The following is a 57,814-nucleotide window of genomic DNA, read 5'->3' as shown; positions in this document are numbered from 1 at the left end:
ATTTTAGGATATATATAATTAAATATAATTATATGTTCTTATACTCATTTCATTTAAATAATTTAAAAATCTTGTCCACAAGAGATAACTTCCTATACATTTTGATCTACTAAGTAATTAGCTAAATCACATAGTATTTTTTATTAATTATTTATACTTGGTTAATGACCAATCGACTATAAATGATAATAATAGTATATATTTAATGTTAGTGAGAGAATTATTCAACAAATATAGAATGCTAAAGTAATTAGATAAAGTTGCTTAGGACGTTTAATTTTCTTATTAATTCTATTAGTAATCATATTGCCAAATACTTTTTGGACCATCATGTTATATATACGATGATTTGATTTTAGGTTTTGTTACTTGTTTAGAGAATTTATTTTCCAAGTGTTATTGATAACTTTTATAATAATTGTTACCCTTTTAGAGTTTAAAAATATGTAGTTGTGTAATTACTATTTATACTATAGGAAATTACGATGTAATTACACCTTAATAGTCAAACACGTCTAAAGAATTAGAATTCTTTATATTTTCATCCATTTACTCTATGATATCTAAATTGTTTAGATAGTGGAAATTGGGGGTTGTTATATCAATATTGTTAACATATTTGTAATAATATCTATGCTATCTTAAAAATAATATTTTGTTTATCTAATATAACTAATATCTTCATATTATTCAAATCGAAGTAATGATACTCACTTCAGAGTTTTTAGCTGTGTATACATATATTCATACCACCAATTATAGAAATTTTATGCCAGTTTTATCATATTTGAGTTGTATCTAAATTTATTTTAATTTTAATTTGAACATATTTTGATTATTAATTTGATTGTGTTCTGTAATACTAATTTTAGTCGTGGTTAATTAAATTTATTAATTGGAATTGTAATCTTTCAAATATATTAATTATGAATATAAATAAAATCAAATCAATTTTCGCATCTTTAATTTAAGCTACTCCCAAAATTTTATTTAGTCGGTGAACCAAATGCTCCAAACATGGTCCCTATAATAATGAGAACTAAAAGATTCATATATATGCTTTAATAGCCTAACCAACTCAAAAAGGGATGTTTCTGCATTTCACTTTCTCGTCCTTAATCATTATTATTATTTTCGAAAGGAACATCATTTATTAATTAACTATAAAAAATATTTTTGTCTGTTTGTTATATGTAGTCAATCTCATTTTTTCACGACGGAATTATAATTAGTCACTAATTATTGTTTTATATTTGTTGATACATGTTAGGGATTAATCCATATATGCAATGAAAAAATAAAAGTAAAAGTAGAGAATATCAAATACAAATATTTATGTGAAAAAATCTTCCAAAGTTGAGGACAAAAAATTACGGGCAAAAGAGACTTCACTAAATGAGTAAAAACCAAAAGAGTACAAGATGAAGATAATCTCAACAAATAACCCTATACCTTGAAAGAAAGAAAGGACTCTAGCCAAAACTTGAAATTTCCCAAAATTCCCAAAATTCTCCGATCTCAAGAATGATAAAAGATCATTATTCTAGGTTACAACAGCCCCTTTTATAGGCTAAATTCGTAGAGTAAATATGACTAAAATAACCTAGGCTAATCAAAGCTTAACTAGGAGAAGAAAACCCGGTTGAATTGGGGAACACGACGTCACGTCGCAACGTTGCATGCACCTCGTCGGGACGTCATTCTTCGCATTATCGGGATGTGGCCAATCTTTTTGTCGGGACGTTGTGGTCGTCTTGTCACAATGTCGACTCTTCCTCGTCAAGACGACGGCTCGTAAATACGAGGCACATTCCAAAAATCTCCACCTTGACTCATATTTTCTCATATCTCCTTTTTCGAGCCCATCACGAGTCTATCTAAACCTTTGTAGGATACTCACCAATTCCAAACCGATGTTTGAACTTGAAAATTGAAAAACTCTTAATTACAGATCCACTGCCTAACCTGAAAGAGTCGAATTTCTTAGACTGACATCAAGTCAACTCTGACTCTATAATTGTCAAGGAAATTGCTGCTACACCAATCTTAGTTGAACTTTGAAGAATATATAGACTACCAGTCTTTCAACCTCCCATCAAAATAAGACCTCCATGATATACCTTAATGCCGCTTGACTCAATAACGATTCTACACTTTTTTTAGTCCAACATACTCAAGGAGATGAGGTTTTTCTCTAAGTTAGGCACATGCCTGACATCTTACAGTGTCATTATAATTTCATCGTATATCCTGATCTGAACGGTACCAATATTGGTTATCTTACAGAGTGATCCATTCCCTATACATACAACTCCACCTTCAACTGAGTTGTATGTAGAGAACTAGCCCCTATTAGGACACATGTGGAAAGAAAACCCCGAATCCAGAACCCACTCGGACGTAAACTTAAACCATTCAGCCGTAGACACCAATAAAAAATCATCATCCTTTTCTTCAGCCGTATTAGCATCAACTACTTCATCCTCATTAATTTCAGCAACCCTCCTATTCTTATTTTGCAGTTTGTAACAACTTACCTTAATGTAACATTTCTTCTTGCAGTAGCCACATACCTTGTTTCGATTCCTCAACCTTGAACCAGTCTTGCTTCTCGCAACAAATGCCAAAGGTTTCCAACCTAAACTGTTATCCTAACCAAACTTATTGTCGAGTTTGTCTTTGCTCAACAAGTTTCCCTTCATTTTCTCGAACGAGAGCTTATCTTTCCCAAAAATCAGGGTTTCCCTGAAAGACTTATATAAAGGGCAAAGAGCACAATAGTAGCATGGCCTGATCTTCATCATCAATCTGAACTTTGACGTTCTTTAGATCATTCAAGAGAGAAACAAACTCACTGATGTAAGCCCCAATGGAGTCATATTCTTTTATACGGAATGTGTACAATCGTTACTTCAGTACCAAACGGTTAGTCAAAGACTTTGTCATATATAAGGATTCTAAATTTCTCCATAACCCTGTTGTTGTTTCCTCTAAAAGTACCTCTTGTAACATATTGTTCGTAAGACACAACTGAATTGTAGACAAAGCTTTCTCATCAAGCTCATCCTATTCTGACTAATTTAGGTTTTTTGGCTTTTTCTTGGTGATGACCTTTTTTAGGCCGTTCTAAACTAGAATTGTCGTCATTAAAACTTGTCATAAACCAAAATTTGTGTAACCTTAAAACTTTTTGATAAATGGCATTAAGGTATCCACAATCTACAATATGTTAATAGGGAATGGGGGCGACGATTTACACAAAGTGTTGAGAGATGCTAACAATAATTTTGATGAGTTTTGAAAACTCTAAAGAACTTGATTTGGATACTGATGAGTGAAGGGAGGCTTAACCTTCTCCGTTGGTAAAGAAGGCCTTATAGAGGTGACGAACTTAGTGTGGCCCCATCAGACAACTACCCTATTGTATAGGGTACGTGGTAGTTCTAAAGTGCTTTACTATAATGTGATGTGATATAATCAAATCATGTTGCCAAGTGGAAGGATTTGAAGAACTTTGTTATACATCTTGGGATGTGATTAGTGTCACGAGTGGGCCTTAATGTGACCTAGTGGTGATTCTTATCCTGACAAGTTATTTATTAGTTAAAGGGGATTGACTTAGGCAGATGCCTTAGGTGAGGTGGTTATATATAACAATCGTCCTCTCCATTATTCAAGGAAGTTATGAGGTTGTTTTACTTGAGGTAATGGTTTTGAACAAGATGCCGATTTGGAGGAGATGTAATGTGTTGTTGGTAAGCCTAAAAAGGTGAGCTTCTGTGTTGAGCCTAAGAGGTGAACTAGGACTGACGAGGCTTGAAAAAGTGAAACTAAGCCTAAAGATACGAGCGTGTATAGATGAGACATAAAGAGTTTGTGCTTGGAAGACAAGCCATGGTTATGGAGAGGATAACGTTTGATAAAAATGGTTTAGAAAATAAGTTTGTTGCATGGTGAAAATTAAAAAAATTATAAAATTGAGCTTTTGTGTCATTTATAGCAATAAAGTTTACCAAACTTAGTACTTGTGTTTTCCACTAAGCAATCAGGTCGTTTCCTTGCTTTCAACCAACACGATATTTTCTGTTATGCTTGAAACCTCGATTTGCTTAGAGAGTGAGCTATAATCAAATGAACCGAACACACAATAAAAACTTTCAATTTTCAAATGGATAAAATTAATTATTTCTATGCACTAGAAATTTGACTCAAGTACTCATGAAAAATAAATTTTACTTAAGAAATAAATCTCACTTTAATTCGACATAGTAATTATGCTCAAAGTGGTATATATTGTACTTAGCCCACAATCCTTATTTACAAAAAAGAAACTACAAGGGTTCTACTTGAGCAAGATGTGACAAAATAATAATATTTTAATAAAAAACACTATGTACTACTAGGCTAGGACTACATAAGGTGGGTGGTGTCACCCCTCTTTGCGAACCTAAGGTACCGCCCACCACATGTTTAACGGGTCTATTAGGCTTATTTGTGTATTGAGTGAAATTATAAGTGTATCACCCTCATAGGATACCTTTAATATCTTTGGGCTGAACCCGCTCACTCAATATGATTGTATTTTATATCATGGTAACTATTGCATATTCCTTCATGAAAAAGTCAGTTACTAATAAATAGTAATTAAATCATTAGTCTTAGACAAATGACTCGTGGCCATGTTACTTTTCCATCAACCATACAATGCCGATGAAAGGGTATATGATGCGAAATCTCAGGATTGAATTTTAAGAGCCTGAACAATCAATTCAAAGTTTATGACTCTTTCTTGCAACCTAAGTAACTTCTTGCAAGAGTAGCTTCTAAGCCAAAGTTATTGGATTCAAATTTGAAAATTTAAATTAAAAAATAGATAATAAATAAATGGAAAATAAATAATTAAAGAACTAAAAAAATAAACAAAATATCATAGATGGAATGATGCAAAGAAGAAAGAAGATGAACGGTGTTTATGACAAAGAGTTGGACAGATAGCCTAGCTTCCTTTGGTGAACTTGCACCAAAAAAGAACTATATGAGCCTTTAATCAAAACTCCCAATTGAATTGAATTAGGCAAGTTGAAGTTATGATAAACTACCTCTACACATTCTTGAAGAATTGAAGCAAAAGTTCTATCAAGAAATGAACAAGAAACTAGTCCTGTAAGAAAAATCTCCCTTGGAGTATTTTATTAATAAAAATCAAGAAAAAAAATTATTGGTGGCTATATAAAAAATAATATCATATATATAGACTTAAGCTACTTAGAAAACAAGGAAACAACCCTTAATTTATCTCCAAGCAATTTACTTAGTCATAATCTTACTTTTTAAGCTAAATTAGTCTAAAATACTTAAAAGTCGTAATAAATAAATACTTAAGATATAAAACTTCATAAATACATTATTGGGTTTATATATAATAAAATTTAAGCTTCAAAATCAAATCCAATATGGTTTAAACACAAATCAATGCTCAAAACTCGTAATTTCTGTAATAACCCTATCTAGAAATTTTACTCGTATAGTTTTCACTAAAATGGCCATAACTTGAGATCTCGAACTTGAAATTAGATTATTCAAAGTGTGTTTCAGAGCTAAGATATAGTTCTTTCATTGGTAAAAAGACATCTTGAGCAAGAAATGCCTAGATCCTATCCAAAAATGCATTGCAGATTAATTGATTTTCCAGACTTGAAAATTATTATCTTTGGTGGAATTAAATAATTTTCAACATATTTGTGCATGCATCAATATCATTTACCCTTTATTGTTCTATGAATTCCACTACTGTAAGTAAAGTTACACCACACATAAGTCGTATACCCAACATACCAACTTTGGGCTCTATTACCATTTGAATTTAAGCTTTCAATTACTATAAACGTCACAAGTGAATAAATCCATAAACAGATCTAGATAAATTCAACTTGGGTCCTTTTCGGTTGTCAGTCTAGACAACTACACCTATGTCTCTATCTTCTAGGAGTCATCCACTTCGATACCCAAGACGAGGTATCTCCCCAATTGGACTTGTTAGACGACATAATAGTCCATTAAATAAATTTGCTCAAATTTGATTATTCAGACTGCGAATCATTTACATTACCTACTAATATATGTTTTCTTTTCACATCATGATCTAACTATATGATGCAACTTAATATTATTTAAAAATTAGGTAATTAGTAAGCTAATATTTGCTTATACATTTTGCTTTGTGTGCAAAAACCATTAAGGACAAATAAGAAAGATAACAATGTAAATGGTGGAATTTTACTATACTAATTTGTTTGAAAAATTATAAGTAAATATTATGAAATAACTACACTAAGGGACACTTGCTCTAGTGAAGTAGATATGATACCCCACACCCGACCCAATCATTGGGTCTAAATGCGAAACATCATATTCGTTGCCGAAGGAACTTAGACTAACTTCATAACTTTGTATACATTATGTAATCTAATGCTTAACCATTTGGATCAAATTATTTCAAGTAATCTGATTTGTTTATAAGACTTTAGAATCAAGTTGAAAACATTTTTAAACAATTTCTGGATATTAAAAGGTGTCTGGTACCAAGTACGGGTCTCGGAGGGTTCAAATGCACCAAAACAGCGTAGGAACCTAGTCAAAGACCTAGGTATCAATGGCTAACCTAGTTATTGAAAAGGTTTGTATCCTGCCAGCCTAGAGTAGAGGTATCGCACCTTGGGTCCTTACAATAAAAAATCGCCCTGTAACTAACTTGTTTTGGCACCTAAATGTCCCCCAAGTCAATAAAAATTTATGGGACATAAGTAACAAGTTTAAAACACCTAAAAATACACCCAAAGCACCTCAAAACATGCTAAACATAAAAAAGCAACAATAACATACAAGTTCAACCATCTAGTTAGCTTACTTAGCAACCAAGCCACCTTGCAACCTAATACATAAACATCATATACATAGTTTGTTCATCAACCAAACCAAACATATAAGTATATACAAATACAACATATACTAACATGTTCAAACATAACCTTGGTTCAAATACATAACCATCCCAAAATGCCAAAGTGATCGACAAGCATAATAGACTCCAACAACTACCTATTAACTTAGGTACATGCCAAGACACTTATAATTCAAAATGAACAATACAAACATTAAGTGAGTTGAGTTGAGGAACTTGAATGCTACTGAAGATCACAAACTATCAGTATTTATTTGACACCTACGCACAAAATAAACAAATCCGCTTGCTAAGTTATAGTGTGTAACGACCTGATTTCAATTGTAAGGACCTGATTTCTAGTGGTGTCAAGAAATGTGGTTTTGAGGCCTTGATTCCGTAAATCGAGTTTGTAAATATTAAATAGGGATATTTAGAAGTTAGTATATAAATGAATTGAAATTTGATTAAGTAATTTAGCTGAAATTATAGTTAATTAAGGCCAAAGGACTAAATTGTAAAAGTCCAATCCCTATAGATTTTTAATTTAGAAATGACTTGAGGACTTGAATTACAATTATACAAAAGGCCAAAATGGTTAATAAACCAATTTTAAACATGTTCGAGTGGACGATAATGATGTGTGTTTATTAATATAAGAAATTAAATAAGTATTAAACTAAAACATAATTAATTAAGTAAATTATGATTAATTAACAAAATAATACTAATATAAAAGCTATAAGATAGTGGAAAAGTGGTCATCTTCTTCATTACAACATTGATTCTCCATATAAAAGAAGAGAGAAAAACCATTTTAAGGGTTTGACATTTGGCCAAGTAATTAGGCAAGAAATTCAAGTTCTTTTCTTGTAATTTTTATAAATTTGAGGTCATGAAAGCTTGATTTAGCTAGCCCATATATCAATTTGTAAAACTATTAAAGTTTTAGAAAGTTGTAATTGTTGATTTCTTGAAGATTAGGTGTGAAATTGATAGAATTTAAGCTTAGTTTTAGAAAAGGACTAAAATACAAATTTGACATTAAATTTTGGTAGGAATAGAAAGTAAAAGGTCCCCAATGAGTAAATGTGAAATTGAATTTCAATTCGAAGCTCTAGATCGAAAGTTTTGTTTGTTCTAAATTTAGGGACTAAACTGAATAAATTATAAATTATGTTTGCTATTGTATTTAATTGTGATTTGAATGAAAAATGATGGTGTTATATGTTTTGTGATTATATTTTGACATTGAACCTTTGAGAGGGAAAGAAAAAATGAAAGTTCTCGACAAGTGACTTGGAAATTCAGTTTGTATTTCTATGATTTGGTTTATACATTTTTGGTTTATACCATCAACATTTAAATATAAGTAAGTATAGTTTTATACATTTTTTTTCTTACTTACTTATGTGCATCATCTCGACATCTATCAAGATAACATTCTAACTATCTCATGGCATCATACAATTTCACATAATCAAATATAGCAATTTAACAATCAATTTCCAACTCAACATGGCATAGAATTCATTCATTCACCTTGATCACTAGGTGTACCTTGAGAATTGACACTTACCCTTTTATGCTATAGACTTGACAAACTATAAATTCATGTAATGAAAACACATTAAGTTAGCACAAACCGAATTTAACTATTTGTTGGTCGCCTTTTCTTTCCATTTCGTCTTCAAGGTTCCAACGTCGTCTTTAACTATGTATAATAATTTTGATATAAGAACAATGTCAATTTCTCATCATCACGCATATATAACTTGAAAGTAAGACATGTTATGCACTTTTCCACTTAGGTCCTTAACAACCCTAATGTTTGGAATTCTTGTATCTTTCAACTACTCCGACTGACTCAAAATCCGACTTTGTAACTATTCTCTAGGGACTTCAAACTATCATTTCACAACATTAATTTCCAACAGCTCTCAATTCTTACATAAAGGTCCTTATTAACTCCACAATGACTATAAAACTTTAACTTAATCTAACCTTACTCCAAGTTAACCCACTTCAATTCTAACTAGTTACTCACTTAAACTAAGCTTAACAACCAACCATTTCATGATTCCATGCTTCAATTCACTATGTACTCAGCAATGGAAGATCAATCTAACTTCCAAAATTACAAAAACTAGCTAATGAGTTGGTTATACCAAGCTTGCTAGATCAAGAATCTATGAAAATTTCAAACAACAAGCTTGCTTACCTCTTGAATATGGGCTGGAGGAAGAAATTATTGATTTAATAAACAATTATTTTTTCTAATTTCATGATTGTCTCATAAACTCTTTGTTTCAATATTTGGACACTCTCGATTAGGAAATTACAACCTCGAAATTGAATTTTTTGATATCGATAAAAATTAGATTGTTATATTTCTCCTCCCTTTAAGAAATTTCATTTGCGAAAGTTACCTGAAAACAAATGAGGGTATTGAATGTGCATTGTCTCTTCCAATTCCCAAGTGACTTCCTCGGTGTTATGACTTCTCCACAATACATTTACCACTAGTATGCATTTATTTATTAATTCTTTTACTTCTCAGGCCAAATTTTCCGCAAGTTCCTCTGTGTATGATAAATAAGGTTGTACTTCAATTTATTCAACTGGAGCATGTGAAGGGTTTGATCTGTATCTTCGAAGAATCGAAACATGGAAAACATCGTGAATTTTCTCTAAATCATGTGGTAGTGCCAACTTATATGTCACTGGTCTAACTTGTTCTAAGATCTTGTACGGTCCAATATATCTTGGACTCAATCTACCTTTGCAACCAAAACACAATATTTTCTTCCATGGTGATACTTTTAGGAATGCCTTACCTCCTATTGCATACTCTATCTCTCTCCGTTTCAAGTCAACGTATGATTTTTATCTTTTGGATGCCTTTCTCAGTCTATCTCTAATTAATCTAACCCCATCTATTGTTTCCTGAATTAGTTCTGATCCAACCATTTTCCTTTCACTTAGTTCAGTCCAACAAAATAGAATTTTACACTTCCTACCATACATAACTTCGTATGAAACCATTTAAATACTTGATTAAAAACTATTATTGTAAACAAATTCAGCCAATAATAGGTAATGTTCCCAACCACCCTTGAAATAAAAAATAAAAGTAGGTAATCTTTCACCTTAGTTTCAATAGAAATATAATTTAAAGCCGGTTTACCTTAAATAACAGTTAAAGCATGGTAATAATATATATTATTTGTTCACTAGTGCTAATAAGATAAAATATATGGAGCAGCTCAAAGGTAAGCATGCTATACATAAAAAGCATTGGTCTTTCAATATTGTGGCAGAGAAAATTATAAAATAATATTGTTAATTAGTGCATTATATTATTAAATACGACATTTATTTTTTAAAGTAATGCTTTATCCAAATATATATATATATACACACGTGTATATATTCTTTGCTTGCCTTTTAGGAAACGAACTTGGAACCTCGAAGCTCCTTGTGCTTAACACCTTGGGAAAATTTCTCAATATAAAATTGTTGATGAATCACGTGACAGTGTTGCATTCGCTTCATGTTTCCATTTCTTTCTTCTTCTTTTTTTACTTTTTCTTTTAAGATCAATGCCATGCTCTATTTTCGATTTAAATTTTTTATTTTATTTTTATTCTTGTTAAATTTTTTAATAAATTCTTTGGTGTGATATTTTGAAATTAAAAAAATTACTTGATAATCATGCAATAATTAAAATAACATGACAAATAGGATTTTTTTATAAAAATATTTATTCAAAATCGTCATAATAAAATATATTTTTTCCTATTGGAATAATTTTCTTAAGAAAATTTGACGTCATCATCTTGATTGAAATAATTAACAATATTAACTATTTAGACTAATTAATAACATTATAAAAGCAGAGGAACCAAATTGTGTAAAAAAATTAAAGCATGTAGATTAAATCTCAAGTTTCAGCATAATTTAAGGGCCAAAATTAAAATTTGATCATTATCTTATAATGTAAATAAAAAGCGATAAAAACCTAAAAGAAATGAGAAACCACATGTCAGTTTTAAAACTCTTATGGTATTCAAATTATATATAAACCACGTAATGTTATAATTAAAAAAGTTTGCGATATTAATAATTTGGACTAGTTATTAACATTATAAAAATATAAAGACCAAATTAAATATTTAATTAATATTATAGAGACCAAAACTAAAACATAGTGTGTATGCCACTTGTGAACAAAAAGAAGGTCCAAAAGATTTTCCTTTTATAGGTATATAGATTTTTAAATATTTGTATATTTGATGATAATATATACATCATATTAATAAATCAAATGATATCATCTCCTTAAAGTTTATAAAGATAAAAGGTAAATTATATTAGTAGTTTTTCAACTATTAGTATTTTTTTTTGGTTACTTAACTATAAAAAATTATAAAAATTGTCACCGAATTATTCATTTTTATCTTCTTCTTTTTTTGTCATCAGCCAGCTTATGACGACAACTTTTAAAATTAGTATAATACCAACTTTAACTTTTAACATTTGTACATTGTGTCAATTTAGTTTTGATTCTAAAAAATCTAATTCTCAATATTTACACGACGTTTAATTTGGTCTTCTTTTACAATTTTGGTTTTCTTTGCGACACTTTCACCTAAAAAGCTAAAAGAACAAATTTATCAACTAAATTTGATTGAAAATATACAAAAAAATGGAAACACTCAAAAATCCAAATAGAGAGAGAGAGAGAGAGAGAGAGAGAGAGAGAGAGAGACCGAATTACATAATGTGTAAATCTTGATGATTAATATTTTTAAATCAAGACTAAATTGACAGAATTTATAAATGTGGAGGGTTGAAGTTGCTATTATGCCAATTTTAAAAGTTGTCACTATTAGCCCTCTGGTGACCAAAAAAGACAATTGAATAATTAGGTGACCAAAAAAAATTTACTGATAATTGGATGACTAGTAGTGTAGTTTATCCTAAAGATAAATACAAATTGCTTCTTTTTTAATAAAATAATATTATTTAATTCACTAAAAATATTAGGGTTAGCAAAAACAAGTTCAAACCTAAAAGTCGGCTTGCACTGACCCAAGCTCGTAATTGCTCAAGCTTGAGAAAATTCAAGCAAAAAAATATTTGAGCTTGAGAAAGCCTAAACTTGTAATAATCTAAACTCGAAACTAATTTCAACTCTCAAGCTAGATTCAATCTAAAGCCCCAAAAAAACCCTAATACAAACATAAATAATTAATGTAATTAGATGGTAATATTTAAAATAACTATGCTCTAAATGAATAAATAATTATTCTTTAATTAAAAAAATGTATTTATGAATATTATATAATTATATTAAAATTTTATTAACAATAAAAGTAGTTTTTTTAAGATAACAATAAAAGTAATTAATAATAAATATTTATGTTAAATAATAAAGTGCAAAAAAAATAAAATAAAAGCGTTATTTATGAACATATAATAGAGACGCAAAATTAATAATTATTTAAATTTTTAAAAAATAAATTTAAGGAATATATAAAATATAATGATATAATACTTTGATTTAATAATATAATAATTCAAAATTAGTATTATAATTTTCACAAATGACTGAATATGATTATTATGTAATGTAATTAATAAATTAATTTTAAATCTCATTTTACTTAATAAAAACATTATGTATAACATAAATTAAAAAAATGTCATTAAAAAAATGCCATTAATTATAAATAACATGTACAATGCAATGAGACCCATATGATAGTATAACATAGCTATGTATATGCAATATAATAATTATTATATAATACGCATACGTTAATATATTTGACATATATATAAGATTATATTTCTTAATTAAATTACAGCTAAATTAGGTAAACTCTTCATATTATATTAATCACATTGACAATCTTGTTAAACATTCTATTAATAATGCGTATACAATACAGTGCTATATGATATGATATGTGTTAAAGCAATAAAGGAGAGATGAGGTTTGGTTAGGAATTCTTGAATTGGAGACAAGTCAAGAAACCATTGAAGCAATCCAATTACTTTTTAATTCAGCTTTAGTATTTCATTTGAGTAACTCGAATCAGTTGTGTTGATGGTAATGAGATCTAAGAAACTAGTGATTCATTGGGATGTTATTAAATTTTTCTACATTTTCTTTAAATTTTTAAGTTGCAATAATAAATTTATTTCTCTACCATAAGATTATTAATTATTTTTCATTATTAAATGCAATCAACCATTCAAATATTTTTTAATAAATTCAAATTAAATTCTACTTTTAATTTAATCTAATATCCTAATTATACCAAATATATATATATTTAAAAAAATAGAAAACATATATTAATCTTTTTTTTTAAATTGTAATAAAATAAAATTATAAATAATATATATACAAGGTAATAAAATCATCAAAAAAAGTAAAATTGTAAAAAAAATCTGAGTTTCTTTTTTTTAAAAAAAAAGGATAACTTGAAAATTATTTATTAAAAATATTTAAAAAAAACATAGTTCATAAACAATATATTGAATAATTTAGGATAAATACATAATTTATAAACAATAATCATATTATTAACATAAGTTTAAACTAATAATATCGATCCACTTTTAGTTCAATTGATATCATTGTTATTGTAACAATTAGGAAAACGTAGATTGGGCTCGAAGTTTAAAGATAATTTAGCTAAGGAATTGTGTAAAAGGAAATTGAAATAATGATCATGGTTCAAAATTGCCTTAAGCTTTATTGGCAAGGTTGAGGTTATCATTTTTATATGAGTCTCAAGGCCCAATTTCATATCCATGTATATGATGGACTTAGTTAGTTTTAATGCTCAATCATGAGATCCAAATCCAAGCAATTGAAATCAAAACTTAACTTATTCGTTCAAAACTTTGTCATGAAGAAATTTTGAGAAGAAAAGTTGAAGATTCAAGATGATGGACTTTGGAGTTCAATACGGTGCGAGGATAAATTAGAATGGACCAATTTTGTTCGTGGACTTAAAATCTCAATCCATGATAACAAGCTCATGTGGAAGATGTTAACAAGCTTAAGCATTACACTTCAAGGACCTCAATCAAGCCCACATGTCTAGTCATGTTGTAATGAGTTGACTTGTGGTGCATTTTTAGAAGGGATCTTGGCATTTCTGGGTCAACATGTCTCTATATTAATTGAAGGTCTGTCTCTTAGGTTCGTAATGCACTTTGAATCACTTGATCTTGATTTTAGGAACTCAAGTTATGATTATTTTAGTGAAGACTACGTCAGCAGAATTTTTGGACGGGACTATTACAGAAATTATGAGTTTCGGCTTTCAATTTGAGTTTAAATCATATTGGGCTCGATTTTAGGCTTAATTTTCATTATATATGAGCCAAATATTGTATTTAGTAAGTTTTATTGTTTTATTATTTATTTATTTCGAATTTTGGATATATTTTTTAGGAGTTTAATGTCAATAAGAAATTTTAGTTTATTTGGCAACTTCTCTCTTTGAGTTAATAAATTTCTCTTTGGATTTTTTCTTAGAAGAGTTTTAACAAAATTTTCAAATTGTGGGGATCATCTTCAAGCTTTTTCGTGCCAAGTTTTATTTCTTGGAGGAGAAATTAGAGCCGTTTGAAGGGGGTTGTGGATTTATCTAGTTTCCAAGGCTCCTTAGGACTTCTACACACCACTTTTCATCTTTTCCATCTAGCTTGTTTCATTTATTTGTTATTGTGTTTTGTTCTTATTTCATTGTTTCGAATCCTTATTTTGGATTCATTTTTTTTAATCTATCTTTTTTTTACTTGTTTTAATTGTTGCCCTTTTAAATTTTTAGATCTGGTTTGAATTTGTTTGCATTTCAGGTTGTGTCAAAATCCAATTTTCTTTCTGATCGTCTAGAGCCCTAAGTTAAATCCACGACTTGGACAAACTTGCGATCCTATTCCGCACACATCGTCCTTATCACATTTTTTAAGGATAAATATCAAAACTATACATTAACTTTGATCCAATGTCTAATGTTATATATAAAATTTGATTTTGTGTGATTTTATACATGAAATTTAGGTTTGATTCAATTTTACAGATCATTGACAATATTATCAAATTAGCACCATTTTACGTTGATATATTGCATACACAAATAATTATATTAACCCAATATGAAAATAAATGTACGTATTTATTTTTTTGAATGGTGCACAATTGAATGAAAATCAAAGTTTCATGTATACACATATGAACCACAATTCAAGTTTCATGTATAAAATCGCACAAACCAAAGTTCATTTATGACATTGCATATTGGACTAAAGTTTATGTATAAATTTGATATTTATTTCTATCAAAACTATATATAAACTTTGGTTCAATGTGCAATTTGATGCATAAACTTTGGTTTGGAGCAATTATACACATGAAACTTTAATTGTAGTTCAAATTAGGAGTGAATCTAGAAATTTTTTAGGAGGGACCAAGAATTAATTATAGAAATTTGGGAGGTTAAAACATAATTTTATCATTTATTCATTTATAATTTCATCCCTTTTTAGGGACTAAAAAGATTTTTTTTATATTTTGAGGTCAAAGTGCAATTTCACCATATATTAATTTACAATTTCATTATTTATAAGGGGTCTAAAATAGTAATTTTTTATTTTTGGTGGTCAAAGTGAAATTTCACCATATATTAATTTATAATTTTATTATTGATTAGGGGATTGAAATAGCAATTTTTCATTTTTAGGGCCAAGGCCCTGTCTGCCCCTGTCCCTTAAATATGTTCGAGTTCAAATGTATACATTAAACTTTGATTTTGATTCAACTATACACATAAAAAATAAACACGTCAAATCATTTTTATATTGAATAAATATAATTATTTGCATATGCAATATGTTAATGTAAAATGATGTTATACTGATAATTGTGTTTCGAGGAGAGTAAGTTTCTATCTTAACCGAAAAATTAAAAAAATTGACCCATTATGTTTTTTTTTTATTTCGGTTTAATCGGGTAGGGATGGGTTGGTTAGTTTTGATCTCAGTTTAATTGGTTAATTTAGTTGGTTATCAATTTTTGGATCTTGTAACCGTACCTATAGAAAAATCAACTTATTATATATTATTTTAAAATTATTTAAATATAATTATATTTTATATTTTATAATAGATATATAAACATATAAATCCAACCCAATAACCCTAAACTTAGCTCGATAACTTAAAATCGGTTAACTGAAAAACGATCTAACTAAAGTCGGTTTAGTTTGGTTGATTTTTCAACTAAAGTCAGTTAGGTCAGTTGTTTCATGTTAAAGTTGGTTAATTTGATTTGGAAAAACCCAATAGAACATATCCATTATGTTAATAATTTGTGAAATTGAATCAAAATAAAATTACACAAATCTAAATTAATGTATAATACTGTACATTAACCAAAGTTGAGGAGCAATTTTGGACATTATCCCAATTTTTATATAGAAAACTACCATCGTTTTCACTTCAACGCTTCTTCTTCACTCTTCAGCAAGTTAAGTGCAGTAGCCGAACAACAGAGAGCTTAGTTTCTGGATTTTTGAAATCCATTTTCCCGCGTTTTCAAGACTACCAATCAGGGGTAAAAGTTAAAAAAAACTCTCTTTCGATCTTCTAAATTTTAACATTTTCATATCATCAATTCATAATCATTGCCGTTTAGTTTCTCTTTCTTCTCGTTATTTTCTGTTTGTTTGCTTAGAAAACGAAGGAAAACACAACGAAAAGAAAAAGGAAGAGTTACTTATCTTGTCCCCTTTAGAAACGCTTAATTTTGTTTCCTCCCTTTACCATTTCGTTTCTTGTAGTTATCTATTTTGAACACGAAAACAAGGGTTTCTTTAAGCACTTGAGTTCTGATTCCCAAGTTACAGAGTTTAAGATTTATTTTCTTTCTTGATTCATTTTCTGTATGTGCGAATTAAATAGCTGTTCCTTTATTTGTTTTGCAGATGGAGTCTTTATATGCAAAACTTTATGATAAATATGACAAACTCAAGGTATCGCAACTCCTCTTTCCCCTAATTCTTTTTAACGATAAACTTAGATTTTACCTTTTCCCCCTTCCTTTATAGATCTGTCATACAATTTTATAAGTTTGGTTGTCAGTAGAACTGAAGAAAAGAGCGAAATGTTTTTTTTCTCTCTCGTCAAAGTGGAATAAGATTCAGCTGCTAGGTGTTTACGATTTTATCTTAGTTTTAAGTGGATATTTAGATTCCTTTTTCCCCCATCTGGTGAGAAGCAAATGCTGCTTTTATCTATTCTTTTAATATGATTTTCATTTTCATTTATTTTTCAGAAGAGAAAACTGTCCGAAATGGATGACATACATAGAGATCAAGAAGAGAAATTCTTAAATTATGTGCGTGGTCAGTATATCTTCATGTTATAGTTACTCTTTTTTTTTTCCCTCTGTCTTTATGTTTTTTGTGAATCTCTAAGTCTTCTCTTTGTTTTTCCTCATTTTTATTTTGTGCACGTAATAGAAATACAACAAAATATAAGTATGACTTGATTTTGGCTCTTACAGTAAAGATAAGTTCTTATTTTGGACCTTCCCTGTGAAATGTAAGATAATCTTGAGGTCAATTGTTTAGACTTGATTTATCTTATATGATAGTGAAAAAGATAGAAGAGATGGAGAGAAACTTGTTCTATTTCATCTCTATGGTGAGCCTATATATATACATGTTTACATAGTCTAAGAGAGAAAAGAAATAAAATAAATCAAATAAAATCCATCCTAGAATTAAGCCTAATATCATGTACATAGTCTTTGCCCAAGAATTTGTAACAAATAGGTTCACATAATGAAAAGCTCTAAAATAGGTACAGGATGCTTTCAGGATTGTGATCACCCCTTGCATGACTATCATCTCATGGAAGGTATAGTTGTGACTTTAGCATCTCCAAATTTGATTTGTTTGTGATGGTAGAAACTAGCTACAATAGATTCCACATAACCTTGTTCTGATAGTTGAACCAATATTTAAGGCCCATGCTCTAGATGTGAAGAATATATGGCATTCTAGTCTTGTGTGTTAAAGCAATAAATTGATTCTTATAAGTTATAACCATGAATATGAGGCCATAGAAGGAACCAAACTGCTTGCTAATGGATTGCATTTGAGTCTATAAATGCTTGTTGTACTTCTAATGATTAAATGAGCCAAACATTAACAGAGGTTCTATCTCACTACCTTGTCAATTTTTCCAGTTGCTTTATTACTGGTTAAACAAACTTGAACAATCATTTAGGATACCTTCAAAATGCTTAGTTGTTTGCTTTCTCTTGTTGCAGCTGCAGAGGAGTTGATACAACACTTGAAGAGTGAAAATGACAAGTTAAATGCTGAAGTTAATGAGTTGAGAAGCGAAGTGGCCTCTATAATGTAAGTAATTTTAGTTTTCACTTTTGGCTTCTACATGTTAGGATGCCAGTGTCTACTTCCTTGAACTTTTGCACGGATGTAATAATGTAGGTCTAGCAAGGACAAGCAATGTGTAGAATACCAAAAGCTTTTGATTGAAGAGAGCCAGAAGTGTAAGTAGTGATGAGTTATTTGTATCTGTTTCTCATTTGAGGTAAAACTGATAATGTTTTATTCAGCAATAGGATTCTTACATATACACATTGTTTCTCTAAATAACAAGAATTAAGAAATGAAATTAATTAATTAATTAACAAATACATGAAATCAGGAAGGAAATCGGAGAATAAGTTAGAGGATTGAACTCCTAAAAATACTCCTAAACTATTGTCTTAGAATATTTCTTAATAGCACGTTTTGTCACACTCCCCCTCAAGCTTGTGAATAGATATTCTCAAAACTTTGATGCAAACTCCTCAAAACTTGAGACTTAATCCCTTTGTAAGAATATTAACACTTGGCCTTGGGTAGACACATAAGATGTACAAATCAAATCACTTTTCTGTTTCTCCTTGATGAATTGCTTGTCAATCTCAAAGTGTTTGGTTCAATAACGTTGCACTGGGTTATGAGTTATACTAATTGCAAATTTCTTAGAGTTTCATTGGACCATCCATCTTAATCTTTAAGTCATCTAGGATGATATTTAGCCATATCAGCTCATTCACACCATGAGCAATTGCTTGGAATTCAACTTCTGCATTTGAGTGAGCCATCACATTTTGCTTAGTTTTTTATGTCATGAGATTTCCACTGAGAAAGGTACAACATCAATCCCAAGGAAATATTTTAGTCTCTCTAATGCTTTAATCGCAGACTCCTTAGCTAACCTTTGGCTTAGAACCTGTTGCTCTTTATTATCACTTCTAGACACAATCATGTCATCAACATACACTAAGAGAATTGTAACTCCTCACAAAGAAGAGTGTTTGATGAAAAGTGTGTGATCTCCTTGACTTTGTTTGTTACCCATTGCTAACTTAACTCTCACAAGTCACTAAAACCTTGTTCGTGGTGATTGCTTAAGGCCATACAATGCCTTTTTGAGCTTACACATTAAATGAGTAACCACGCATTCTTTTCATGCCTTGGTGGAATTTGCATATAAATTTCCTCTTCAAATTCTCCATGCAAAAAAGCTTTTCTGACATCAAATTGCAATTCCTGACCAAAAATAGCTATTAGTGATGGTAGTATTCTAAAGGTATTCATCTGTGCAATAGGAGCAAATGTTTCCTGATAATCGATATTGTAGGTTTAGTACAAGTTTTTGTAACCAATTTTGTCTTATATCTTTTAGTTGATCTGTCACTCTCTACTTCACAGTGTACACCCATGTAACCTATTGGCTTTTAAACTGTTGGTAACTTCACAAGGTTCTAAGTTTTATACGTTTCTAATGTCTCCATTTCTACATTCATAGCTTGTTTCTTCTCTTCCATGCACAAAGCCTTAGATAAGGTTGTGGGAATTGTGATAGAGTTTAGTTTGCTAGGAAGGCTTTATGTGATGATGAAAGGTTCTCAAATAACAAATAATGTGCAAGGGTTATAGGGGCTGTTTTTTTACATTTCTTAGTTCTTTGTCAAATCTTGCATCACTAGGAGTATAATCAATTATGGGAGTAGGATCATGTGAGGTTGTCTCAGGATCAGGATTGAGCATAGGTTCAGGTAAGGGGTGGACTACAAGTTTAGGGTTGGAATGGGATGTACTGGATGAGCTCAAAGGAACTGATAAGGAATCCTCAAAGAAACTATCAGTGGTTCAATTTGATGTGCGGATGGGAGTATTTAAGTTGTGTGTATACCTATATGACAGTAGATTGCGGATATCCTTACAAGTCACCTTGAGACCCCAATTTGATGTGCATTTGTTCTAGTTGGGAACGGTTGGCATATATTCTCTAGCTTGAGGTGGAGTGTGTAAATTTGGGATGTGGTCGGGATTCTTATTCCTAGAGTATCGGGATTTGATTGAAGGGATTTGATGGACTAAATTATAGGAGATTATTTACAGCTAATTTGATTCTTTAGGAGAGCTTTTGGGTGAGATTTTCTTTCTTGTTATAGTTTAATGCTTTGTGTATATAAGGCTGGTTAATCAGGCGGTAAAATTCAAAATATTAAGAAAATTTCATCATTAAATTCTTCTTTAGAATTCTACATGAATTCTTCATAATATTCTTAAAATTCTAGCATACGAAGTCTAAGTGTTGTTTGAACACCTCAATCATTGACTAGACATGTACGAATTTGAAAGAAAATTTAAGTATCATAATTTGTAAATAATGCATTCGAAAACATAATAAGATAAATAAATGTGCAGACTCTGGTAATTATTGGCTGAATTATATATAATTTCAGAGAAATTTTACCTTTTTGGGGGAAAAAGGATCTAATTTGTAACTTCTCTGATGACTTGCCTTTTTTTTGTTTCAACTTTCTAGTGAAACCATCAAACAAATCTATGGCTCTTGTATTTTTACTGAATGCTAAAATTTATGGCAGATAAAGCACTTTCTGACGAAGTTACTAGGCTGCAAAATCGGCATGAAGAGGGACGTATTAAGGGTGGCAGAAGAGATATTATACCAACGGTCTCCCCTGGAAGTGCACAAGTTGCACCACAAAGTGTTTCTGGTAACTCCACTCGAATGATGACAAGAAAGCGTAGAAGGAATTCTGCTGCTGAAACAGAAGACAGCATTGTTTCTCCTGGTTCAGCTAACCGTAAAGTTGCCACATTGAGTGCATTTACTGAAGAGCTTCCTGAGAAAGCTTTGTCTAGTGAGGTTCTTGCACATGCTCAGCTGGTATGGCCTCAATTGAGCATTTCTTTACTCAAAAGATGTGAGTTTCTACACCTGTATTAATTATTTTGGATGTTTATGCAGCCAGAATGCTGTAAGGGCCATATAAGTGCAAATGCCACTGATTGCGGTACTTGTCTGTTTCAAGCTCTTATTGAGTGCTTAGTGGGCATGAAAATCTCCACTGTTAATCAAACTGAAGGGCTATGCATTTTAGCTCTGCATCAATCAAGTGGTAACTCTTAACTTGAGAATCATACTCAATTCATTGAGTTTTGAGTATTTCCATACGTGCATATGTACAGTGTGTTTTTGATACTCATGACTATTCAAGAATTAGCTGCTGCATACAAGAAATGAATTTCATTATTTGATTCTGGATGAACAAAACAGGTTACTCATTCAGCCTAACATGGATAAACAAAACAAGCGGAGAGGAAGCCGAGTTGGTGTACCGGGTATTGTCATTAGGGACATTTGAGAGAGTGGCACCAGAGTGGATGAGGGACGTCATCATGTTCAGCACAAATATGTGCCCCATTTTCTTTGAGAGGTTAGCTCGTGTAATCAAATTGCATTGCTAACCAGTAAGCTCTCTCTCTGGTCTTGGAATTAGATGTGAAAAAGATATGTATTACACTTGTGATAACAAATAGTTGTCAAATCATAACTGACTAAATCTATTGCCGAGTTTCTGCATATTGGTTACTAAATTGATTATTCTTTGTTTGGGACTTTGTATTTACCATTCAAAATTGCAGGAACTTCTGTAATTGATAAAATATGTTTTGAAAACCACTAGAGTAATTTACAAACTGGCAATTATCAGAAAACCACTAGGTTAGTCAAACGACTAGTTTTCTTTCATCTTTATTCCTTTCATGTATTCAAATGGCTAAAATATTTAACCTTCTCCTGCTGTACACCGGGTTTAAAAAAAATTCAGTATATAAAAGAGGGATTCATTAGTTTTAAAGTAATTTAGTTATACAGGTTTTTGTAAAAGCAATTTTCTTGCAAGGATCGGTCTTACACCAAAATTAATCTAAGGAAGAACAAAAAGAATAGAAAAGGAGGAAACTAAAAAAGACCCAAGTATTTCATTATATAAAAACCTTGGCCCATTTATCTTTAATGAAATTGGGAACAGCGGCAAGTAGAGTATTGACTATTCACAAAACAAGCAATTCAAAGATAAACACCAAAAAGGGTGATTATTACTATGAATTGGAGCGCATGTGTATACTTTGAAACAAGTCATCAAATACAAAGAATGAAAAGGCATTTATGTATAACTTGTCTAAAGCTATCAAACATATACTCCATTTGTGAGCCAGGATAACACAACTCTTCATTGCCTTCACAATTTCTATGAAACACTTGGGCCAACTCATGTAATTGGCAAAGAATTGGTTGGAAAGGAAAGTGATATTGAACGAGTTTTCAGCACTGTAGGAGAGCTTAGCCCCATAAGTTGCAGGTTGCATAGAAATAATGTTCAAGTTTCAAGCATTCATTGTTTTAATTTGTATGATCCGATCTCTCATCAATATTTCATTTCCAACATTTAGAGAGAGCCAAATAAACAACTGTACATTGCACTCAAAAACTTTCAACCAGTACAACCCAAATATCAGTAATTTGAGTTCCTTTACATGACAAAATCCTTCTTCGATTTCATTTGCTAAAAATGAAAGGAAAAAAAAAAAAAAAACCAACTCAGATACCATACCAGGGCTGAAACTACATGTTTTTCCATAATTTACTTCCTACACCTCCAAGCCGATACTGAAAACAGCGGTCGATCTTGCCAGCAAATTACGATGCAGCCATTCTCTTCCTTCATTTTATACCCATCACAGTTATAGCCCTGCAACAATCTCCTTGCGTGCAGCATCCCATAGTAACTCAAAGGAACAGTCCCGAAACCAGCCAAATCGAGCCTTTGTATCCACTTCTCAAGCTTTTCATGTCTCTCCTTCCTCTCAGCTCCCTCACAAGCTATTATGTTCTTTATTTCCTCTCCGAACAGCATCTTTTCCACCTTAAGTCTCTCCAAAGATGTTCTCGAGACCGTGGACTCTGAACAATCGAACAATGCTGCATAAGAGTGAAGAGATTCCAATAGTCTCTCCATTAGAGTAGATCCATTATGATTAGAATCTTGTTCTGTTACCACCATCAGTTTCGGTGACAAACCCCACAATGCATTAAGGAAGCTATCTACCTTCACTGATCCAGTTGAAGATAGCGGTGATGATGAGGCCGAATCCGGGCTAGGGCTGTATCCATTAACCATATCTTTTTCAAGCAACTCTCCTAAAGTGCTCTGGTTCATCTGCAGGGCTCTTTGCAAGTGAATTCCATTCAAATTCTTTGATCCCAATGGCGATTTCTTCCGAAGAAGTTCATCATCAGAAGTCAAAAATGAATGCAGTTGGAGAACAGAACTGATTGCCAATGCCTCCCCAGTTTTAACACGCAATTTATCAACATCGAGATTCTCTAATTTGCAAACAACCGGATTGAACTGAAAGGGGATGTCCAATTTTTCAGCTTCTTCAATCAATCTATGAGCCATTTGATCCAACACTTCTTTCTGTTGATGAATGCCAGTAATCCTCAAATGAGGCGGCCCTTCAGGCCTTGCACTCAAAGCTTGAATAAGTGCAACCCACTGCGCAGGTTCAGCTGCATTGAGATCTATTATATGAACCATCTTTTCTCCTTCCATGGCTTCGATTATGGCTTGGTTTGTAAGAACAAAGGCCACCTTCAAGAAGGGGAACAACTCGAAAAACAGTTTCCGAACAAGGATTTCTTCAGAAAGCAAAGTAATCCGGGTGGAATTGAGGGCCTTATGAAGACCAGGCCAGGCTTTGAGGATTCTATCAGCAAGGGCCTCAGTAAAATATGCAGCCATTCTCTGCATAGTATCACCATCGGGGGATGCGAGTTGGGATATTTGCTCAAGTGCAATATTAGCATTTTCAAGGCTACCATTTGCTACATGATTAGCACAAGTGAGCAGTAAATGGATCAAATACAACCCCCTTTCTTCTGATTTTAACTCTCTAAGCCAAGGATATGGTGATCCTAAGTTAGGTGAGAGTGACATCATGGAGAAAACTTGGAGAGGTGATGATGATGATGTTACAGACGATGATTCGTCTTGGAACATTGGCACAACCTTTTGGTCTCTTTTTACTAAAGAGTAAAGTAACAAAGTTTCATGCAAGATCGAAATTTAGCATGAACTAGAATTACCAAAAGATGGTTAAACTTCACAAATTTAACCAAAACAAACCCAGATTTGGAGTAATCTATAGGTTACCTGAAAATTTAGAAGTCTGATAAATGCGTCAGACCAAATATCCTTTAGGATCTAACAAAAAAAATTAAGAAGCAAGACAACCCCAAATAGTCTTTTGGAAAAAAAACAATGAAAGATGAGTTCTTCCCAAAGACAAGTACATGAAAGTAACACCAAATGAATATATATATGTATGTATATATTACAGAAGAAGAAGGGTTGAGCGGAATCCTTACTGGGTTTTGCAACTGATCAAAAACCCAAAAGAAAGCACATAAAAATTTCCAAGATTGGAATCTGTAATTCAAGCGAAGTGTGAAGAAAGAGCTTTTCTTTTCTGGGTTTTAAATGGAGTCAAAAGAGGGTTCAAAGGCAGACTCTGAATACTTCTGGAAGGCAGAGGGGAAGGGGGGGGGGAGGAAAGAAAGGAGAATGGTAATAGCTAAGCGATGGGGGCGTTGCTCATCTCATGGCAAGGTTGTCGACAATGCGTGAAGGAAAGCTTTGTCCTTTAATGATTTGTTGTCGTCCCCTCTTTCAGTGGAATATGGAATTTTCTGAGTAAAGCCTTTATCTTTTTCTCAACCTTTGTCTTTACTTTCCCTCAAGTTTCCTCTTCAATTAAATCAAAAAACTTAACCCAAACTCTATTTTTAAATGCTTAGTGTTGTCGTTGCATTAGGTGGATAGGGAATCAGGGAAGGGTTTGGCATCTCTCTCAAAGACTCTGCCTTTTTAACAGATTCCCAAACCAAAGAAGAAGCCAAACATGCCCTAACAAAGACAAACCAAAGAATGGGCTCTTCTTCAGTTTTGTTTCCTAGTGGGGTTTTTATGTGTGAAAGCTCAGCTCATCTCAGCTGTCCCTAATTGGGATTTCCCAATTTTTGATTTTTCAAACCCCATCACCATACAATTTGTATTATCTAATCTCCTTTCTATTACATATATATTAAGACAAAGAGACAAGTAAGCTTAGCTATCTTCCAAAACTATATACTACATTTATCTCTACTTGTTGGGATTTGTTCAAAACTCAACCCCCCCCCATCCCTCTCAATATATTTCCACTTTCCTCTCTACCTTATAGAGGATTTTATTATTATAAAAATGTTCACTTTCATGAAATTTAATTCGTCAATATCATAGGTCCATAGGTGATATGCAAAAAAAAATCATTAAATTTCTTGGTGCTTTGAAACAATGAAATGTTTGTGTTTTTTTTTTTAATTTAGATGAAAACGTAATTTTCATACATGGTTGGAAAGATAATTCTTACACAATAAATTTCAAACTACTAAATTAAAAATATTTTATCTTAAATGTTATCAAATTAAATTTTAATTTACAGTCCAATTTCAAGAAACTTTAATAATTTATTTTATAATCATAAAGTGTTGGTGCAGTGGCCTTTCAAAAACAGAATGAAATTCAAGCATTAAAAATAATATTATTGGGAAGAATAATCACAAATTTTAAAAGTACCAAAAAAATAGTTTTGTACAAAATAAATTAATATTATTTAAAATATGGATTTGTTTTTGTTAATTACAAATACTATTGGAAAATATTCAAACTAATAATTTGTATTTTACTTAATAAAGGTAATTTCAAAAAAATATCAAAATATTTATAATAAAGTGTATGATAAATCTGACATGATGTTAATTAATGCATTATCATTATCAGTTACATTCCTAACACATGCTTAAAATTTGTATATTTATATTACATCATATTTAATGTATTATATTTATATAAATTTTTAAACGTTAATAAATTGTGTTAAGTAAATATTGATGCATTTGTATAATATTATGTTGATATTATTTTCATGATGTATCATAATTTGAAATGTATTAAAATATAATATATTTTATATATTAATTTATTATAAATTTAAATGGATTAGTATTTGGTAAATTTATAATGCATTTTTTTATTTTACAAGTAGCTTTGAATTACACTAAATATTTAAATATTTATTTTTTAATATTTTATAATATTTTTATAAAGTACTTATTCATTCCTAATTCTGCTTGTGGAGTTTAAAAATTACACTAAATAATTTTCTAATTTAAATTTAAATAAAGTATTATTAATTAAATAATTAAGTGAAACGTGTTACAATACTGTAAGTGACACACAAACAGCATTGCGAGTGTGACTATTTTTGTAAATAATTTTTTAATTGATGTTTTTTAGGAGTTTATTTGTAAGACATATAAGAATGATCTTAAGCTTTTCTTAACCTCAAGTATATGTAGTGCTACTAAGTGCGTGGAAGATAATATTTTTTCATATGGGATAACGATTGGTGTTATTAGAGGGAGCATTGCTGAGATTTTAGTTAGATATTTACAAATTTTGAATTATTTGAATCTAAATTTATAATTTAGTCGTAAATTATTTAATTTTTAATATTTAAATTTAAATTCGAAATCGAATTTACGACATATGACATTTGATGACTAAAGTTATGTTTTAACCATCAAAGCTAGCCCTTAACGTTGGAGTTTAAGGACATATAATATATTAATTGTTATATAATTAAATTATGAATGTAAAATAATTATTATAACATTAGGATATTATAATGTGCATCTTTCTATTAACGAAACCTAAACCTGTAAATATGTAACTAATTGTATATAAGCTCCTCTGTTCATCAACTAGATTCACTCTCACATAAATTTTTTTTTATTGACCAATCCTAATTTAAAATAAATCACTCTTCCTCATTTGTTTATCTTTTCATACCTTCTTTATTAGTGAAGGAGATCCTCAAGAAAGCTCTTTGGCCATTCTGGAGGAATTTGACATATGACGATGCTATTTCCAGCCAACATGTCAAATGAAATTTGATGTGTAACCTTATGTACAATTATGTTATTATAATATCCATAACTAATATACCTTAATTATATAATACTAATTGTATGTATTATAGTATACCATAAAATTAGATACATGTTTAATGTTTAGGTTGCACATCATTAATAGAAGAATGCACATTGTAATATCATAATGTTAAAATAATTATTATACATTCACGATTGATATATTATGTTCCTAAAAGTGTATGTATATTGTTTTTATAATATAATATAATATGCATTAAAGATAATTATGTTACATTATAAAATAAATTTATATTTATTTTAATTATATAAATATTAGTTAATTTTTGTTTAAAATAATTTAACTAATTGAGTTAATCAAACAATGAAAGGGGTAATAAAAAATCTAGAAATTCTGATGATTTCATCTCATTGTTCAGTTAGATTTACGAATACAAAAGAATAATATTTAAGAGAATAAAATGTTAAATAAGATATATTTTTCTAATGATTTTTTAAGCATATTTAAATTTATTACATTTATTAGTAATTATTATATTTAATTTTATCATTAATTAAAATATTTAATTTTAGAAAATATTTTTATTGATATTTATATGTTATTTATTAGTTTGTGTAAATTTTAACTAAAGCTGAAGACTAGTATTGATGATTTAAATATAGTTTTAATTGTTAATGATTATGTGTTCAAAGCATGTAGGAAGTAACATTTCAAATATTTTGTAACCAGTTACACGAAGTCGGATATTCTTGAATATTTGAATCTATTATCCGAATAACAAATGCGAATAGTATTTGAATCCGTAATCTAAATTGTCATCCCTAAATTTTAGTGATGCATCTTTACTAACACGACCTTGTGTTTGGAAGGATATGCTTGACAAAATGACTAGTTGATGATTTATAAAGGATGTTCATCCTCCTTTGTGGGTGAGAGAATATTATTAGGATCTATGAGAAGATGTACATGTTGAGATTAGAGGTGGCAAAATGGGTCTGAGCTTGAGAACCCGACCCAAAAAACTTGAGACCGAACTCGTTTTAAACTGATTTGATCAAAAAGTTAAAACCTCAAACTTTAAAAAACCTAAACTAAAAAAAACCCAAACTTTGAAAAAATCCAAACAATTAACCCAAACATCCCTAAAATTAAAGGTAGCAAAATGGGCCCGAGCATGAGAACCCGACCTGAAAAAACTCGGGATCGAACTCATTTTACACCCAATTTGACCAAAAAGTCAAAAATTCAAATTTCAAAAAATCCAAACTCAAAAAAGACCTAAACTTGAAAAATTCCAAACCTAAAAAAATCAAACCCAAAGCTGCCTCGAACCCAAATTTAGTAATAAAAATAAAATAATCAAACTATAATTAAATACTTTTATAAAAGCTTTAATTATTAGTTTTATTCAAATATTTTTCTTAATAAATAAATTAATTATTTTATATATAATGAAATAGTAATTTTTGAGAAAATGAGATTACAATTTACCACTATTAATTATTTGTAATTGTATTTAACTTTTAATTTTTGGAATAAAAAATTGTATGGGATAATTTAATTCCTAATTTAGATGTAAGAAATATTTATATATTATCAAGTAACATATTTTATTTCAACTATTGATAAAATAATTAGAGAAATTATAAAAATCAAAAGCTACATTAGTGTTTAAACTTTTATGAGTTGGAACAAATAATTTTGTATAATTAATAAAATTTGAATTTAAATTTTTTATACTTAAAACATATAATTTATGTCACCAAATATTAATACATGAATGTATAATGTATTTTAGAATTTAAAGTAAGATATATTTTTAAATAAATATTATATTTTATTATTTAGTATTGTATTTTCTCAAATTTTATATGAATTCAAATTATAATGTCTTTGATAATAAAAATAGAATGTCAAGTTATATTTTGTTGTAAGCATAAATTTTTTTCATTATGCAAATATAGATAAGAAAGTAGTATCATTTGTTAAAAAAACTATTTCATAATGAATAATAGTATAAATTATAATGTATTATTTCATAATCAAGTTCATTTAATCAATTATTGTAAAATTCAATATAATTAACTTGTATTATGTCAATTACTTAGCACAAATGATTTTATATAATTTTTATACTAACAAGTAACAATAACAAGTTTTAATTTTAATCTTAATTAAAATGTAATTAAAAACCATGTATCACAATAAAAGATTACTTAAAATATAATAAATTAATAATTTATATTGAGATGTAAACATTTAAATTATGTAGATATATATACTTACATTGAATGTAAACCAAACTCGAACCCGAATCAAACCCGAGATCAAACTCAAAATAACTCGACTACCTAAATTTGAAGGCCTAAACTCGAAAAACCTGAACCTAGAAAAGCTTGAACACAAAAAAAACTGAACCCGAACTCAAAAAAGTCGGCACCCGAAATAACCCAACCCTAATTTGCTCGATTGCCACCTCTAGTTAAGACCATAGAAATCGTAAGGCACCCTAGATTGTCTAAGTTCATATTAAGGGTTGTACTTTTGATTTGACTAGTGAATCTATTCTCTAGGCATGGCTTCGCATATGTAGGTGTTAATTGTCGAAAGGCGTAAACAATTGCCTTGTGTTTGCTCTTTTAAATTCTTTCAATCTATATTGTTTTAGCCAACATTATGATACTTTAGATAACACACATAACTAGACTTATTAACTAGTATTAGAGCAATTCATCAAATATTTTTTTGGTGTGATTTTGATTGTTTAGTTATTTGTTATGGGAACTTTAAAGGAAGGACAAATAATCTCTCAATCTCCATTGCTTGATAAATCAAATTGTGCTCATTGGAAAGATCGTCCTAGAGCCTTGACCAAGGCTATTCATAAAAAAGGCTTGGCGTGCTATTATAATAGGTTGATCTTTACCTATTGAGAGGGTTATCAAAGGAAACAACATTGTGAAACTAGAAGAAATATGAAAAATAATGAAGATAGACTTGATAACTCCAATTCTCGAGCCTGAATGCAATTTTCAGTGGAGTCAATTCAATCAATTTAAGCTGATCTTAACTTGTGAATATGTTTGTGATGTTTAGCTCACGCTTTTAAACTACTTATGAAATGCAACAATTGCTTTTTAGTGGTATTGAAAATAGTGGTTTCGAAACCTCGTACTCCGATAACTAAGTTAGTAAATACTAATTTTTAATATTTATGAGTTTATTATAGTATTATATTTATTTTTGATTCAATAATTTTATTGAACGAGTAGTAATTAAGGTACAATGACTAAATTGTGAAAACCATAAAAGTTAACTGCTGTAGATTTTTAAATTATTAAGGGTCCAATTATGAAATTGGACCAATGTGTGATTATGGTTAGTGGAAGATGAGGTTATCATCCATGTAAATAAGGCTTAAATTAAGTTAATGATAGGTTAAATAAAAAAATCCTAATATTTACATTTTTACCTAACTATATAAGTTAAAATTAATAAATAAAAAAGATGATAAATCTCATCATCTTCTCCAAATCTCTTCTATGGTCTAATGTAAGAAAAATAATAAGGGTTAGGGATTTCAAGCTTTCAATATTCAATTAGTAAGTGATTTCAAGCTCGTTTCTCATAATTTTTATGTTTTTGAAATCTCGGGAGCTTGATTTAATTAGATTGAGGACTATTTTGCAAAATTGTTAAAATTTTAAAATGTTGCTATTGATTAATTTTGAAGCCCTTGGTGTTAAATGATTGCATGTTAAGTTTAGATGTTAAGTAAGACTAAATTATAAAGTGAAATTTGTTAGTTATGAACATAGAGACTAAAATGCAATTATGTCAATATAGATAGGAAAATTTTGTAAATATTTTTTCTAGATGTTATAGAAGAATGTATTTGAAAACGGATTGAAGAATGAAGTTTAAACGTGAAAGTTATAATTGGAAAATATGAAAACAAAATGACCAAAGTTACCAAAACTAAAATGGACACCACTGTACACTACAAAAAAAGTAGTAAAATATGAAGAAACTTTGAAAATTTTCAAAACTCTAGTGAATAATGACAGAATACCAAGGTTTAAGGTTATATTAACTCCTCTAGCTAAAAGATGCTTCTAGAAGCCAGCAAACATGACCTCTTATCGCCAATAGAAATGTTGCACCTAGTATTTTTGAAACATAAATGACAAAAGTTTCCCAATAATGCGTTGTAACGCATAATCCATTAATGCATGCAAACGCGCAAGTTTTTTTGAAATATTGCCCAAGTGTGCCTTTTACGTGCATAGACTTGCCGTTCCAAATTCTAAATGCTTCACACTAATTACAATGCTCTTAATCTTAAACACACTTCACTAAACATAAAAGCGTAGAGCTAATTTAGGTCTCTAAGGACACTATATAACTTTCCTCTCAATTTGGGAGCAATTGTTACACCTCAACCATCCAGACTGAGCGGGAGGCTTACCAACAGTAAGAATGGGCCCCTCGATAGAACCCCTTGCTGAAACCATCAGAGTTAATAGTCAAGTGAACCTTACTCATTAACTGCCACATCAGACTTCTATCACCTCTGAAGTGACATAGGGGACATCATAGCATCACCCTACTTTGACCCATACCATCAAGCCATTTGACTACTTGACTCTAACTTATAAATAATAATTGGACACGTGGCACCTTGGAACAAGTAGCTAATGAAATATAAAGACCAAAACGTGTAAACAAAAGCGAATCTTTTTTCCTTTTCTAACTCTTCTACTCTCTCTCTTGCCTACTCCTCCCCACCCTCATCTCCAATTATCCTATTTGACAGTTCTCTATTCTATACTAAATAGAATAAACCATATATCTCACATTTTTCGCCTTGTGCAAATCCATCATCAACAAGTCATTTCTGCAGAAGGTTTTGGAAAGCAAATCAAATGCTTTTAAATATATAAACATACAATATTTTAAATATAATTGTAATGCAAACAAATAACATGTGTAAATATAAGGATGTCTTAATCAACAACAAATCCATCTAAATCTAAAGAAATTGGAATGGTCTTTATTTATTGTTGGGGATAAATCCGATTAAGCAACGAACAAGTAAAATAATCAAGAAATTGAAAAGATCGAACACAAATATTTTACGTGGAAAAACCCCTCCGAAGAGGATAAAAACACAGGTAAAGATAATTTCACTAAAATAACAAAAACAAAGAGTACAAAATATAGAGATAAAACTAAACCCCGAAACTCAAAATAAGAACCCTCAAAACGTAAACACAAAATTCTCGAAAAGCTTGTAAAAACTGATGGGTGTCGAATCCACCAATATAAACCTACGCCTTAGTTCGCAAATTATGCAGTATAGGGAGTAAGGTCGATCCCTCAGAGACTGGTTTACTGCAAATTGTTCCTCTCTTGACCAGATTTTTGTCGGGGCAGCTGTCGTGCCCAAGACGTTCGGGGGGATAAAAATCTGAAAACCTGAAATTAACAGAAAAATAATGTCAAAAGTAAAAGTTGAAAACAGAATAATAAAAACCGTGAAATAAATATTAAGAAGAATTAATTAGAATGAGCTCAGCTTTAGGCGCGAATTTTCCTCGTCTTTGAACAGATCCTCGAAATTGGATGAACTCTTCTTTTCCAATAAGCTAGTTATAGCTACCAAGGACGCCTCGGACACCAACTCTTCCTCGTGTAAATTAGTTATGGAACGTCCAATAACTAACTCTTACCGATCGAACAATTAAGAAACGTTCGTGATTTAGAACTCCGGCAGCTTTACGTTCTAGAAGAGCCTAGCTCGAACCAATGCCCTCAACCGCGTGGGACATTTAAATCCGGTTACTACTTCCCTTGACGGAACCAAACAACAGCCTCCACTTGGCACGCCAATGTGTTCACAGAAAACCGATTAGAAACGTTCTTTTCGGAATTCCAACTGTACGTCCAATCACACCAAATCAAACAACGTCTTTTTTGACTTAGTGTTGATCTGACTTTATGAGCTGACAAAATCATACTCTTAATCCGGAGAAGTAATAAGTACTGGAATTTTAGGAGTTAAATGGCTCGGGTTCGTAACTCATGGGTTTTGACGAGGTTAATTTCGGCCTAAAGCTGAAAATGGGTTTAGTTGGCTAAGGTTTGGGACATGTTGGTATTTGATAAATTAATTAAGGTAGAAAAGGTGAAAAGATGGGTGATGTAATTGAGAATGGGGTTGGTTGAAAAAGGGAATTTGAAAAAGGTGTTGTAATTGGAAAGTAGTAAAAGCTGGAAGTTTTTAGGAATTGAAAGTTAAAGAAACTAAAGACAATAAATAAATTTGTGAAAAGTTGAAAATAAAGGTGAAATGGATGGTAGGCTACTGGAACTAATAAAAATTGAAGGAAAGCAAGCTAAGAAATAACAAAGGCTACGTGAGAAAGGAGAGAATTGAAAGACAAAAGCTAAAATATTTTTTGATTGATGAAATGATGAACAATACAAGCACTATTTATACTAGAGGATTTACTAAATTAGGAACCAACTAGTCATAGGAAATTAAGGAAAAAAAATATTCCATGACCAAAAATATCCCAAAATAATCTCCCCCACTAATTCAACAAAATTTTCAGCTAATTAAAATAGGAAAAATTCTACTTTGGCCCTCCTTCTTTGCTTCTTTCTTTAATTTGGCCCAATTGTTCCCTTTTTCTTCTATTTATCCCCCAAATTGCATTCCTGCACAAAATTCAATAAATATGGCAAAGTTAGTGGTGCATTCTCATAAATTAACCAATTTAATTACATAAAATATGTAACTTTAGCATTTAATCAAAACTAATACTTACATGTGTAATGGGTTATTTTTCTAAGGTGGAAGAAGGGCCTCTATTTATAGCCTAAATTTGTAGGTCAAATAATATTAAAATAACCTACATTAATAAGATTTTAAGTGCAAAATTAATATTAAAATAACCTACACTAATCAAATTTCAAGCGAGAAACTAAAAATAGAATTTAACTGGAAGAAGAAAAGCCGAAAAATACGAGACATAACTCCACAGATCTCCACTTTGACTCGTATTTCCACAATGCTTTCTTTTCCAAATCCCGCCACAGGTTTATCTTGAACTATGTAAAATATTAACTGAGTCAAAGTTATGCTTAGACGTTGGAAGACTTCTAGTCTTCGACTTGTGTATTGTCAAATCAAAACTGACTTGGGTCTGATTTCCGCGAACGCAGTGCCTTATCTTTTCAAAACCTGCACCCAAAAGAGAACCTCTCTTATACAAAACGATCATACCCTTTTCCCTCCTCTGACCAAGTTGTCTACGCTTCAAACAAGTCGACTTCAACTCCTTAACAGACGAGGGAAGTCATGTTTCACTGGTCACTGTTGATCCTTCCAAAACATAAAGACTATCAATCTTTTTACCTTTCATCAAAACGAGAGCCTCACATGATACCTTAATGTTGCTTGACTCGATGTTACTTCTACAAACCTTCGAGACCAAAATTCCCAATGAGATTTTTCTTTAAGTCAGCCATATGCTTGACATCTAACAGTGTCCTAATTGTCACGTCGTGCATCCTGATCTGAACAGTACCAATATCAATTACTTTATTGGATGAATCATTCCCCATGTGTACAACTCTACGTTCAACTGAACTGTATGTGGAGAACCAGTTTATGTTGGGACACGTGTAAAGAACACCTTGAATCCATGATCCACTTGGATGTAAGATTAGAGCTTTCACCTGTTGACACCAATAAGAAATCATCACCGTTTCCATTGGTTAAATTAGCACAAGCTAAATCTTCCTTGTTGCTCTTAGTAGCCCTTTTATTTCGCAATTTGTAACAATCTGTCATGACGTGACCTCATTTCTTACAATAGCGACATATCTTGTCTCGCTTCCTTGATGCTGCCAAAATCGAAGCTTACCTATCTGACTTGCTATCCGAACCAAACTCATTGTCGAGTTTGTCTTTGCTTGATAGATAACCCTTCACATCCTCAAATGAGAGATTATCTTTGCCATATATTAGGGTCTCCCTGAAGGACTTGTATGATGGGGGTAAAGAGCACAAGAATATCAGAGCCTGATCTTCATTGTCGATCTGAACCTTAACGTTCTTTAAATCATTCAAAAGAGTAATAAATTAACTAATGTGATCTCTAAGATGCTTACCTTCGTTCATGCAGAATGTGTGCAACCGTTGTTTCAGCACTAATCGGTTAGCAAGAGATTTAGTTGTGTAGAGGGTTTCTAACCTTTTCCATAAGGTGAATGTCATTTTCTCCATCAAAACCTCACGCAACACATTATTTATTAGACATAATTGAATCGTGGATAGAACAATTTTATCTAACCTACCCCATTATGATTTATCCATTCTGTAGGCTTCTTCTTTGTAAGAACTTTCTTAAAATCGCCCTGAATTAGGATTTCTGTCATCTAAACTTGCCACAAATTGAAATTTATGATGTCATCGAACTTATCAATATCAAACCTTGTTGTTTCCATCTCTGAATAGGTTGATTGTGGAAATCGAACTAACTCTGATACTAGTTCGTTGGGGATAAAGATGATTAAGCAACAAACATGTAAAATAACGAAGAAATTGAAAAGATCGAACGCAAATATTTTACGTGGAAAAACTCCTTCGAAGAGGATAAAAAACTACGAGCAAAGATAATTTCAATAAAACGGCAAAAATGAATAGTGCAAAAGATGGAGATAAAACTAAGCCTCGAAACCCAAAATAAGAACCCCAAAAACGTAAATACAAAATTCTCTAAAAGCTTGTAAAAACTAATACATAATTGTGTAATGAGTTATTTTTCTTAGGTGGAAAAAATACATATTTATAGGCTAAATTTGTAGGTCAAATAATATTAAAATAAGCTACACTAATTAGAGTTTAAGTGAAAAACTAATATTAAAATAACTTACAGTAATCAGAATTCAAGTGAGAAACTAGAAATAAAATTTAACTAAGAGAAGAAAAGCTGTAAAATACAGGTAATAACTCCATATTTAATTTTGCCAGAGAGTTGGTATAGTTTGAAGTTATCCTATCTTAATTTGCTAACCATGTTTTGAAGAATCAGTGGTAGTATAGGACTTTTCGTGTTCAACCATGAAACCTCAAAAATTGAGTTTTCTCCTCTCGTTTTTATCATAAAATAGTTAATAGCCTGTAATACCCAACTATTTTCACCTAAAAGAATAGGTATAAAAGTTTACGAGAGTTGGGTTTGCTTTGTTGAGAGCAGGTGTCATAGAATAAAAATACTTCACCTATACTCTAGATAGAATTTAAACACATTTGTGAGTAAAATAAATAGCAGTGGAGCCATAAATAACCAATGAAAATACTTAAATATTAAGTCGAAGGTAACATTGAAAATTCAACCTTCTTTTATGAGGACATACAGTCTCCCACGTGAATAGCATTAGTGAACAAGTACAAAGCATCATTTTTATGTAAAATATTCTGGTAAATTCAAACGGAGTTTGGAACTAACATTTATTTTCTTGCAATTTAAAAAAAAAAACTCTTTTAATTGTCGTGTCATTTATTTTAATCACGTTTTACAATACAATTAATGAATTGCTATGAAACAATACTTTAATTAGAAAATTTAAAGATAGGAGCAAATCTTTCAGGCAGAGATTACAACTACTAGCCTAAAGTGTTCACCCACAATAGGTCAAGCCTATATTCCCTATCTTTTGTTTTTTTTAAACAAGAAAAAATTCATATTATTATTTTAAAAAATAAAGTTTTATTTAAATTTATCTATTTTATAATTAAATTTAAATAAAACATTAAGTCTAAAATTCACTCATGAACTAAAACTTTTTTATTCAAATCCGATCTAAATTGAACTTGATAGATTCATCAAGTAAAATAAAAAATTTTGTTTAAGAGAGAGATAAGATTATCAAATCTGGGAGACCAAAGCTAAAAATCTTGTACTAGAAATTATTACATTTTCCAAACGATTAAAATTATATATATTTTTTCATTTAATCAAAAGTTTAAAAAAAACCTTAAATTGAATCTTTTAATTTTGAGGAGGGACTAAAAAGAAATTTTCCCATTTAACTAGGGGACGGTCCCTTCGGCCACGCTCCTGCGATCAGGCCAATGGGCCACCAAACCCGTTGATTTTTTTAATCAAGACAACAATTAAAAAAAAAAAAAAAAAACAGAGAATGGATCCCATCTTAAAAGTCATTTCTAATTAACGAAAAAAAAAGCCATTTCTAATTTTATTTTTACATACCAATTGTCGAATCTCTCTAATTTTCATTAAAACTTTATTTATCTTAAAACAACATTATTAGAAACTAAAATATAAGGGGGGAAAATCATTGTAAATATATAATATTAATTAATTATGTTAATGGATTCATCACTTAAACACCAAATTGATTCGTATCCAGTTCCTTAATTATATTTACAGTTTATAGACGTGGAAAAGTGCTAAAATTATTTTTTTAATATTTAGATTCGAATTTTATTTTGTATAAAATTTTAATTTAGAATTTATTATGGATTCAAGTTGTATTATATGAAAATTTTATCTAAATTTATTGTAACTTGTAATTATACATCCAAAAGAAACGCTTCATCTTATTAATAAGTAAAGGTCAGTTTTAAAAATATTATTTACTAATAAATAACATTATATAATTTACCAAACAAATAATTTTGTGAATTAACAATCCATTAAATAATTTTTTTAATAATTATCATGTTTTAAATAATAAATATTCTTCAGTAAAGGTGGAGGTTTTGAATATTGAGTAAACTTAATCATGGGTTGGGTGACTTGTTCTGGCTTGAGGTCTATTCAAAAAATAGGAGGGTTTTAAAAAATGAGTTTAGACAAAAAAATAAAGCCCGTTTTTAAACGGATTAAGCCTCGAGTTGGATTTTTTTTGCCCGAACTCAGCTTGAATCAACCTAAACTTCTTTTTTGCCGCTGTTTTGTTGCCATTTTGTTATTTTTTTGCTTTTATTTCGATACATTTTGTTGTTATTGTTTGAATATTGTATAACTTTTGTTTTATTGTTAATCTTGCTACTATTTTAAAGGTATTTGCTTATTAAGTTATAACTATCTTAGTGTTATTTAAGTATAAAGACTTTTTAATGCATTTTTAATTTTTTGGAAAACTTTTATTTTAATATTTGTAGTGTATTTGATATATTATATTTTTAAAATTTGTTTTTATATAAAAATAATCTAAAAAAATTAGTACGAGTGGACCGGATCTAGCTTGGGTTTAGCATTTTTAATCCGGGTTGAACTTAAACAAAATTTTAGGCCCATTTTTCGAGCTGGGCTTAGAAAACAAGCCTAAAATTTTGTATCTATCCGGCCTGAACCATGTTCGAGACTTATCATGATCAATTATACGTGTAAGTCTTTGAGTGCCATTATTTCAGAGAGTCTTAGTCCAATTAGTCTCAGTTTGTTGGTTTTAGTCTGGACGGTGTCAATTCTTAACCTGTTGATTACTCAAATACTTGTGGTTAGTGGGTCATGTACTTATAATTCAGTTTTGAAAAAAATTACATGAAATATAAAGAAATAAAGAAAAAAGAGGTGATTGGCAATAAAACCAATGTGGTCGGAAAGAGAGATGGGCATAAAAGATCCAAAATAATGGTCTTTGGAGATTGGAGTTGTTTACAAGAAATGTAGGAATATATTAATTGAAAGGTCCGTCAAAATGGAGCAAAGAAATTAGAAAGGGAGAGTTTGGTAAGTAAAAGGCATGGTTGAAATCTCAAACATCGTTTTCAACTCAAAAATTGGAATGAAGAAAAAAGCAATACCCAGAATTGAAAACTACAAATAAAAGTGACCAAATGGTTAGGCTTTGCCGTCTTTATAATTAATTTGGTTGTATCTTACGTTGATGCCGATGGAACATATGTTTGGCTTCTTTCGCTTCGCCTTCAATGTTTGTCTTTGTGCTCCCACTTCCAGACAAAACTGAAATGAAAATGCCTTCTTTTTTACAAGTGAAACAAAACAGCATTAAATCTATTTTATTTCTTTGCTTGAATCCTTTTCCATTTTATACAATCCATGTGTTTATTCTTGAATTTTCTTTTCTACATATCTCTGAAAAGATTTGCATCTTTAACATAAAGCAAATCATAATTGAGCCAAAACAAATAGTTTTGAAAGAAAGCAATAAATAGATTTGGAAATTTGGAATTTAGTCCTTGTAGTTTCATTTTCAGAAATTTAGTCCCTTTACTTTTCAGATTTCAAAATTTAGATCCAACTGTTAATATTATTTTTTTTAGGTTAAACTAAAGTTCATATAATGTAATTTTTTAATTACATGGCTACCAAGTGAGTTTTTTTTTTTAATTTCAAATCAAAATGTCATGCCATCAAATTTAACAAGAAAATTTGATAGTGTTAACAGTTGGACCTAAATTTTAAAATTTGAAAAAATAGAGGAATTAAATTCTTAAAAATAAAAGTATAGGGACTAAATTCTAAAATTTTGAAAACTACAAAGGCTTATAGTATATTTTGGGTAAACTACATTAGAGGTCACCCAACTAGACCTGTTCATGGCCCACCCAAAAAGTGGAGGTCCATTTAAAAAACGGTCGAGTCTTGAGTAAGGCATTTTTGGCCTAGGCTTGGCCCAAATTCACAAGAGGGTAAAAAAATCTGTTACTTTTTGTTGTTTTAATAATATCTTATTGTTATTTTCTCCTTATTTTACTACCATTTTATTGTTATTGTTTAGATATTGTATAACAGTTGTTTTATTATTAATTTTGTTATTATTTTAGAGGCTATTTAAGTATACATATTTTTTTAAAATTTATTTCCAATTTGTTGGGAAATATTTATTTTAATGTTTTTAGTATTTTTGATGTATTATATATATTTAAAAATTATATAAAAATTAATACTGGCGGGTCGTGCCCAAGTTTTAACATTTTTATCAGGGACAAATTTGGGCAAAATTTCAGGCTCATTTTTTGGGCCCGGGCATAGCAAATGGGTTTAAGATTTTGGTTGAGCCCAACCCGAACTCAACTTGACCCATGAACACCTCTACACCCAACTATGATTTTTTTTTGTCATTCAACTATGAATAATTACAAGATGGTCACTAACCTATTCAATTATGTTTTGTTTTTTACTAGTTGACAAACATAAAATTAGAAGTACTAAAAAAATCCAAAAAAGACAATTGAATAGTTTAGTGAATATTTTGTTATAGTTGGATAATCAAAAAAAGAAAAAAATCATAGTTGTCATAATTGGGTGAATACTAATGTGATTGACCATATATTTTAACCCGAAAAATTTTAAGTAATTAATGCATTTCCTTTGTATAGTGATGCCTATTTTATTGTTTATATTTAGAGCCCATAGTTATTTTTTTATTAATGTTATTTTTAAAGTTTGAGGGTTGGAGTTTATAAAATGGCATCAACTGTTAAAGATTGATGGACTAAACCGTACCCTAAACCCGGAAGAGTGCAGTAGCAGAAAGATAAAAGCAAACACCACCGTCCGCCTATAAGAAAAAAGGGTGGCTCCAACTCATAAACATGTGTTTAAGGTTGCCCCATTTGAGTGTGTCGGCATCAAAGGTATGAGGAAAGTTGTTGTGTTTTCCACAGTTGTAGACTTCAAATCTGTCTACGGTCTGGTCGGCAATATGATTGAAGAATGAAGAAAGTTTGATTGGCATTCAATTCATTTGACAACACAATCTTCTCCTGCGCCTTTCTTCAACACATCTTTTTGAAAATTTTATGAAACAATGAATGAGATCAAATGAGATGGAAAAGAAGATATTTTGACATGACAACAAAGTGCAACTAGATATGGATCCATGCAGTTTGAGCGTTGCATGTGCATCAACATCACTAAAGTTCAATTTATCAGAAAGCACCTTTGTTTCTCCATGTCTGAAATATACGAGTAGGGAAGTATGATTCTTTTGAATATGCAATAGGACATGGGCTATATCTAATATTCCACACATAATTGGGTCTGAAAATATATCCAAAGGTTTCTTTGGATTTCAGATTACCCAATCGCAGTGCTGCTAAGCTATTTGGATACATTTTATAAACTCATTGATCTAACACAAACGATTACATAATTCCTCAAATTAAAGCATTTCCTACTTCATACAACCAGTAAACATCACAATTAACCATCCAAGCATGTCTATCCAGGACCGAGTTCATTCCCTGCTTTGTAACAAAATCAGAAACTACATTAGCATCTCTTTGAATGCACTGCAACCACACCTCCTAGGAAAGTTCAATAAACTTCGATAATGCATCGCGCCTAGGAAAGTTTTCTCAATTCATGCTCCCAGTCATTAAGGATGTCTACTGCTGTGGCACTGTTAGGCTCACGAGCACACAATGACAATAATCCATCAAGAATGGCTCAAAATTCAGCTTGCAATACGCCGCAAATTCCCACATCCCTGCAGTAACCAACCATCCAGTTCCCTCGGCAGTCTTAAACGACACCCCTTCGCAGACGCTCTTAAGTTACTCCTGCTATACCCCATCTACATTCACCTTAACCCACCTGCAAGGCGGCGGTTGCTACCCCTCATTGTTAGCTCCACATCTAAACCTTTTAGATGCGTACACAACTGCCTTTCTGATGCTTTTTGCCCAAGGCCAGTCTAAACCAATTGCCTCTTGATTAAACACGAAATTATTGCGAGCCTTCTGGACGCTCCAACATACAATTGCAAATATTATTTCCCATTCAAAGAGTCCTCAAACCAAAAGCCAAATTTATTCTCCATGTTGTCCACCAGCCATGATTTCAAATAGGAGAAAAACCTATTTAACGACATTTATTTAAGCTAAAAATTAGACCAAAATGCATATTTTTAAATTATCATAAAACCAAATGAAACAAAACACCAAATTGACACCAAACCTAAGTAATCTCACTTTAAAAGAAGCAAAAACTAAGCGTAAAACACCTAAAAATATGTCACAAATATACACTTATTAACTATACTACACTTACCCTTTAGCTTGTCTTCAAGAAAAATCACTAAACACACCACATACAAATAAAAACGACCCTTAATACATGACTTTTTTTCGTCTAGAATCATTTAATTTAACGTAAAGCCTCAATTAATTAAAAGTTCATCAATGAACTAAAATTACTACAATAGTGCTAAAGTGACTCAGATGAAATAATCATAGTTCAACCATATTCAGAGTTAGGGCTATGAATGCTTAAGTTCTTGTATGTCCATGATCTTTCAACAGACAAACAGAACACGAACAATAACTCGAACAAAAAAAAAAACGAAGCAATAGGACAATGCTACAAGGTGTGTATCAAGCTACTATCTTTAAGGTTCTATTCACTCCCACTTACACTTGGTGTGCAAATAAGTTTCAAGTAAATAAACCTCGAGGATACAATGAAGCCCGATGACTATTTGCGTTCTGCATTGACGGAAACAGTGCATTGAGCACTGAGCGGAGTATAGCAATGATATCAATTTCTATAAAGAATTTCTGCAACAATTCTTTATACAACAATCTAAGAATATAAAAGATGATAGGAGAAATAGAAATAAACTTTGTTTCTATGTTTTTAGGTGTGTCATACAAATGAAATTTCACTTCTATTTATAGGAGGTATCATGTCTCTCCATAGGGATATTTATTGAATAATTATGGTTAATTGTTAATAATCAAGTAACATAACTTTTGAATTTAAGAGACAAAACTCATCACTATAAATAGTGACAACTTATGGTTAATAACAAAATGATATAACTTTTGAATACTTATAACTTTTTATTTGCAAACTTAAAACACTATATATATTTTAAAAATGTTCCAACAATTAATGGAGTCAACAGTTGATATGTTTGATAGTTTGTCGGGTCTATACCTTTCTGATTTTGAATTAATGCCTAGGGTCATTAGGTCTTATTAACTTAATTATGATATAAGGCTCGGGTTAAGCTATGATAAAAGAAATTTAAAAATATCTAACCTAATCACTTAGTTACCCGTAAGAAATGACAGACTGTTTAAAAGGTTTAGGGGGCTTTGACTCTCAAAACTTTCAGAAATTATGAGTTTTCCTTTGAACTTTTTAGAATATGGATCTCAAATTAATTTTTAAAAAATTTCATTTCTCATTAATCTTTAAAAAAAAGTTGTCATTGAACTCTTAAAAATTTTGAAAAATATACTAACTGTTGAAAAATATAGACATCACATATATAATAAGGGTAATTACATGTTATTATTTACTATCATAATAGGTTAGCCCAAATTAAAAGTGATCTAATTTGGTTAAAATTTTATTGGGCTTTAATTATTAAATAAAGTATGGGTCAAATATGTGTAGATACTCTAGTAATTGAGTTCTAATCAAATTCTAATTAATGATGGGCTAATTAGGAATTAGAATTAATATGCCAATGTTATAAATAGTAGGGTTATGGGCCCCAAATTACATACCATGTATCTTTTCTAATATCCAATCCTTGGGAAAGAGAGAGCAAATATTTAGAAGATCAAATTCCCAAGATTCGTCGATTTAAGGAATTCATGGATTCAGGTACGCTCATGCATCTAATGTTGTTCTTGATTTATTCTTAACGATTTGACATGATAGATCCTGTTTATTAAGTTTTATTTTAGATTTATTATACAATTATAACAAGTGGCATCCGAGTTTTGTCATGTTGAATTATTGAGAATGAATTGATTCGTTTTTTCTTTTTTAATTCTATGGATTTGATATTTTAATTATATATTATGTTGAATCTTTGAGATTCCTGATAAATTTTTGGGTTTTGATTTTTTAAATAAAGTTTTAGGGTTTTATAAATATAATCTAGTTTAATATTTGCATATGCTATTCGAAAGATGAATGTTTATTTATTTATAATCAATTGATAAAAATTGATTTGTGAGATTTCTTTCTCTTCTTTTCACACAATTATTTTATAAATTTTTGTTAAAGTCATTATTAAATTAAAGTTACAGACTTACAACTTTTTGCGATTGAAGAATTCCAATTGGGTTGTATAATTGGTTTTGAAAGTTAATTCACTTAATAATCGAATAAATGAATGCTGGTAAGATATTTTTTTTCGCACTATCTGTTTTAAATTTTCTGTTTGTGGTTGAATGTATATGGAATTATCATCGTCTTTATTCATAATGAATTATATTCACCATTTAGTTCAATTCATATATACGGATGATTATTTTTGGTTTCTGTTATAATTATTTTATATAAGTTTTATTCCTTATGGAACCTGACTAAAATTAAAATATTTGGGATTTATTTTTTAAATATGGTGGGTATGAATTTTCATAAGTAGTTGCGCATATAAAGGCTTTTATATAATTTTGGATTCTTTTTATATTTAGTGGTTATGGATTTTTTTTAAAAATATTTGTGCGTATAAAGAAGTTTTATGATAATGTCTTTAGTCATGAATAGAAATTCGAGTTTATATGAAATATGTAAGGCAAGCCATATTATTTTTATATTATTATAATTGTGTATATATTATGTGTGTATATATATTATATGCATATTAATGATTTTGATGACTAATGCATTATTATAGTTTATGTGAATAGGTGTTTATAACCATTATTCAATAAAACATCTTTTATAGTTTAATTGGTAAAATTAAGTTTTGATGGATATCGTTGAAGTTGTTTTTTTTTTTTTTGTTATGGTTATATATTCAATTTTATGGGTGCTTTGGTGCAAATTCATGTCAACTATATGCATATTTAAATATTTTGGTTTTAAGTTTGGTTCAATAATCTTAGGTTTTGGCATCTTATGGTTCCAAATATTTGGTTAAATTATGATGATATGGTTTATTGTATGAATTGTAGGATATGCCAACTATTATGATTTTTTTTTAGATTTATTCGCTTGAAAATATTTTTCAAGTATTCATGTGAATATCTGTTTAATCATAAATACAACTTTTGATTTAGATGGTAAATTTAGATGGTAAATTTAAGGTAATTTTTTTCTATTTGATTATGGATACATGTATATGCGTGAATTGCTTTGGTGTTTTTGTCCATGCCAAAATTATGAATAAATGTGCTTGTTAATTATTTGGCTTTAAACCAGTACATTATTTCTGTTTGGTTTTGTTATATGTGATTTTGGAACAACAAAAAAATCAATCAAAGATTAAAATTTTCAGTTTTTTATTGTATTATTAAGACAACCTTATTTTGGGTTATTTCGGAGTTTATAAAGCAATAAAAAAATAGTTTTGACATTTGACTATTGGGTAAATTTTAAATTTGAATATTGCTATGTTTATATATATTTTTTAAATAACTTAATTGAAGCAATAAGTCACCAAAGTGATTTTTTTTGTATAAAATTTATTTTGTTTTAAAATATAAAAGGTTGTGTGCGTGTAACTTAAGTTATGTCAATATTGATCGGCCCAAATGAAGGTTAATAATATTTCATGTGCAATTATGGTAATAAACATGTGACAATTATTCGGTTTTACATGTAAGCAATAAATTGGCCCAAAAGAAGATTTATGGTTCGACATGTTCTTACTGTCAATATTTGATTATTACACCAATATATCACTTACAAGTTAATATTTTGTCCAAAGATAAAATATTAATAGAGTGCCCGATATCTTGATATGAGGTTTACCTTTATTCAAATTATTTTGGTTTATTTGAAGTCTTATGTGAGGTTATTTATGGTTTATGATTTATTCAACTATTATTATATTTGCCAACATCATTGTATGTTGTTTTGGGATAAATATATATATGCATATATATATTATTATCTTTTAATTTTATTGAAAGATGAAATTAAAAGAAATATTTTGAAACAAATAAATTCAGATTTTGGCTTTAGGTTTTAATTAAGGATGTCTAATATTTTAAATAGATTAGTTGAAACAAAATGCCGCCAAAGTGATATCTTTTGTGTAGATTAGTTTATTTAAAATATCAATATGATTATATGTTTTTGTGATTCATGCATTTATTAATTGACCCAAAGGTAAGTTAATATTTGACAGAATTTCAACGACATCTGTGGTGATAAATGTGTGACAATTATAAGGTGCTTTATGTGAGCAATATGTTAGTCCAAAGATTAATTCATTATTTGACATAATTTATTGTCAATGTTTGATTGTTACAACAAGAGTTTTGCTTACTGTTAATATTATTGTCCAAAGACTTAATATTAATGTTGTGTTTGGTATCTTGAGATGAGATTAGCCATTATCCTGAATTTATTGTTTACTTATGAATATTGATGTGAGCTTATTTTTATTTTTATTTGTTCTATATTCAGCTAATTCATCTTCTACTACCATAATATATGTTAATATAAATTCTATACCCATACTTAATGGGACTAATTTCAATGAACGAAAAAGGCATTTACTTATAGTGCTTGGTTGTATGAACATAGACATTGCACTAAGGGAAAAACAACTCGCACCTCTCACTGCCGAAAACACCCCTTATGTTAAAAGAGATTTTGAGAGGTGGGATCGTTCAAATTGCATGAGTCTAATGATCATGAAGGACAACATTTTAGAAGGCTTTAGGGGCACAAAATCTGAAATGATTACTCAGGCCAAGGTTTCCTTGATGAAATTGAGAAATGTTTTGCTAAAAATGATAAGGTTGAAATGACATAATTTCTGACTTCTTTAATGTCTATAAAGTATAAGGGTCAAGGAAATTCTGAGTGATCTAAGGGATATGAGTTTTATGATCCCACAATTAGGAATATTTTTGAGACGAGAATTGCAACATTCTTTTAGGATGTTGAGTTTAGAGGGAGAAATAAGGTAAGAGACATTGCTTTTAAGGAGGAATTGAATTCTAACTCAATTCCTACTATCACTTTTGATGATGTTTAGGTTCCCATACCTATCATTGATTAAGAAGTGAATCTAAAACCTCAATAAGACAATGTTGAACAACTCCCTTTTCAAGATTAGATAATTGTTCCAAAAGACAAACTCAACAACCTCAAGAATGAATGTCATTAAAAAGGTCCACTAGTGGAAAGGTTATAATGACTTTAGTGGAATATTTTGACCTTACTGCATTAGATAAATATTAAGTTAATGGTTTCTCAATGGTAACATTGATCATGCATTTATATGGTGCAACTAGAAAACTTTGTGTCTGATGATGCAAAGTTAATTATTTGCAAATTAAAGAACTTCATCTATGAGTTTAAACGTACTTCTCATCAATAATATTACAAATTTTACCAAATGATTATCTCATTCGGTTTAGAGATGAATTTTTTCGATAATTTTATATACCATAAGTTTAGTGGGAGTAAGGTTCTATATTTGGTTTTATATGTTAATGACATATTGCTTGTCAATAATAAGTATAGTCTCAATCAATGCCCTAAGATTTTGAGATTACAAAAATGCATAAGATTTTTTACATTTTAGTAGTGGGAAGTCTAATGTATGTTCAGGTTTGTATACATTGGAATATTACGTACACTGTTGGGATGTTAGGCAGATATTTTAAACAACCCTGGTTTGGACCATTGGATAGCATCCAAGAGGGTTATAAGGTATTTTTAGAGAACAGAATATTACATGCTCACATATCGGAGGTCTAATCAGTTAGAGATCATCAGGTATACAGACTTTGATTTTGATGGAATATGAATACAAGATTTTGTCACTAAGGTGCATATTGTGAAAACAAATTGCAGTCTTTTATTACAATAGCAACAGGAGCACATCAAAGTTAAAACACATAGACTTTAAGTTCCTAGTTGTTAAAGTAAAAGTTCAGAGTGGTTAGGTGCCTATAAAGCATATTAGGACAAACTCCATAATTGCGGATCCATTTACTAAGGGACTACACTTAAGGTTTTATAAGAGCACATTGCTCATATGAGTGTAATGTCATTTAAGAATATTTGATTTTGTGGGAGTTTGTACTTTTAAATGCTTTTATGTTATAGACACATTTTTAGTTATTTCAGTTTATGGATACTAAGTTTATTTTCTGCAGAAATAAAATTTATTTGGTTTATTCACACTCTAATTTTGGTAAGATTTGATCTCACTAAGGTTTAAGAAAGACCAGTTGGAAATAGACATGTTAGATCATATTGCATGTAATTTCCATGCTATACATCCATACTTGATCTATGTCATTTGGTTGTGTTAATATACGTGATTAGGGATGGATTTAGTTACGATATATGTAATGAAAGTCGTCTTGGTTCTATGTTAACATAATTAATGGACGAGATTGTTCGGAATACCTTTTGGATATGATAGTAAAATCTTGAGCTCATAAGGTTATATAATGACATGTAATTATAGAGTAATTAGTAAATATATGTGGTCTAAGTGGGAGGTTGTTGGAAAATATGGACATCACATATATAATAAGGGTAATTACATGTTATTATTTACTATCATGATAGGTTAACCCAAATTAAAAGTGATCTAATTTGGTTAAAATTTTATTAGGCTTTAATTATTAAATAAAGTATGGGTCAAATATATGTAGATATTCTAGTAATTGAGTTCTGATCAAATTCTAATTAATGATGGGCTAATTAGGAGTTAGAACTAATATGCCAATGTTATAAATAGTAGGGTTATGGTCTCCAAATTACATAAATGTATCTTTTCTAATATCCAATCCTTGGGAAAGAGAGAGCAAATATTTAGAAGATCAAATCCCCAAGATCCGTAGATTTAAGGAATTCATCTAATTTTGTTCTTCATGATTTGACATGATAGATCCTGTTTATTAAGTTTTATTTTAGATTTATTTTACAATTATAACACTAACCCCCTCCCAAAACTTAATTCCAGAATTCATCACTGCCCATAAGATTGATTGAACACTTCAAGTCATTTCCCATCTTTCCCAAAAGAAGCACTCAATTCATTTTCACTTCACCTTTCCCTCGTAACTCATTTTCTCTCCAATTTGAAGGCTAATCACTTACAAAGCAAAACTAACATATTTTAAATTCGAGGCATTTGTACCATTTTTCTTTAAATTTTCAATTTGAATCCATAGTTCAGTACAATTTCTATTTTGCTTTTCATTTTGCTACATATTTGAAGAGAAAAAATGTTTAGGCTTCCGTGACCACAACCAACATAATGACATGCGAGACTTGACGTAAGTCTAAACAAACACCTGAAAAAATTAAAGAAAAGAATGAGAGAGAATGGTTGTTGTTTTAGGAGAAGAAAGAAGAGAAACTAGTTGTTGTTTGGGCTTAACAACGTAAGAAATAAAAATTCAGCTTGATTCAATACCTCAAGCATGAAGAGTAGTTACTTGTACAAAAGAGGAAAGACTAAGACTACACAGATTCTACACCTCATTTTACACCCTAATTTCATGTCTATCAATCCCTAAAATCACTACACAATCTGTCTCTAGTTTTTCTATCACAACACTTTCCTTAAGTTACAGCATACAAGTCAATAGGCTAATAACTTGTTTTATGTATATATTCAATCTGAGGTTTTTTATATCCTTAGTTAAAATATCTGATAATTGATATAATTTGAATTGAAAAAATTAGTGACAATGCATCCGGACTAAATCTTTGGCCCTATAAAATGACAACCAATCTCTATGTATTTTGTTCTTTCATGAAACATCGAATTTAAGGCTGCTTGATTATCGCATATTAACTTCGTCAGATTCCTTGAAGCAATTGTCTTAGCCAAATAAGTTGACAAGTAACTAAGACCATCACTCGATATTCTGCTTTTGCACTTGATCTTGCTGCAACATCTTACTTTCTACTCTGCCATGAAATTAGATGACCCCCAAAGAGAGCACAGTACCTTGAAGTGGATCGTTTATTTGAGAGAAATCCTACACAATCAACATCTGAATATCCAATAATTTGTCTAGTTGTATGATCTTCACATGGTAGACTTTGCCCAAGAGCACCTTTGATGTATCTAGGAATACGTATTACTACATCCGGTAACTATCACGTGGATTTTAAAGGAATTGACTTACCATACTCAATGCAAAGGAAATGTTTGAGTGAGTAATGGTAAGGTAATTAAGTTATTGAATTTTTATAAATTTTTAAAATCAAAATTTATCATTTTATAGTTGTTGAGGGTTAATTTTATTAGATTATTTAGAATTTAAACTAAAATGACAAATTTTATAAGCATTGGAAGCTAAATTGTTGATTTTTTTTATATTTAGAGTCAAATTAATAAAATGTGTAAATATTAGAAGGCTAAATTTATTATTAGACCAATAAAAAAACCCACATCAGCTTCCCGTCACTCATCTAATGACAACTACTACAGTAACTAAAATTAATTTCGAAAAATTTAATGACTAAATCGAAAAAATTAATAATTGAGTAACCAAAATACAAACCATTCTAAATTTGGGTTAGTGCCGTAGCTGTTGTAGAATTTTCCAAGTATAATATGGCGGACATTTTATTAAACCAGCGGGAAATATAACCACCACAAACAAACGGCTCCTCTGCTTTTCTTTTCTTTTTCTTCTTTTTTTTTAATTAAAAAAAATATTTTCATGGCTACCAAGCTCTCCTTGACATTCCGATTCCCTGTAGAGAAATCCCCAAAACCAAGAAAATCAAAACCGGCAGTTCCACAGCTAAATTGTTGTAATGGGTATGGATTCTCCAAGAACAACTCAGGCTTTAGAGGACAATTATCGATGAAAGTGAATGCTGTGCAAGATGAAGCAATTCAGTCTTCAAATTCAGAAACTACCCTTCTTTCCCAAACAATTCCTCCTACTTCCTCTAAGCTTGTTCTTGTCGTAGGCGCCACCGGTGGCGTCGGTGAGCACCTCCTTTTCTTTTTCCCTTTATTTTTTGCATTTGTATAATTCTACTGTATTTGCTTATTTGGAGCTGTTACTTGTAAATGTATTGATTGAACTGTGCATTTGGCCTAGTTTAATGTTTAGAAAGTATCCGTAGTATTTTTTTTTTTTAATTCCCCTTAAGTTGAACTAACAAGTACTTGGGTGGTTGCTCCTGCTTTTCATTTGTCACATATTTAGACAAGAATTTAGGCTATAATCTTCCAAATATATACAGACTAATTTGAAAACAAAATTGCCAATATTGGTGTCGACTATCTGTCACTCACCTTAAGTACTCTAGTTTTGCTTTCTGCACTTTATTAGTTATTTTTTTTTTCCTGTTTTACCAATTAGTGAATTTCTTTGTAGTATTTACTTTTTTTTACACTTAATACCAATTCTAACGTACTTCTTCTATATAAGATAACATAATACAGTTAATGATATATTTTTGGGCGATTCTTTTTTCCTGATTTCTGTCATATATAAGAGATAAGTCGAGTTAGTCGATATAGCAGAAAGTTTGAGCTCAATTCAACTGCAAAACATGATAGAAGCTCAAGCTTGATTTAGTTTTGATTGGCATACATGAGTTTCAGATGTTCTGAAAATTACTTTTGCATAGCTCTGGTTAAGTAGGCTAGTTACTGTTTCAAACATATCATACGTTTTGTTTGAAATATATTACTATATAAATGTTCTAAAATTAAAAATTTAATCAAAATCTTAAAGGCCATTTAATTTGAGTACTAAGACTGAAACTTGTCTTGACTGCATGTTTGATTACTAAAAGGCTCTTTTTAAAAGGTTGAGGGTCAAATTTAGCTCAAAAAAGAATAAGGGCCAAAATGACAAAAGGTGTAAACATTTAGGGCTAAATTTGACATTATGCTTTTCTTTATTACCATATTTTATGTTACCATACAAGGAATGACATGAGGAGATGCGTGTATTTCCATACATAATCAGATATGTTGTCATATTTCCATATTTCATGATATCATTCCTTGTACCGTATTTCATGTTACCATATTTCCGTATACTTGTTATTCACAATATCAACAAAGTTTTCCATATTTCATGTTACCATGTTTCTAATTGGTATCATTGCACCGTATTCAACAAAAGAACTTTAATCCCTTCTATACGCCAATGTATAACACAAATTGATATTGTTCCACATTCCATAATCAATTAAGCATATCCCAAATAGCTTTTCTTTTTCTGGTAAACATGCATAAATTTAAATCATTTCACCGGTGCACATTGACTGATAACAGGTTTAAAACTCTTGTTTCAGTTACATTATAGATGTATTGGTTATCCCACGATCCATAATCTATAATAATGTCATATAGCTTCTTCTTCTTTTTTCCCTTTTATATAAAAATTAGTTCAACATACTTCTCATACAATGATATCAATGTGGTATCAGTTGTTTTTAACTTATCCCTGTTTAATTATGCTGTAAGTAATCACACTTTTAGAAGTCGAGTTAATTGTGAGCTTTAGGTAAATGTTAAAGTAGCAACAGCAAGTTCCATTTTGCGACATAGTTCAAACTCACAAAGGGTACGGTGCAGATGCGAGATCTACACTGCTCGTTACTGATGAAGCAGGGATCCAATAACTTCCTCAACAATGCCAAAGCACATACAATACATTCTTACATGTGAATCTTGTCTTAGATGCTATAGTATCGGATAACCTAAGAGTCTTGAGTTAATCATTCTGTTGAAGAAATTTGGAGATGCAGAAGGTCTCCCTCTTTGAGTAAAACATATAGTCTCATCTAGGTCATTTACAAATTCTACTTGACAGTGACTTGAAGTATTTTATTGGTCTTGTATCTAAGCGGAACCAAAGAGAAAAAGGTAAACATGAAAACAAACATACGTAACCATGTACGGATTAATTCTTCTTCGGCTTAGTGCACTCACGAGCAAAGTGACTGAATGGTTAAATTTTACTTGTGGTCGGTGTCAAACTTTACATGTTTTTCATAATATCAACAATTTGCTCTTCTTTTCAGGGCAGTTGGTAGTGGCATCTTTGCTGAATCGGAACATCAAATCACGCCTACTATTAAGAGATCCTGAGAAAGCAATTTCTCTGTTTGGTAACCAAGATGAAGAGAAGCTACAGGTGGAATTTCATCTGATGCATGAATCAACCATGCCCATTGATTATGTTTCTTAAAATATCCTTGATTTTATGTAGTAAACAGCATTCTCTCTTTTAAAATTCTTCTCTCTTTATTCAGGATATTAAATTTATTCTAAAAAAATATTTTTGAAAATTTGATAGGTTGTTAAAGGGGACACTCGAAACCCAGCAGATCTATATCCATCTATATTTGAGGTTTGTGCTTCTTATTTATCTGACCTTAAACTTTTCCTTTTATTTTCTAGATAAATGACCGTTCTTGGGTTGCATTAGTACCTCTAACAGTTCAGAATTAATCTTTCACATGTGATCTTTGTATTAATCTTTCACATTTTTTGTACAGGGGGTTACACATGTGATTTGTTGCACTGGAACAACTGCATTTCCTTCCAAGAGATGGGATGGAGATAATACGCCTGAAAGAGTAGGTCAGAAACTGCTTGAATATACAAAAGAAAATTAATGGATACTGTTATCAACATCTACTTTGGCATTTTCCATGGAATATTGCATGCTTTGTAATGATAAATACATACTACTTAGCATTAACTTGTTCATTCTCTTTACTTGGAATTGTTGATGAACAAGCTTTGGTCATTTCAATATTGATATCTATGACTTTAGTGCATCTATAATGTCATGTGCGTTTACGTGCACATGGATAAGGATGGAGCTAACGGGGTCTAGGGAGCCCATGACCACTCCTAGCCTTTCCAAACTTATGTCCTAACTTTTCCTAAGTTTTTTCATCAAATTTTTTAGTCTGGCCTCTCATAGGTTAATACTTTTGCCAATTTACTTAATTATTAATATATTTGAATTTATTAAATGTAAAAAGTTTAGAATCCAACTCTCTTTTTATTAAGGAGGCATGTATTAGTTATTGTGTACAAGAAGAAATGTACTTTTCATTTGGCACTTACCTTTTAAGTTACTTTATGTAAAAAAAATTCGTGCATGATGATTTCTTTATTTTGCAAATTACTAGAAAAATAAATATATTATGCGATGATTTTGTGCAAATAAATTTTAAACTGTTTTTTTAATCTTAAAGTCATTAAAATTATCAGATATTGCTCTATCAATAACGTAAAATGTTTTCCTCCAAGCTTCCAATCATGTCTCTCTCTCCACATGAACTGATGCATAAATGTACACGTGCACAGAGACACAGATTTTGACTATTTTGTATTATTTTTGAAGATTGGGAGGGTGTAAGGAATCTTGTATCTGCATTGCCTTCATCATTGAAGAGAGTAGTTCTTGTTTCATCAGTTGGTGTAACCAAGTTCAATGAACTACCATGGAGGTGAGAAGAATAAGTATTTGGAAAATTTTTTGGATAGTCAATTATGGAGTTTGTGATGACTTGCCTCTGTCTCTCTGCTAGTGTTATGACTTCTACTGACAGCCAGAATATTTCTTCTTTCCATCTGTATTATAAGAAATGGACTTCTAATTCAGTGAAACAGAGAGATATCATGTCGGATTCCATGCTGAAAAAATTGTGAAATATCATCTCTTAGTTCAATCATGTTATTTAAGGCCTCTATATTGGAAAATTGAACTTGCAGCCTCATCAACTAGGGATCAATACCAAGTTCTACCACATCATTGAGTATGCTTTCTTTCGTAGATAATTTGCACTCTTGTCTTGTAAATTCTGAACTTTTGTTGCAACCAATTTGAACACGGACTCGGAGCATGTTATGCTCAGTGAGCCAGAAACTAATTTTCTGCCCATTCATCAAAACCTGACGCACATAGTTAGCAATCGGTATCATACTGCTATTGTGTCTTGATTAGCAATCAAATGGTCAAACAGTGAATGCCATTACATGTTTTTTGTTCACTAATGGTCTGTTTTCTTTTGGCTTTAAACTTCAATTCCATTATTATTTCTACTGTATGAATGATTTTTGTGAAAGAGCTTCATGCCTTCCCCTCCCCTCGCCATCCCCATCCAAGAAAAAGGGAGAGAAAAAGAAAAGGAATGCAGGAGTAATATATAATAATCACAATTATGATATGATTGAACTTAATTTTAGTACCATTGAATGTGGCGCTCTTGCTGTGCAGCTATTAATACTGGTTTTTGCTACAAAATATCTGAGGGATGTTGGTTTGCAGCTACTTCTAATCAACTTTACATTTACATTAATTTTTGCAGCATTATGAACCTTTTTGGGGTTCTAAAATATAAAAAGAAAGGGGAAGATTTTCTTTGTGAGTCTGGCCTTCCATTTACCATTATCAGGTACGTGCGTAATCATAATGTTTTCTGTTGTTAGCATGAAATGGTGCGTCTGTATGCTTTTGGCTGATGTACTTCAATGTTTCTCCAAACAATACCCTTTTGTGCACAGAGCTGGTAGATTGACAGATGGACCTTACACATCATATGATCTTAACACTTTGCTTAAAGCCACTGCTGGACAACGCCGTGCAGTTGTCATTGGTCAAGGTATGTTGAATCAGGTTTTCCAGTGGCGCAAATAGTAAAACTGTTATGTATTAAGTTGTCAAACGTATTTCAACAGCAATTATAGACAATAAAAAGTTCTGATTGATTAAGGTATGTTGAAATTGAGTTCCCACTAGGTTAGATTGTAAAAATGCCTTGCAGCCACCCCTAAAGAGGTGGTATACAAAAAGTCGGAGTCCAAATCCCAGCATTGGCAACCCCTTCTCATATTCTATAGCGTGCAGCCTCCTTTGTAGCAAAAAGGGGAAAAACTGTAAATATCTATTACAGTTTGGACCAAAAATTAGATTGGTTTCTCAGCATTATTTCCTTAGATCCAGTTTTTGTTAAAACAAATATTATTACTCTTTAACCTTTTGATTTTCATAGAAATTATTATTTCAGGCCCTAATGTACTTTTTCTAGCTTCAAGGTTGAGTAGTCCTTTTAACATGTTATGAAATCCTCTATGAATTAGCAATCTAGAGTTCGAGTTTTGGCTTTCCATTTATGATAAATTAATCTCAACTGCAGGTATATAGTAGCTTGGCTTTACTCTATGGTTTCAAGGCAATGAACTTGCATTCACAGTGTCACACATTCCCATTGTGTGCGTCTATTTTAGATGTTCCTCCTACCAAGTTGGTGATTGCTTGAAAAGATGATATATTTTTTCATTTTGTTTTTTTATGCACCATTAGCAATGATTAAGTAAATTTAATCTCAACTGCTGTTTTTATGCACCATGGAAAAGATGATAGAGATTAAGTAAATTTAATCTCAACTGCTGTTTTTATGCACCATTGAAAAGATGATAGATTTGATAGTAACTGCCAACAACATAAATTTGACAAGTGAAATTGCTATGACCGGCTCTTCTAGTCATAAAGACATTTTAAGTCATGCAAAAGCTTTGGAGACAGATTCATATACATATGATTAAGTAAATTATAAGCTGTCTATATGATTCACTTTTGGGGGGGAAAATGACACAGGAGATAATCTGGTGGGAGAAGTAAGCAGACTTGTGGTTGCTGAAGCTTGCATACAAGCAATGGACATAGAATTTACTGAAGGCAAAATTTACGAAATCAACTCAGTTGAGGTAAGTACTGCAATTTGTTATAGCAGGTGTAGGATTCCGTACATGCAATCATTTACATTTTAGGTTTTTTTCTAAAACCGAAACATGGTGCGATTTGAATCTGTAATCTAATTGTGATTATCGAAAGATGAGAAATGAGTAGAGTTATGTGAATTCCTTGTTTGAGGGTACTGACATCATTTTAGAATCTCACTAGAAGTTATTAAGCATATTTTTGGTTGATAAGTTGGTTTGCCAAAATGAAGATATTGAATTTACGTGGCAGGGGGAAGGTCCGGGAACCGATCCAGAAAAGTGGGAGGAGTTATTTAAAACAGCACGAGCGTAGTCCACAAGATTCATCACCATCAAAGAAAGACATGTTGTAAGAGTGAAGCACTAATATAAATATGATTGCTTTATTCACTGTATTGGTTTCTAATGTTTGATATAGGAGGAGAACTCAAGGAACTTGAATCGGTCTCTAATGTTGGTGGTATGGTTAAATCTGATATGGGACTCCAGAATTAAAATCCCAACTTCTTACCACTTCTTTTGTACCAATCAAAATCTGCAATAAGACTTTTTGTGTGGAGAGAGCTTCTCACAGTGCTTTGGGTTGTGTTGGCAATCACAAGTTTCTGTTTCGATTCTCAAACGAGTGCATTAGAGGGAATAAGGGATAAAGCAAGCAAATTCATACCATAACATGCTCTATTGTAAAGCAAGTACAAATTTCCTGAAACCAC

General features: G+C 30.6%; 3 protein-coding genes across 6 annotated transcripts; 2 read left to right on the top strand and 1 right to left on the bottom strand.

Moving 5' to 3' along the window:
* The first annotated feature begins 16,413 nt into the window (after window positions 1-16,413).
* Window positions 16,414-21,985, top strand: LOC107891435 (uncharacterized). Of its 4 annotated transcripts, none has more exons than XM_016816239.2 (8): window positions 16,414-16,580; window positions 16,951-16,998; window positions 17,301-17,370; window positions 18,303-18,393; window positions 18,484-18,545; window positions 20,943-21,247; window positions 21,329-21,479; window positions 21,638-21,943. In XM_016816239.2, exons 2-8 carry the CDS (start codon window positions 16,951-16,953, stop codon window positions 21,826-21,828), a joined length of 918 nt encoding a protein of 305 aa, XP_016671728.1. In that variant the 5' UTR covers window positions 16,414-16,580; the 3' UTR covers window positions 21,829-21,943. The 4 variants fall into 4 exon arrangements, with proteins under 4 accessions (XP_016671728.1, XP_016671729.1, XP_016671730.1 ...); XM_016816240.2 differs by having other exon boundaries at window positions 16,423-16,580; window positions 21,329-21,374; window positions 21,638-21,985; XM_041100633.1 differs by lacking the exon at window positions 16,414-16,580 and adding an exon at window positions 16,719-16,737.
* An 833-nt stretch (window positions 21,986-22,818) lies between these two features.
* On the bottom strand, window positions 22,819-25,519 carry LOC107891434 (scarecrow-like protein 3). Its single transcript, XM_016816238.2, has one exon. The coding sequence runs from the start codon at window positions 24,423-24,425 to the stop codon at window positions 23,007-23,009; it is 1,419 nt and encodes a 472-aa protein (XP_016671727.1). The 5' UTR covers window positions 24,426-25,519; the 3' UTR covers window positions 22,819-23,006.
* Window positions 25,520-50,937: 25,418 nt separating this feature from the next.
* LOC107891438 (uncharacterized protein At2g37660, chloroplastic) lies at window positions 50,938-57,660 on the top strand. Its single transcript, XM_016816242.2, has 9 exons — window positions 50,938-51,325; window positions 53,384-53,496; window positions 53,659-53,712; window positions 53,861-53,945; window positions 54,721-54,826; window positions 55,688-55,774; window positions 55,884-55,981; window positions 56,977-57,086; window positions 57,352-57,660. Exons 1-9 carry the CDS (start codon window positions 51,052-51,054, stop codon window positions 57,412-57,414), a joined length of 990 nt encoding a protein of 329 aa, XP_016671731.2. The 5' UTR covers window positions 50,938-51,051; the 3' UTR covers window positions 57,415-57,660.
* The last annotated feature ends 154 nt before the right edge of the window (window positions 57,661-57,814 follow it).

Source organism: Gossypium hirsutum, chromosome D09, assembly GCF_007990345.1.
Source record: "Gossypium hirsutum isolate 1008001.06 chromosome D09, Gossypium_hirsutum_v2.1, whole genome shotgun sequence".
In the NCBI taxonomy this organism is placed as follows: Eukaryota; Viridiplantae; Streptophyta; class Magnoliopsida; order Malvales; family Malvaceae; genus Gossypium; species Gossypium hirsutum.
The sequence above is the reverse complement of the archived record's forward strand: the minus strand, read 5'-3'. Positions and strand labels throughout refer to the sequence as shown.

What these genes read in the sequence shown, in the direction of transcription:
- LOC107891435 (XM_016816239.2), top strand. Translation starts at nt 16,951, where the DNA reads ATGGAGTCTTTATATGCAAAACTTTATGATAAATATGACAAACTCAAG. An exon ending in TTCTTGCACATGCTCAGCTG is followed by an intron (nt 21,248 to 21,328) that starts GTATGGCCTCAA and finishes ATGTTTATGCAG; the next exon opens with CCAGAATGCTGTAAGGGCCA. An exon ending in AGCTCTGCATCAATCAAGTG is followed by an intron (nt 21,480 to 21,637) that starts GTAACTCTTAAC and finishes TGAACAAAACAG; the next exon opens with GTTACTCATTCAGCCTAACA.
- LOC107891434 (XM_016816238.2), bottom strand. Translation starts at nt 24,425, where the DNA reads ATGTTCCAAGACGAATCATCGTCTGTAACATCATCATCATCACCTCTC.
- LOC107891438 (XM_016816242.2), top strand. Translation starts at nt 51,052, where the DNA reads ATGGCTACCAAGCTCTCCTTGACATTCCGATTCCCTGTAGAGAAATCC. An exon ending in AAGATGAAGAGAAGCTACAG is followed by an intron (nt 53,497 to 53,658) that starts GTGGAATTTCAT and finishes AAAATTTGATAG; the next exon opens with GTTGTTAAAGGGGACACTCG. An exon ending in TGCAGTTGTCATTGGTCAAG is followed by an intron (nt 55,982 to 56,976) that starts GTATGTTGAATC and finishes AAAATGACACAG; the next exon opens with GAGATAATCTGGTGGGAGAA.